The following is a 72,089-nucleotide window of genomic DNA, read 5'->3' as shown; positions in this document are numbered from 1 at the left end:
GGGTATAGTTGAACAGAAGCTATGGACAGTACAAAAGTTATGCTCGCTACTAAAGTAGTAAGTAAAGATCAATGGTACATGGGTATAGTTGAACAGGAAGCTATGGACGCTACTAAAGTAGTGAATAAAGATCTATGGGACATGGGTATAGTTGAACAGGAAACTATGGACACTACTGAAGTAGTGAGTAAAGATCTATGGACACTACAAAAGTAGTGATTAAAGATCTATGGGACAAGGTTATAGTTGAACAGGAAACTATGGATGCTACTAAAGTAGTGATTAAAGATCTATGGGACAAGGTTATAGTTGAACAGGAAGCTATGGACACTACTAAAGCAGTGAGTAAATATCTATGGGACATGGGTATAGTTGAACAGGAAACTATGGACACTATTAAAGTAGTGGTTAAAGATCTATGGTACATGGGTATAGTTGAACAGGAAACTATGCACGCTACTAAAGTAGTGAGTAAAGATGGTACATGGGTATAGTTGAACAGGAAACTATGGACACTACTAAAGTAGTGAGTAAAGATGGTACATGGGTATAGTTGAACAGGAAACTATGGACACTACTAAAGTAGTGATTAAAGATCTATGGGACATGGGTATAGTTGAACAGGAAGCTATGGACACTACTAAAGTAGTGAGTAAAGATGGTACATGGGTATAGGTGAACAGGAAGCTATGGACGCTTCTAGAGTAGTGAGTAAAGATCTATGGGACAAAGGTATAGTTGAACAGGAAACAATTGACGCTACTAAAGTAGTGATTAAAGATCTATGGGACATGGGTATAGATGAACAGGAAGCTATGGACGCTTCTAGAGTAGTGAGTAAAGATCTATGGACGCTACTAGAGTAGTGAGTAAAGATATATGGGACATGGGTATAGTTGAACGGGAAACTATGGACGCTATTAAAGTAGTGGTTAAAGATCTATGGGACATGGGTATAGTTGAACAGGAAACTACAGATGCTACTAAAGTAGTGATTAAAGATCTATGGTACACGGGTATAGTTGAACAGAAAGCTATGCACGCTACTAAAGTAATGAGCATCAGGAAACAATGGACGCTACTAAAGAGGTGAGTAAAGATCTATGGGACAAGGTTATAGTTGAACAGGAAACTATGGACGCAACTAAAGTAGTGAATAAAGATCTATGGGACATGGGTAAAGTTGAACGGGAAACTATGAACACTACTAAAGTAGTGATTAAATATCTATGGTACATGAGTATAGATGAACAGGAAGCTATGGACACTACTAAAGCAGGGAGTAAAGATCTATGGGACATGGGTATAGTTGAACATGAAACTATGGATGCTACTAAAGTAGTGATTAAAGATCTATGGGACATAGGTTATAGTTGAACAGGAAACTATGGACGCTACTAAAGTAGTGAACAAAGATCTATGGGACATGGGTATAGTTGAACAGGAAACTATGGACACTACTAAAGCAGTGAGTAAAGATCTATGGTACATGGGTATAGTTGAACAGGAAACTATGGACGCTACTAAAGTAGTGAGTAAAGATGGTACATGGGTATAGTTGAACAGGAAACTATGGACGCTATTAAAGTAGTGGTTAAAGATCTATGGGACATGGGTATAGTTGAACAGGAAACTACAGATGCTACTAAAGTAGTGGATAAAGATCTATGGTACACGGGTATAGTTGAACAGAAAGCGATGCACGCTACTAAAGTAATGAGCAACAGGAAACAATGGACGCTACTAAAGAGGTGAGTAAAGATCTATGGGACATGGGTATAGTTGAACAGGAAACTATGGACACTATTAAAGTAGTGGTTAAAGATCTATGGGACATGGGTATAGTTGAACAGGAAACTACGGACGCTACTAAAGTAGTGATTAAAGATCTATAGTACACGGGTATAGTTGAACAGGAAGCTATGGACGCTACTAAAGTAGTGAGTAAAGATGGTACATGGGTATAGTTGAACAGGAAACTATGGACACTACTAAAGTAGTGAGTAAAGATGGTACATGGGTATAGTTGAACAGGAAACTATGGACACTACTAAAGTAGTGATTAAAGATCTATGGGACATGGGTATAGTTGAACAGGAAGCTATGGACACTACTAAAGTAGTGAGTAAAGATGGTACATGGGTATAGGTGAACAGGAAGCTATGGACGCTTCTAGAGTAGTGAGTAAAGATCTATGGGACAAAGGTATAGTTGAACAGGAAACAATTGACGCTACTAAAGTAGTGATTAAAGATCTATGGGACATGGGTATAGATGAACAGGAAGCTATGGACGCTTCTAGAGTAGTGAGTAAAGATCTATGGATGCTACTAGAGTAGTGAGTAAAGATATATGGGACATGGGTATAGTTGAACAGGAAACTATGGACGCTACTAAAGTAGTGAGTGAAGATCTATGTGACATGGGTATAGTTGAACAGAAGCTATGGACAGTACAAAAGTTATGCTCGCTACTAAAGTAGTAAGTAAAGATCAATGGTACATGGGTATAGTTGAACAGGAAGCTATGGACGCTACTAAAGTAGTGAATAAAGATCTATGGGACATGGGTATAGTTGAACAGGAAACTATGGACAGTACTGAAGTAGTGAGTAAAGATCTATGGACAATACAAAAGTAGTGATTAAAGATCTATGGTACATGGGGTATAGTTGAACAGTAAGATATGGACACTCCTAAAGTAGTGAGTAAAGATCTATGGGACAAGGTTATAGTTGAACAGGAAACTATGGACGCTACTAAAGTAGTGAGTAAAGATCTATGGGACAAGGTTATAGTTGAACAGGAAACTATGGATGCTACTAAAGTAGTGATTAAAGATCTATGGGACAAGGTTATAGTTGAACAGGAAGCTATGGACACTACTAAAGTAGTGATTAAAGACCTATGGTACATGGGTATTGTTGAACAGGAAGCTATGGACACTACTAAAGCAGCGGTTAAAGATCAATGGTACATGGGTATAGTTGAACAGGAAGCTATGGACACTACTAAAGCAGTGGTTAAAGATCGATGGTACATGGGTATAGATGAACAGGAAACTATGGACGCTATTGAAGTAGTGGTTAAAGATCTATGGTACATGGGTATAGTTGAACAGGAAACTATGGACGCTACTAAAGTAGTGAGTAAAGATGGTACATGGGTACAGTTGAACAGGAAACTATGGACGCTATTAAAGTAGTGGTTAAAGATCTATGGGACATGGGTATAGTTGAACAGGAAACTATGGACGCTACTAAAGTAGTGATTAAAGATCTATGGATGCTACTAAAGTAGTGAGTAAAGATCTATGGGACATGGGTATAGTTGAACAGGAAACTATGGACGCTACTAAAGTAGTGAATAAAGATCTATGGTACACGGGAATAGTTGAACAGGAAGCTATGGACGCTACTAAAGTAGTGAGTAAAGATCTATGGGACATGGGTATAGTTGAACAGGAAGCTATGGACACTACTAAAGTAGTGAGTAAAGATCTATGGGACAAGGTTATAGTTGAACAGGAAACTATGGATGCTACTAAAGTAGTGATTAAAGATCTATGGGACAAGGTTATAGTTGAACAGGAAGCTATGGACACTACTAAAGCAGTGAGTAAAGATCTATGTGACATGGGTATAGTTGAACAGGAAACTATGGACGCTATTAAAGTAGTGGTTAAAGATCTATGGTACATGGGTATAGTTGAACAGGAAAATATGGACGCTACTAAAGTAGTTAGTAAAGATGGTACATGGGTATAGTTGAACAGGAAACTATGGACGGTATTAAAGTACTGGTTAAAGATCTATGGTACATGGGTATAGTTGAACAGGAAACTATGGACGCTACTAAAGTAGTGAGTAAAGATGGTACATGGGTACAGTTGAACAGGAAACTATGGACGCTATTAAAGTAGTGGTTAAAGATCTATGGGACATGGGTATAGTTGAACAGGAAACTATGGACGCTAATAAAGTAGTGATTAGAGATCTATGGATGCTACTAAAGTAGTGAGTAAAGATCTATGGGACATGGGTATAGTTGAACAGGAAACTATGGACGCTACTAAAGTAGTGAATAAAGATCTATGGTACACGGGTATAGTTGAACAGGAAGCTATGGACGCTACTAAAGTAGTGAGTAAAGATCTATGGGACATGGGTATATTTAAACAGGAATCTATGGATGCTACTAAAGTAGTGAATAAAGATCTATGGTACACGGGTATAGTTGAACAGGAAGCTATGGATGCTACTAAAGCAGTGAATAAAGATCTATGGGACATGGGTATAGTTGAACAGGAAGCTATGGACGCTACTAAAGTAGTGAGTAAAGATCTATGGGACCTGGGTATAGTTGAACAGGAAACTATGGACGCTAATAAAGTAGTGATTAGAGATCTATGGATGCTACTAAAGTAGTGAGTAAAGATCTATGGGACATGGGTATAGTTGAACAGGAAACTATGGACGCTACTAAAGTAGTGAATAAAGATCTATGGTACACGGGTATAGTTGAACAGGAAGCTATGGACGCTACTAAAGTAGTGAATAAAGATCTATGGGACATGGGTATAGTTGAACAGGAAACTATGGACACTACTGAAGTAGTGAGTTAAGATCTATGGACACTACAAAAGTAGTGATTAAAGATCTATGGTACATGGGTATAGTTGAACAGGAAACTATGGACACTACTAAAGTAGTGAGTAAAGATCTATGGGACAAGGTTATAGTTGAACAGGAAACTATGGATGCTACTAAAGTAGTGATTAAAGATCTATGGGACAAGGTTATAGTTGAACAGGAAGCTATGGACACTACTAAAGCAGTGAGTAAAGATCTATGGGACATGGGTATAGTTGAACAGGAAACTATGGACGCTATTAAAGTAGTGGTTAAAGATCTATGGTACATGGGTATAGTTGAACAGGAAACTATGGACGCTACTAAAGTAGTGAGTAAAGATGGTACATGGGTATAGTTGAACAGGAAACTATGGACGGTATGAAAGTACTGGTTAAAGATCTATGGTACATGGGTATAGTTGAACAGGAAACTATGGACGCTACTAAAGTAGTGAGTAAAGATGGTACATGGGTACAGTTGAACAGGAAATTATGGACGCTATTAAAGTAGTGGTTAAAGATCTATGGGACATGGGTATAGTTGAACAGGAAACTATGGACGCTAATAAAGTAGTGATTAGAGATCTATGGATGCTACTAAAGTAGTGAATAAAGATCTATGGTACACGGGTATAGTTGAACAGGAAGCTATGGACGCTACTAAAGTAGTGAGTAAAGATCTATGGGACATGGGTATATTTAAACAGGAATCTATGGATGCTACTAAAGTAGTGAATAAAGATCTATGGTACACGGGTATAGTTGAACAGGAAGCTATGGATGCTACTAAAGCAGTGAATAAAGATCTATGGGACATGGGTATAGTTGAACAGGAAGCTATGGACGCTACTAAAGTAGTGAGTAAAGATCTATGGGACCTGGGTATAGTTGAACAGGAAACTATGGACGCTAATAAAGTAGTGATTAGAGATCTATGGATGCTACTAAAGTAGTGAGTAAAGATCTATGGGACATGGGTATAGTTGAACAGGAAACTATGGACGCTACTAAAGTAGTGAATAAAGATCTATGGTACACGGGTATAGTTGAACAGGAAGCTATGGACACTACAAAAGTAGTGATTAAAGATCTATGGTACATGGGTATAGTTGAACAGGAAGCTATGGACACTACTAAAGTAGTGAGTAAAGATCTATGGGACAAGGTTATAGTTGAACAGGAAACTATGGATGCTACTAAAGTAGTGATTAAAGATCTATGGGACAAGGTTATAGTTGAACAGGAAGCTATGGACACTACTAAAGCAGTGAGTAAAGATCTATGGGACATGGGTATAGTTGAACAGGAAACTATGGACGCTATTAAAGTAGTGGTTAAAGATCTATGGTACATGGGTATAGTTGAACAGGAAACTATGGACGCTACTAAAGTAGTGAGTAAAGATGGTACATGGGTATAGTTGAACAGGAAACTATGGACGGTATTAAAGTACTGGTTAAAGATCTATGGTACATGGGTATAGTTGAACAGGAAACTATGGACGCTACTAAAGTAGTGAGTAAAGATGGTACATGGGTACAGTTGAACAGGAAACTATGGACGCTATTAAAGTAGTGGTTAAAGATCTATGGGGCATGGGTATAGTTGAACAGGAAACTATGGACGCTAAAAAAGTAGTGATTAGAGATCTATGGATGCTACTAAAGTAGTGAGTAAAGATCTATGGAACATGGGTATAGTTGAACAGGAAACTATAAACGCTACTAAAGTAGTGAATAAAGATCTATGGTACACGGGTATAGTTGAACAGGAAGCTATGGACGCTACTAAAGTAGTGAGTAAAGATCTATGGGACATGGGTATATTTAAACAGGAATCTATGGATGCTACTAAAGTAGTGAATAAAGATCTATGGTACACGGGTATAGTTGAACAGGAAGCTATGGATGCTACTAAAGCAGTGAATAAAGATCTATGGGACATGGGTATAGTTGAACAGGAAGCTATGGACGCTACTAAAGTAGTGAGTAAAGATCTATGGGACCTGGGTATAGTTGAACAGGAATCTATGGATGCTACTAAAGTAGTGAATAAAGATCTATGGGACATGGGTATAGTTGAACAGGAAACTATGGACACTACTGAAGTAGTGAGTAAAGATCTATGGACACTACAAAAGTAGTGATTAAAGATCTATGGGACAAGGTTATAGTTGAACAGGAAACTATGGATGCTACTAAAGTAGTGATTAAAGATCTATGGGACATTGTTATAGTTGAACAGGAAGCTATGGACACTACTAAAGCAGTGAGTAAAGATCTATGGGACATGGGTATAGTTGAACAGGAAACTATGGACGCTATTAAAGTATTGGTTAAAGATCTATGGTACATGGGTATAGTTGAACAGGAAACTATGGACGCTACTAAAGTAGTGAGTAAAGATGGTACATGGGTACAGTTGAACAGGAAACTATGGACGCTATTAAAGTAGTGGTTAAGGATCTATGGGACATGGGTATAGTTGAACAGGAAACTATGGACGCTACTAAAGTAGTGATTAAAGATCTATGGATGCTACTAAAGTAGTGAGTAAAGATCTATGGTACATGGGTATAGTTGAACAGGAAGCTATGGTTGCTACTAAAGTAGTGAATAAAGATCTATGGGACATGGGTATAGTTGAACAGGAAGCTATGGATGCTACTAAAGTAGTGAATAAAGATCTATGGGACATGGGTATAGTTGAAAAGGAAACTATGGACACTACTGAAGTAGTGAGTAAAGATCTATGGACACTACAAAAGTAGTGATTAAAGATCTATGGTACATGGGTATAGTTGAACAGGAAGCTATGGACACTACTAGAGTAGTGAGTAAAGATCTATGGGACAAGGTTATAGTTGAACAGGAAACTATGGATGCTACTAAAGTAGTGATTAAAGATCTATGGGACAAGGTTATAGTTGAACAGGAAGCTATGGACACTACTAAAGCAGTGAGTAAAGATCTATGGGACATGGGTATAATTGAACAGGAAACTATGGACGCTATTAAAGTAGTGGTTAAAGATCTATGGTACATGGGTATAGTTGAACAGGAAACTATGGACGCTACTAAAGTAGTGAGTAAAGATGGTACATGGGTATAGTTGAACAGGAAACTATGGACACTACTAAAGAAGTGATTAAAGATCTATGGATGCTACTAAAGTAGTGAGTAAAGATCTATGGGACATGGGTATAGTTGAACAGGAAACTATGGACGCTACTAAAGTAGTGAATAAAGATATATGGTACACGGGTATAGATGAACAGGAAGCTATGGACGCTACTAAAGTAGTGAGTAAAGATGGTACATGGGTATAGTTGAACAGGAAACATTTGACGCTACTAAAGTAGTGATTAAAGATCTATGGGACAAGGTTATAGTTGAACAGGAAGCTATGGACACTACTAAAGCAGTGAGTAAAGATCTATGGGACATGGGTATAGTTGAACAGGAAGCTATGGACACTACTAAAGCAGTGAGTAAAGATCTATGGTAAACGGGTATAGATGAACAGGAAGCTATGGATGCTACTAAAGTAGTGAATAAAGATCTATGGGACATGGGTATAGTTGAAAAGTAAGCTATGGACTCTACTAAAGTAGTGAGTAACGATCTATGTACACTACAAAAGTAGTGATTAAAGATCTATGGGACATGGGTATAGTTGAAAAGGAAGCTATGGACGCTACTAAAGTAGTGAATAAAGATCTATGGGACATGGGTATAGTTGAACAGGAAACTATGGATGCTACTAAAGTAGTGATTAAAGATCTATGGGACAAGGGTATAGTTGAACAGGAAACTATGGACGCTACTAAAGCAGTGAATAAAGATCTATGGGACATGGGTATAGTTGAACAGGAAACTATGGACGCTACTAAAGTAGTGATTAAAGATCTATGGATGCTACTAAAGTAGTGAGTAAAGATCTATGGTACATGGGTATAGTTGAACAGGAAGCTATGGTTGCTACTAAAGTAGTGAATAAAGATCTATGGGACATGGGTATAGTTGAACAGGAAGCTATGGATGCTACTAAAGTAGTGAATAAAGATCTATGGGACATGGGTATAGTTGAAAAGGAAACTATGGACACTACTGAAGTAGTGAGTAAAGATCTATGGACACTACAAAAGTAGTGATTAAAGATCTATGGTACATGGGTATAGTTGAACAGGAAGCTATGGACACTACTAGAGTAGTGAGTAAAGATCTATGGGACAAGGTTATAGTTGAACAGGAAACTATGGATGCTACTAAAGTAGTGATTAAAGATCTATGGGACAAGGTTATAGTTGAACAGGAAGCTATGGACACTACTAAAGCAGTGAGTAAAGATCTATGGGACATGGGTATAATTGAACAGGAAACTATGGACGCTATTAAAGTAGTGGTTAAAGATCTATGGTACATGGGTATAGTTGAACAGGAAACTATGGACGCTACTAAAGTAGTGAGTAAAGATGGTACATGGGTATAGTTGAACAGGAAACTATGGACACTACTAAAGAAGTGATTAAAGATCTATGGATGCTACTAAAGTAGTGAGTAAAGATCTATGGGACATGGGTATAGTTGAACAGGAAACTATGGACGCTACTAAAGTAGTGAATAAAGATCTATGGTACACGGGTATAGATGAACAGGAAGCTATGGACGCTACTAAAGTAGTGAGTAAAGATGGTACATGGGTATAGTTGAACAGGAAACATTTGACGCTACAAAAGTAGTGATTAAAGATCTATGGGACAAGGTTATAGTTGAACAGGAAGCTATGGACACTACTAAAGCAGTGAGTAAAGATCTATGGGACATGGGTATAGTTGAACAGGAAACTATGGACGCTATTAAAGTAGTGGTTAAAGATCTATGGGACATGGGTATAGTTGAACAGGAAACTACGGACGCTACTAAAGTAGTGATTAAAGATCTATGGATGCTACTAAAGTAGTGAGTAAAGATCTATGGGACATGGGTATAGTTGAACAGGAAACTATGGACGCTACTAAAGTAGTGAATAAAGATCTATGGTAAACGGGTATAGATGAACAGGAAGCTATGGATGCTACTAAAGTAGTGAATAAAGATCTATGGGACATGGGTATAGTTGAAAAGGAAGCTATGGACTCTACTAAAGTAGTGAGTAACGATCTATGTACACTACAAAAGTAGTGATTAAAGATCTATGGGACATGGGTATAGTTGAAAAGGAAGCTATGGACGCTACTAAAGTAGTGAATAAAGATCTATGGATGATACTAAAGTAGTGATTAAAGATCTATGGGACAAGGTTATAGTTGAACAGGAAACTATGGATGCTACTAAAGTAGTGATTAAAGATCTATGGGACAAGGGTATAGTTGAACAGGAAACTATGGACGCTACTAAAGCAGTGAATAAAGATCTATGGGACATGGGTATAGTTGAACAGGAAACTATGGAAGCTACTAAAGCAGTGAGTAAAGATCTATGGGACATGGGTATAGTTGAACAGGAAACTATGGACGCTATTAAAGTAGTGGTTAAAGATCTATGGTACATGGGTATAGTTGAACAGGAAACTATGGACATTACTAAAGTAGTGAGTAAAGATGGTACATGGGTATAGTTGAACAGGAAACTATGGACACTACTAAAGTAGTGATTAAAGATCTATGGGACATGGGTATAGTTGAACAGGAAACTATGGAAGCTACTAAAGTAGTGAATAAAGATCTATGGACACTACTAAAGCACTGAGTAAAGATCTATGGGACATGGGTATAGTTGAACAGGAAACTATGGACGCTACTAAAGCAGTGAGTAAAGATCTATGGGACATGGGTATAGTTGAACAGGAAACTATGGACGCTATTAAAGTAGTGGTTAAAGATCTATGGTACATGGGTATAGTTGAACAGGAAACTATGGACACTACTAAAGTAGTGATTAAAGATCTATGGGACATGGGTATAGTTGAACAGGAAACTATGGACGCTACTAAAGTAGTGAATAAAGATCTATGGATGCTACTAAAGTAGTGAGTAAAGATCTATGGGACATGGGTATAGTTGAACAGGAAACTATGGACGCTACTAAAGTAGTTATTAAAGATCTATTGGACAAGGTTATAGTTGAACAGGAAACTATGGACGCTACTAAAGTAGTGAATAAAGATCTATGGGACATGGGTATAGTTGAACAGGAAACTATGGACACTACTAAAGTAGTGATTAAAGACCTATGGTACATGCGTATCGTTGAACAGGAAGCTATGGACACTACTAAAGCAGTGAGTAAAGATCTATGTGACATGGGTATAGTTGAACAGGAAACTATGGACGCTATTAAAGTAGTGGTTAAAGATCTATGGTACATGGGTATAGTTAAACAGGAAACTATGGACGCTACTAAAGTAGTGAGTAAAGATGGTACATGGGTATAGTTGAACAGGAAACTATGGACACTACTAAAGTAGTGATTAAAGATCTATGGGACATGGGTATAGTTGAACAGGAAACTACGGACGCTACTAAAGTAGTGATTAAAGATCTATGGACGCTACTAAAGCAGTGAGTAAAGATCTATGGGACATGGGTATAGTTGAACAGGAAACTATGGACGCTATTAAAGTAGTGGTTAAAGATCTATGGTACATGGGTATAGTTGAACAGGAAACTATGGACACTACTAAAGTAGTGATTAAAGATCTATGGGACATGGGTATAGTTGAACAGGAAACTATGGACGCTACTAAAGTAGTGAATAAAGATCTATGGATGCTACTAAAGTAGTGAGTAAAGATCTATGGGACATGGGTATAGTTGAACAGGAAACTATGGACGCTACTAAAGTAGTTATTAAAGATCTATTGGACAAGGTTATAGTTGAACAGGAAACTATGGACGCTACTAAAGTAGTGAATAAAGATCTATGGGACATGGGTATAGTTGAACAGGAAACTATGGACACTACTAAAGTAGTGATTAAAGACAATTGGTACATGCGTATCGTTGAACAGGAAGCTATGGACACTACTAAAGCAGTGAGTAAAGATCTATGGGACATGGGTATAGTTGAACAGGAAACTATGGACGCTATTAAAGTAGTGGTTAAAGATCTATGGGACATGGGTATAGTTGAACAGGAAACTACGGACGCTACTAAAGTAGTGATTAAAGATCTATGGATGCTACTAAAGTAGTGAGTAAAGATCTATGGTACACGGGTATAGTTGAACAGGAAGCTATGGATGCTACTAAAGTAGTGATTAAAGATCTATGGGACATGGGTATAGTTGAACAGGAATCTATGGATGCTACTAAAGTAGTGAATTAAGATCTATGGTACACGGGTATAGTTGAACAGGAAGCTATGGATGCTACTAAAGTAGTGAATAAAGATCTATGGGACATGGGTATAGTTGAACAGGAAGCTATGGACGCTACTAAAGTAGTGAGTAAAGATCTATGGGACATGGGTATAGTTGAACAGGAATCTAAGGATGCTACTAAAGTAGTGAATACAGATCTATGGGACATGGGTACAGTTGAACAGAAAGCTATGCACGCTACTAAAGTAATGAACAACAGGAAACTATGGACGCTACTAAAGAGGTGAGTAAAGACCTATGGGACATGGGTATAGTTGAACAGGAACTATGGACTCTACTAAAGTAGTGAGTAAAGATCTATGGGACATGGGTACAGTTGAACAGAAAGCTATGCACGCTACTAAAGTAATGAGCAACAGGAAACTATGGACGCTACTAAAGAGGTGAGTAAAGATCTATGGGACATGGGTATAGTTGAACAGGAAGCTATGGACGCTACTAAAGTAGTGATTAAAGATCTATGGACGCTACTAAAGTAGTGAGTAAAGATCTATGGGACATGGGTATAGTTGAACAGGAAGCTATGGACGCTACTAAAGTAGTGAGTAAAGATCTATGGGACATGGGTATAGTTGAACAGGAGTCTATGGATGCTACTAAAGTAGTGAATAAAGATCTATGGGACATGGGTATAGTTGAACAGGAAGCTATGGACACTAGTAAAGTAATGAGTAAAGATCTATGGGACATGGGTATAGTTGAACAGGAACTATGGACGCTACTAAAGTAGTGAGTAAAGATCTATGGGACATGGGTACAGTTGAACAGAAAGCTATGCACGCTACTAAAGTAATGAGCAACAGGAAACTATGGACGCTACTAAAGAGGTGAGTAAAGATCTATGGGACATGGGTATAGTTGAACAGGAACTATGGACACTACTAAAGTAGTGATTAAAGACCTATGGTACATGGGTATCGTTGAACAGGAAGCTATGGACACTACTAAAGCAGTGAGTAAAGATCTATGGGACATGGGTATAGTTAAACAGGAAACTATGGGCGTTACTAAAGTAGTGATTAAAGATCTAGGGTACATGGGTATAGTTGAACAGGAAACTATGGACGCTACAAAAGTAGTGAGTAAAGATGGTACATGGGTATAGTTGAAGAGGAAACTATGGACACTACTAAAGTAGTGATTAAAGATCTATGGGACATGGGTATAGTTGAACAGCAAACTATGGACACTACTAAAGTAGAGATTAAAGATCTATGGGACAAGGTTATAGTTGAACAGGAAGCTATGGTTGCTACTAAAGTAGTGAATAAAGATCTATGGTACATGTGTATCGTTGAACAGGAAGCTATGGACACTACTAAAGCAGTGAGTAAAGATCTATGGGACATGGGTATAGTTAAACAGGAAACTATGGGCGTTACTAAAGTAGTGATTAAAGATCTAGGGTACATGGGTATAGTTGAACAGGAAACTATGGACGCAACAAAAGTAGTGAGTAAAGATGGTACATGGGTATAGTTGAAGAGGAAACTATGGACACTACTAAAGTAGTGATTAAAGATCTATGGGACATCGGTATAGTTGACCAGGAAACTATGGACATTACTAAAGTATTGAGTAAAGGTCTATGGGACATGGGTATCGTTGAACAGGAAGCTAAGGACACTACTAAAGCAGTGAGTAAAGATCTATGGGACATGGGTATAGTTGACCAGGAAACTATGGACACTACTAAAGTATTGAGTAAAGATCTATGGGACATGGGTATAGTTGAACAGGAAGCTATGGACGCTACTAAAGTAGTGAATAAAGATCTATGGGACATGGGTATAGTTGAACAGGAATCTAAGGATGCTACTAAAGTAGTGAATACAGATCTATGGGACATGGGTATAGTTGAACAGGAAGCTATGGACGCTACAAAAGTAGTGATTAAAGATCTATGGGACATGGGTATATTTGAACAGGAAGCTATGGACACTAGTAAAGAGGTGAGTAAAGATCTATGGGACATGGGTATAGTTGAACAGGAACTATGGACGCTACTAAAGTAGTGAGTAAAGATCTATGGGACATGGGTACAGTTGAACAGAAAGCTATGCACGCTACAAAGTAATGAGCAACAGGAAACTATGGACGCTACCAAAGAGGTGAGTAAAGATCTATGGGACATGGGTATAGTTGAACAGGAATCTTTGGATGCTACTAAAGTAGTAAATAAAGATCTATGGTACACGGGTATAGTTGAACAGGAAGCTATGGACGTTACAAAAGTAGTGAGTAAAGATCTATGGGACATGGGTATAGTTGAACAGGAATCTATGGATGCTACTAAAGTAGTGAATAAAGATCTATGGTACACGGGTATAGTTGAACAGGAAGCTATGGACGCTACTGAAGTAGTGAGTAAAGATCTATGTGACATGGGTATAGTTGAACAGAAAGCTATGGACACAACAAAAGTTATGCACGCTACTAAAGTAGTAAGTAAAGATCTATGGGACATGGGTATAGTTGAACAGGAAGCTATGGACGCTACTAAAGTAGTGAGTAAAGATCTATGGGAGATGGGTATAGTTGAACAGTAGTCTATGGATGCTACTAAAGTAGTGAATAAAGATCTATGGGACATGGGTATAGTTGAACAGGAAGCTATGGACACTAGTAAAGTAATGAGTAAAGATCTATGGGACATGGGTATTGTTGAACAGGAACTATGGACGCTACTAAAGTAGTGAGTAAAGATCTATGGGACATGGGTACAGTTGAACAGAAAGCTATGCACGCTACTAAAGTAATGAGCAACAGGAAACTATGGACGCTACTAAAGAGGTGAGTAAAGATCTATGGGACATGGGTATAGTTGAACAGGAACTATGGACACGACTAAAGTAGTGAGTAAAGATCTATGGGACATGGGTATAGTTGAACAGGAGTCTATGGATGCTACTAAAGTAGTGAATAAAGATCTATGGGACATGGGTATAGTTGAACAGGAAGCTATGGACACTAGTAAAGTAATGAGTAAAGATCTATGGGACATGGGTATAGTTGAACAGGAACTATGGACGCTACTAAAGTAGTGAGTAAAGATCTATGGGACATGGGTACAGTTGAACAGAAAGCTATGCACGCTACTAAAGTAATGAGCAACAGGAAACTATGGACGCTACTAAAGAGGTGAGTAAAGATCTATGGGACATGGGTATAGTTGAACAGGAACTATGGACACTACTAAAGTAGTGATTAAAGACCTATGGTACATGGGTATCGTTGAACAGGAAGCTATGGACACTACTAAAGCAGTGAGTAAAGATCTAGGGTACATGGGTATAGTTGAACAGGAAACTATGGACGCAACAAAAGTAGTGAGTAAAGATGGTACATGGGTATAGTTGAAGAGGAAACTATGGACACTACTAAAGTAGTGATTAAAGATCTATGGGACATCGGTATAGTTGACCAGGAAACTATGGACATTACTAAAGTATTGAGTAAAGGTCTATGGGACATGGGTATCGTTGAACAGGAAGCTAAGGACACTACTAAAGCAGTGAGTAAAGATCTATGGGACATGGGTATAGTTGACCAGGAAACTATGGACACTACTAAAGTATTGAGTAAAGATCTATGGGACATGGGTATAGTTGAACAGGAAGCTATGGACGCTACTAAAGTAGTGAATAAAGATCTATGGGACATGGGTATAGTTGAACAGGAATCTAAGGATGCTACTAAAGTAGTGAATACAGATCTATGGGACATGGGTATAGTTGAACAGGAAGCTATGGACGCTACAAAAGTAGTGATTAAAGATCTATGGGACATGGGTATATTTGAACAGGAAGCTATGGACACTAGTAAAGAGGTGAGTAAAGATCTATGGGACATGGGTATAGTTGAACAGGAACTATGGACGCTACTAAAGTAGTGAGTAAAGATCTATGGGACATGGGTACAGTTGAACAGAAAGCTATGCACGCTACAAAGTAATGAGCAACAGGAAACTATGGACGCTACCAAAGAGGTGAGTAAAGATCTATGGGACATGGGTATAGTTGAACAGGAATCTTTGGATGCTACTAAAGTAGTAAATAAAGATCTATGGTACACGGGTATAGTTGAACAGGAAGCTATGGACGTTACTAAAGTAGTGAGTAAAGATCTATGGGACATGGGTATAGTTGAACAGGAATCTATGGATGCTACTAAAGTAGTGAATAAAGATCTATGGTACACGGGTATAGTTGAACAGGAAGCTATGGACGCTACTGAAGTAGTGAGTAAAGATCTATGTGACATGGGTATAGTTGAACAGAAAGCTATGGACACAACAAAAGTTATGCACGCTACTAAAGTAGTAAGTAAAGATCTATGGGACATGGGTATAGTTGAACAGGAAGCTATGGACGCTACTAAAGTAGTGAGTAAAGATCTATGGGAGATGGGTATAGTTGAACAGTAGTCTATGGATGCTACTAAAGTAGTGAATAAAGATCTATGGGACATGGGTATAGTTGAACAGGAAGCTATGGACACTAGTAAAGTAATGAGTAAAGATCTATGGGACATGGGTATTGTTGAACAGGAACTATGGACGCTACTAAAGTAGTGAGTAAAGATCTATGGGACATGGGTACAGTTGAACAGAAAGCTATGCACGCTACTAAAGTAATGAGCAACAGGAAACTATGGACGCTACCAAAGAGGTGAGTAAAGATCTATGGGACATGGGTATAGTTGAACAGGAACTATGGACACGACTAAAGTAGTGATTAAAGACCTATGGTACATTGGTATCGTTGAACAGGAAGCTATGGACACTACTAAAGCAGTGAGTAAAGATCTATGGGACATGGGTATAGTTAAACAGGAAACTATGGGCGTTACTAAAGTAGTGATTAAAGATCTAGGGTACATGGGTATAGTTGAACAGGAAACTATGGACGCTACAAAAGTAGTGAGTAAAGATGGTACATGGGTATAGTTGAAGAGGAAACTATGGACACTACTAAAGTAGTGATTAAAGATCTATGGGACATGGGTATAGTTGAACAGCAAACTATGGACACTACTAAAGTAGAGATTAAAGATCTATGGGACAAGGTTATAGTTGAACAGGAAGCTATGGACGCTACTAAAGTAGTGAATAAAGATCTATGGTACATGTGTATCGTTGAACAGGAAGCTATGGACACTACTAAAGCAGTGAGTAAAGATCTATGGGACATGGGTATAGTTAAACAGGAAACTATGGGCGTTACTAAAGTAGTGATTAAAGATCTAGGGTACATGGGTATAGTTGAACAGGAAACTATGGTCACTACTAAAGTAGTGATTAAAGATCTATGGGACATCGGTATAGTTGAACAGGAAACTATGGACATTACTAAAGTATTGAGTAAAGATCTATGGGACATGGGTATAGTTGAACAGGAAACTATGGACGCTACTAAAGTAGTGAATAAAGAACTATGGTACATGGGTATAGATGAACAGGAAGCTATGGACACTACTAAAGCAGTGAGTAAAGATCTATGGGACATGGGTATAGTTGAACAGGAAACTATGGACGCTACTAAAGTAGTGATTAAAGATCTATGGGACAAGGTTATAGTTGAACAGGAAATTATGGACACTACTAAAGTAGTGACTAAAGACCTATGGTACATGGGTATTGTTGAACAGGAAGCTATGGACACTACTAAAGAGGTGAGTAAAGATCTATGGGACATGGGTATAGTTGAACAGGAAACTATGGACAGTACTAAAGTAGTGATTAAAGACCTATGGTTCATGCGTATCGTTGAACAGGAAGCTATGGACACTACTAAAGCACTGAGTAAAGATCTATGGGACATGGGTATAGTTGAACAGGAAACTATGGACGCTACTAAAGTAGTGATTAAAGATCTATGGGACAAGGTTATAGTTGAACAGGAAATTATGGACACTACTAAAGTAGTGACTAAAGACCTATGGTACATGGCTATTGTTGAACAGGAAGCTATGGACACTACTAAAGAGGTGAGTAAAGATCTATGGGACATGGGTATAGTTGAACAGGAAACTATGGACAGTACTAAAGTAGTGATTAAAGACCTATGGTTCATGCGTATCGTTGAACAGGAAGCTATGGACACTACTAAAGCACTGAGTAAAGATCTATGGGACATGGGTATAGTTGAACAGGAAACTATGGACGCTACTAAAGTAGTGATTAAAGATCTATGGGACAAGGTTATAGTTGAACAGGAAATTATGGACACTACTAAAGTAGTGACTAAAGACCTATGGTACATGGCTATTGTTGAACAGGAAGCTATGGACACTACTAAAGAGGTGAGTAAAGATCTATGGGACATGGGTATAGTTGAACAGGAAACTATGGACAGTACTAAAGTAGTGATTAAAGACCTATGGTTCATGCGTATCGTTGAACAGGAAGCTATGGACACAACTAAAGCAGTGAGTAAAGATCTATGGGACATGGGTATAGTTGAACAGGAAACTATGGACGCTATTAAAGTAGTGGTTAAAGATCTATGGTACATGGGTATAGTTGAACAGGAAACTATGGACGCTACTAAAGTAGTGAGTAAAGATGGTACATGGGTATAGTTGAACAGGAAACTATGGACACTACTAAAGTAGTGAGTAAAGATCTATGGGACATGGGTATAGTTGAACAGGAATCTATGGATGCTACTAAAGTAGTGAATAAAGATCTATGGTACACGGGTATAGTTGAACAGGAAGCTATGGACGCTACTAAAGTAGTGAGTAAAGATCTATGTGACATGGGTATAGTTGAACAGAAAGCTATGGACACAACAAAAGTTATGCACGCTACTAAAGTAGTAAGTAAAGATCTATGGGACATGGGTATAGTTGAACAGGAAGCTATGGACGCTACTAAAGTAGTGATTAAAGATCTATGGACGCTACTAAAGTAGTGAGTAAAGATCTATGGGACATGGGTATAGTTGAACAGGAAGCTATGGACGCTACTAAAGTAGTGAGTAAAGATCAATGGGAGATGGGTATAGTTGAACAGTAGTCTATGGATGCTACTAAAGTAGTGAATAAAGATCTATGGGACATGGGTATAGTTGAACAGGAAGCTATGGACACTAGTAAAGTAATGAGTAAAGATCTATGGGACATGGGTATAGTTGAACAGGAACTATGGACGCTACTAAAGTAGTGAGTAAAGATCTATGGGACATGGGTACAGTTGAACAGAAAGCTATGCACGCTACTAAAGTAATGAGCAACAGGAAACTATGGACGCTACTAAAGAGGTGAGTAAAGATCTATGGGACATGGGTATAGTTGAACAGGAACTATGGACACGACTAAAGTAGTGATTAAAGACCTATGGTACATTGGTATCGTTGAACAGGAAGATATGGACACTACTAAAGCAGTGAGTAAAGATCTATGGGACATGGGTATAGTTAAACAGGAAACTATGGGCGTTACTAAAGTAGTGATTAAAGATCTAGGGTACATGGGTATAGTTGAACAGGAAACTATGGACGCTACTAAAGTAGTGAGTAAAGATGGTACATGGGTATAGTTGAACAGGAAACTATGGACACTACTAAAGTAGTGAGTAAAGATCTATGGGACATGGGTATAGTTGAACAGGAATCTATGGATGCTACTAAAGTAGTGAATAAAGATCTATGGTACACGGGTATAGTTGAACAGGAAGCTATGGACGCTACTAAAGTAGTGAGTAAAGATCTATGTGACATGGGTATAGTTGAACAGAAAGCTATGGACACAACAAAAGTTATGCACGCTACTAAAGTAGTAAGTAAAGATCTATGGGACATGGGTATAGTTGAACAGGAAGCTATGGACGCTACTAAAGTAGTGATTAAAGATCTATGGACGCTACTAAAGTAGTGAGTAAAGATCTATGGGACATGGGTATAGTTGAACAGGAAGCTATGGACGCTACTAAAGTAGTGAGTAAAGATCAATGGGAGATGGGTATAGTTGAACAGTAGTCTATGGATGCTACTAAAGTAGTGAATAAAGATCTATGGGACATGGGTATAGTTGAACAGGAAGCTATGGACACTAGTAAAGTAATGAGTAAAGATCTATGGGACATGGGTATAGTTGAACAGGAACTATGGACGCTACTAAAGTAGTGAATAAAGATCTATGGGACATGGGTACAGTTGAACAGAAAGCTATGCACGCTACTAAAGTAATGAGCAACAGGAAACTATGGACGCTACTAAAGAGGTGAGTAAAGATCTATGGGACATGGGTATAGTTGAACAGGAACTATGGACACGACTAAAGTAGTGATTAAAGACCTATGGTACATTGGTATCGTTGAACAGGAAGCTATGGACACTACTAAAGCAGTGAGTAAAGATCTATGGGACATGGGTATAGTTAAACAGGAAACTATGGGCGTTACTAAAGTAGTGATTAAAGATCTAGGGTACATGGGTATAGTTGAACAGGAAACTATGGACGCTACAAAAGTAGTGAGTAAAGATGGTACATGGGTATAGTTGAAGAGGAAACTATGGACACTACTAAAGTAGTGATTAAAGATCTATGGGACATGGGTATAGTTGAACAGCAAACTATGGACACTACTAAAGTAGAGATTAAAGATCTATGGGACAAGGTTATAGTTGAACAGGAAGCTATGGACGCTACTAAAGTAGTGAATAAAGATCTATGGTACATGTGTATCGTTGAACAGGAAGCTATGGACACTACTAAAGCAGTGAGTAAAGATCTATGGGACATGGGTATAGTTAAACAGGAAACTATGGGCGTTACTAAAGTAGTGATTAAAGATCTAGGGTACATGGGTATAGTTGAACAGGAAACTATGGACACTACTAAAGTAGTGATTAAAGATCTATGGGACATCGGTATAGTTGACCAGGAAACTATGGACATTACTAAAGTATTGAGTAAAGATCTATGGGACATGGGTATAGTTGAACAGGAAACTATGGACGCTACTAAAGTAGTGAATAAAGAACTATGGTACATGGGTATAGATGAACAGGAAGCTATGGACACTACTAAAGCAGTGAGTAAAGATCTATGGGACATGGGTATAGTTGAACAGGAAACTATGGACGCTACTAAAGTAGTGATTAAAGATCTATGGGACAAGGTTATAGTTGAACAGGAAATTATGGACACTACTAAAGTAGTGACTAAAGACCTATGGTACATGGGTATTGTTGAACAGGAAGCTATGGACACTACTAAAGAGGTGAGTAAAGATCTATGGGACATGGGTATAGTTGAACAGGAAACTATGGACAGTACTAAAGTAGTGATTAAAGACCTATGGTTCATGCGTATCGTTGAACAGGAAGCTATGGACACAACTAAAGCAGTGAGTAAAGATCTATGGGATATGGGTAGAGTTGAACAGGAAACTATAGACGCTATTAAAGTAGTGGTAAAAGATCTATGGTACATGGGTATAGTTGAACAGGAAACTATGGACGCTACTAAAGTAGTGAGTAAAGATGGTACATGGGTATAGTTGAACAGGAAACTATGGACACTACTAAAGTAGTGATTAAAGATCTATGGGACATGGGTATAGTTGAACAGGAAACTACGGACGCTACTAAAGTAGTGATTAAAGATCTATGGATGCTACTAAGGTAGTGAATAAAGATCTATGGGACATGGGTATAGTTGAACAGGAAACTATGGACGCTACTAAAGTAGTGAATAAAGATCTATGGTACACGGGTATAGTTGAACAGGAAGCTATGGACGCTACTGAAGTAGTGAGTAAAGATCTATGGGACACGGGTATAGTTGAACAGGAATCTATGGATGCTACTAAAGTAGTGAATAAAGATCTATGGTACACGGGTATAGTTGAACAGGAAGCTATGGATGCTACTAAAGTAGTGAATAAAGATCTATGGGACATGGGTATAGTTGAACAGGAAGCTATGGACGCTACTAAAGTAGTGAGTAAAGATCTATGGGACATGGGTATAGTTGAACAGGAATCTATGGATGCTACTAAAGTAGTGAATAAAGATCTATGGGACATGGGTATAGTTGAACAGGAAGCTATGGATGCTACTAAAGTAGTGATTAAAGATCTATGGACGCTACTAAAGTAGTGAGTAAAGATCTATGTGACATGGGTATAGTTGAACAGAAAGCTATGGACACTACAAAAGTTATGCACGCTACTAAAGTAGTAAGTAAAGATCTATGGGACATGGGTATAGTTGAACAGGAATCTATGGATGCTACTAAAGTAGTGAATAAAGATCTATGGTACACGGGTATAGTTGAACAGAAAGCTATGGACGCTACTAAAGTAGTGAGTAAAGATCTATGTGACATGGGTATATTTGAACAGAAAGCTATGGACACTACAAAAGATATGCACGCTACTAAAGTAGTAAGTAAAGATCTATGGGACATGGGTATAGTTGAACAGGAAGCTATGGACGCTACTAAAGTAATGATTAAAGATCTATGGACGCTACTAAAGTAGTGAGTAAAGATCTCTGGGAAATGGGTATAGTTGAACAGGAAGCTATGGACGCTACTAAAGTAGTGAGTAAAGATCTATGGGACATGGGTATAGTTGAACAGGAATCTATGGATGCTACGAAAGTAGTGATTAAAGATCTATGGGACATGGGTATAGTTGAACAGCAAACTATGGACACTACTAAAGTAGAGATTAAAGATCTATGGGACAAGGTTATAGTTGAACAGGAAGCTATGGACGCTACTAAAGTAGTGAATAAAGATCTATGGTACATGTGTATCGTTGAACAGGAAGCTATGGACACTACTAAAGCAGTGAGTAAAGATCTATGGGAACAGGAATCTATGGATGCTACTAAAGTAGTGAATAAAGATCTATGGTACACGGGTATAGTTGAACAGGAAGCTATGGATGCTACTAAAGTAGAGAATAAAGATCTATGGGACATGGGTATAGTTGAACAGGAAGCTATGGACGCTACTAAAGTAGTGAGTAAAGATCTATGGGACATGGGTAGAGTTGAACAGGAATCTATGGATGCTACTAAAGTAGTGAATAAAGATCTATGGGACATGGGTATAGTTGAACAGGAAGCTATTGATGCTACTAAAGTAGTGAATAAAGATCTATGGTACACGGGTATAGTTGAACAGAAAGCTATGGACGCTACTAAAGTAGTGAGTAAAGATCTATGTGACATGGGTATAGTTGAACAGAAAGCTATGGACACTACAAAAGTTATGCACGCTACTAAAGTAGTAAGTAAAGATCTATGGGACATGGGTATAGTTGAACAGGAATCTATGGATGCTACTAAAGTAGTGAATAAAGATCTATGGTACACGGGTATAGTTGAACAGAAAGCTATGGACGCTACTAAAGTAGTGAGTAAAGATCTATGTGACATGGGTATAGTTGAACAGAAAGCTATGGACACTACAAAAGTTATGCACGCTACTAAAGTAGTAAGTAAAGATCTATGGGACATGGGTATAGTTGAACAGGAAGCTATGGACGCTACTAAAGTAGTGATTAAAGATCTATGGACGCTACTAAAGTAGTGAGTAAAGATCTATGGGAAATGGGTAAAGTTGAACAGGAAGCTATGGACGCTACTAAAGTAGTGAGTAAAGATCTATGGGACATGGGTATAGTTGAACAGGAATCTATGGATGCTACTAAAGTAGTGAATAAAGATCTATGGGACATGGGTATAGTTGAACAGGAAGCTATGGACACTAGTAAAGTAGTGAGTAAAGATCTATGGGACATGGATATAGTTGAACAGGAACTATGGATGCTACTAAAGTAGTTAGTAAAGATCTATGGGACATGGGTATAGTTGAACAGAAAGCTATGCACGCTACTAAAGTAATGAGCAACAGGAAACTATGGACGCTACTAAAGAGGTGAGTAAAGATCTATGGGACATGGGTATAGTTGAACAGGAAGCTATTGATGCTACTAAAGTAGTGAATAAAGATCTATGGTACACGGGTATAGTTGAACAGAAAGCTATGGACGCTACTAAAGTAGTGAGTAAAGATCTATGTGACATGGGTATAGTTGAACAGAAAGCTATGGACACTACAAAAGTTATGCACGCTACTAAAGTAGTAAGTAAAGATCTATGGGACATGGGTATAGTTGAACAGGAATCTATGGATGCTACTAAAGTAGTGAATAAAGATCTATGGTACACGGGTATAGTTGAACAGAAAGCTATGGACGCTACTAAAGTAGTGAGTAAAGATCTATGTGACATGGGTATAGTTGAACAGAAAGCTATGGACACTACAAAAGTTATGCACGCTACTAAAGTAGTAAGTAAAGATCTATGGGACATGGGTATAGTTGAACAGGAAGCTATGGACGCTACTAAAGTAGTGATTAAAGATCTATGGACGCTACTAAAGTAGTGAGTAAAGATCTATGGGAAATGGGTATAGTTGAACAGGAAGCTATGGACGCTACTAAAGTAGTGTGTAAAGATCTATGAGACATGGGTATAGTTGAACAGGAATCTATGGATGCTACTAAAGTAGTGAATAAAGATCTATGGGACATGGGTATAGTTGAACAGGAAGCTATGGACACTAGTAAAGTAGTGAGTAAAGATCTATGGGACATGGATATAGTTGAACAGGAACTATGGATGCTACTAAAGTAGTTAGTAAAGATCTATGGGACATGGGTATAGTTGAACAGAAAGCTATGCACGCTACTAAAGTAATGAGCAACAGGAAACTATGGACGCTACTAAAGAGGTGAGTAAAGATCTATGGGACATGGGTATAGTTGAACAGGAATCTTTGGATGCAACTAAAGTAGTGAATAAAGATCTATGGTACACGGGTATAGTTGAACAGGAATCTATGGATGCTACTAAAGTAGTGAATAAAGATCTATGGTACACGTGTATAGTTGAACAGGAAGCTAAGGACGCTACTAAAGTAGTGAGTAAAGATCTATGTGACATGGGTATAGTTGAACAGAAAGCTATGGACACTACAAAAGTTATGCACGCTACTAAAGTAGTGAGTAAAGATCTATGGGACATGGGTATAGTTGAACAGGAAGCTATGGACGCTACTAAAGTAGTGAGTAAAGATCTATGGGAAATGGGTATAGTTGAACAGGAGTCTATGGATGCTACTAAAGTAGTGAATAAAGATCTATGGGACATGGGTATAGTTGAACAGCAAACTATGGACACTACTAAAGTAGTGATTAAAGATCTATGGGACATGGGTATAGTTGAACAGCAAACTATGGACGCTACTAAAGTAGTGAGTAAAGATCTATGGGACATGGGTACAGTTGAACAGAAAGCTATGCACGCTACTAAAGTAATGAGCAACAGGAAACTATGGACGCTACCAAAGAGGTGAGTAAAGATCTATGGGACATGGGTATAGTTGAACAGGAACTATGGACACGACTAAAGTAGTGATTAAAGACCTATGGTACATTGGTATCGTTGAACAGGAAGCTATGGACACTACTAAAGCAGTGAGTAAAGATCTATGGGACATGGGTATAGTTAAACAGGAAACTATGGGCGTTACTAAAGTAGTGATTAAAGATCTAGGGTACATGGGTATAGTTGAACAGGAAACTATGGACGCTACAAAAGTAGTGAGTAAAGATGGTACATGGGTATAGTTGAAGAGGAAACTATGGACACTACTAAAGTAGTGATTAAAGATCTATGGGACATGGGTATAGTTGAACAGCAAACTATGGACACTACTAAAGTAGAGATTAAAGATCTATGGGACAAGGTTATAGTTGAACAGGAAGCTATGGACGCTACTAAAGTAGTGAATAAAGATCTATGGTACATGTGTATCGTTGAACAGGAAGCTATGGACACTACTAAAGCAGTGAGTAAAGATCTATGGGACATGGGTATAGTTAAACAGGAAACTATGGGCGTTACTAAAGTAGTGATTAAAGATCTAGGGTACATGGGTATAGTTGAACAGGAAACTATGGTCACTACTAAAGTAGTGATTAAAGATCTATGGGACATCGGTATAGTTGAACAGGAAACTATGGACATTACTAAAGTATTGAGTAAAGATCTATGGGACATGGGTATAGTTGAACAGGAAACTATGGACGCTACTAAAGTAGTGAATAAAGAACTATGGTACATGGGTATAGATGAACAGGAAGCTATGGACACTACTAAAGCAGTGAGTAAAGATCTATGGGACATGGGTATAGTTGAACAGGAAACTATGGACGCTACTAAAGTAGTGATTAAAGATCTATGGGACAAGGTTATAGTTGAACAGGAAATTATGGACACTACTAAAGTAGTGACTAAAGACCTATGGTACATGGGTATTGTTGAACAGGAAGCTATGGACACTACTAAAGAGGTGAGTAAAGATCTATGGGACATGGGTATAGTTGAACAGGAAACTATGGACAGTACTAAAGTAGTGATTAAAGACCTATGGTTCATGCGTATCGTTGAACAGGAAGCTATGGACACTACTAAAGCACTGAGTAAAGATCTATGGGACATGGGTATAGTTGAACAGGAAACTATGGACGCTACTAAAGTAGTGATTAAAGATCTATGGGACAAGGTTATAGTTGAACAGGAAATTATGGACACTACTAAAGTAGTGACTAAAGACCTATGGTACATGGCTATTGTTGAACAGGAAGCTATGGACACTACTAAAGAGGTGAGTAAAGATCTATGGGACATGGGTATAGTTGAACAGGAAACTATGGACAGTACTAAAGTAGTGATTAAAGACCTATGGTTCATGCGTATCGTTGAACAGGAAGCTATGGACACAACTAAAGCAGTGAGTAAAGATCTATGGGACATGGGTATAGTTGAACAGGAAACTATGGACGCTATTAAAGTAGTGGTTAAAGATCTATGGTACATGGGTATAGTTGAACAGGAAACTATGGACGCTACTAAAGTAGTGAGTAAAGATGGTACATGGGTATAGTTGAACAGGAAACTATGGACACTACTAAAGTAGTGAGTAAAGATCTATGGGACATGGGTATAGTTGAACAGGAATCTATGGATGCTACTAAAGTAGTGAATAAAGATCTATGGTACACGGGTATAGTTGAACAGGAAGCTATGGACGCTACTAAAGTAGTGAGTAAAGATCTATGTGACATGGGTATAGTTGAACAGAAAGCTATGGACACAACAAAAGTTATGCACGCTACTAAAGTAGTAAGTAAAGATCTATGGGACATGGGTATAGTTGAACAGGAAGCTATGGACGCTACTAAAGTAGTGATTAAAGATCTATGGACGCTACTAAAGTAGTGAGTAAAGATCTATGGGACATGGGTATAGTTGAACAGGAAGCTATGGACGCTACTAAAGTAGTGAGTAAAGATCAATGGGAGATGGGTATAGTTGAACAGTAGTCTATGGATGCTACTAAAGTAGTGAATAAAGATCTATGGGACATGGGTATAGTTGAACAGGAAGCTATGGACACTAGTAAAGTAATGAGTAAAGATCTATGGGACATGGGTATAGTTGAACAGGAACTATGGACGCTACTAAAGTAGTGAGTAAAGATCTATGGGACATGGGTACAGTTGAACAGAAAGCTATGCACGCTACTAAAGTAATGAGCAACAGGAAACTATGGACGCTACTAAAGAGGTGAGTAAAGATCTATGGGACATGGGTATAGTTGAACAGGAACTATGGACACGACTAAAGTAGTGATTAAAGACCTATGGTACATTGGTATCGTTGAACAGGAAGATATGGACACTACTAAAGCAGTGAGTAAAGATCTATGGGACATGGGTATAGTTAAACAGGAAACTATGGGCGTTACTAAAGTAGTGATTAAAGATCTAGGGTACATGGGTATAGTTGAACAGGAAACTATGGACGCTACTAAAGTAGTGAGTAAAGATGGTACATGGGTATAGTTGAACAGGAAACTATGGACACTACTAAAGTAGTGAGTAAAGATCTATGGGACATGGGTATAGTTGAACAGGAATCTATGGATGCTACTAAAGTAGTGAATAAAGATCTATGGTACACGGGTATAGTTGAACAGGAAGCTATGGACGCTACTAAAGTAGTGAGTAAAGATCTATGTGACATGGGTATAGTTGAACAGAAAGCTATGGACACAACAAAAGTTATGCACGCTACTAAAGTAGTAAGTAAAGATCTATGGGACATGGGTATAGTTGAACAGGAAGCTATGGACGCTACTAAAGTAGTGATTAAAGATCTATGGACGCTACTAAAGTAGTGAGTAAAGATCTATGGGACATGGGTATAGTTGAACAGGAAGCTATGGACGCTACTAAAGTAGTGAGTAAAGATCAATGGGAGATGGGTATAGTTGAACAGTAGTCTATGGATGCTACTAAAGTAGTGAATAAAGATCTATGGGACATGGGTATAGTTGAACAGGAAGCTATGGACACTAGTAAAGTAATGAGTAAAGATCTATGGGACATGGGTATAGTTGAACAGGAACTATGGACGCTACTAAAGTAGTGAGTAAAGATCTATGGGACATGGGTACAGTTGAACAGAAAGCTATGCACGCTACTAAAGTAATGAGCAACAGGAAACTATGGACGCTACTAAAGAGGTGAGTAAAGATCTATGGGACATGGGTATAGTTGAACAGGAACTATGGACACGACTAAAGTAGTGATTAAAGACCTATGGTACATTGGTATCGTTGAACAGGAAGCTATGGACACTACTAAAGCAGTGAGTAAAGATCTATGGGACATGGGTATAGTTAAACAGGAAACTATGGGCGTTACTAAAGTAGTGATTAAAGATCTAGGGTACATGGGTATAGTTGAACAGGAAACTATGGACGCTACAAAAGTAGTGAGTAAAGATGGTACATGGGTATAGTTGAAGAGGAAACTATGGACACTACTAAAGTAGTGATTAAAGATCTATGGGACATGGGTATAGTTGAACAGCAAACTATGGACACTACTAAAGTAGAGATTAAAGATCTATGGGACAAGGTTATAGTTGAACAGGAAGCTATGGACGCTACTAAAGTAGTGAATAAAGATCTATGGTACATGTGTATCGTTGAACAGGAAGCTATGGACACTACTAAAGCAGTGAGTAAAGATCTATGGGACATGGGTATAGTTAAACAGGAAACTATGGGCGTTACTAAAGTAGTGATTAAAGATCTAGGGTACATGGGTATAGTTGAACAGGAAACTATGGACACTACTAAAGTAGTGATTAAAGATCTATGGGACATCGGTATAGTTGACCAGGAAACTATGGACATTACTAAAGTATTGAGTAAAGATCTATGGGACATGGGTATAGTTGAACAGGAAACTATGGACGCTACTAAAGTAGTGAATAAAGAACTATGGTACATGGGTATAGATGAACAGGAAGCTATGGACACTACTAAAGCAGTGAGTAAAGATCTATGGGACATGGGTATAGTTGAACAGGAAACTATGGACGCTACTAAAGTAGTGATTAAAGATCTATGGGACAAGGTTATAGTTGAACAGGAAATTATGGACACTACTAAAGTAGTGACTAAAGACCTATGGTACATGGGTATTGTTGAACAGGAAGCTATGGACACTACTAAAGAGGTGAGTAAAGATCTATGGGACATGGGTATAGTTGAACAGGAAACTATGGACAGTACTAAAGTAGTGATTAAAGACCTATGGTTCATGCGTATCGTTGAACAGGAAGCTATGGACACAACTAAAGCAGTGAGTAAAGATCTATGGGATATGGGTAGAGTTGAACAGGAAACTATAGACGCTATTAAAGTAGTGGTAAAAGATCTATGGTACATGGGTATAGTTGAACAGGAAACTATGGACGCTACTAAAGTAGTGAGTAAAGATGGTACATGGGTATAGTTGAACAGGAAACTATGGACACTACTAAAGTAGTGATTAAAGATCTATGGGACATGGGTATAGTTGAACAGGAAACTACGGACGCTACTAAAGTAGTGATTAAAGATCTATGGATGCTACTAAGGTAGTGAATAAAGATCTATGGGACATGGGTATAGTTGAACAGGAAACTATGGACGCTACTAAAGTAGTGAATAAAGATCTATGGTACACGGGTATAGTTGAACAGGAAGCTATGGACGCTACTGAAGTAGTGAGTAAAGATCTATGGGACACGGGTATAGTTGAACAGGAATCTATGGATGCTACTAAAGTAGTGAATAAAGATCTATGGTACACGGGTATAGTTGAACAGGAAGCTATGGATGCTACTAAAGTAGTGAATAAAGATCTATGGGACATGGGTATAGTTGAACAGGAAGCTATGGACGCTACTAAAGTAGTGAGTAAAGATCTATGGGACATGGGTATAGTTGAACAGGAATCTATGGATGCTACTAAAGTAGTGAATAAAGATCTATGGGACATGGGTATAGTTGAACAGGAAGCTATGGATGCTACTAAAGTAGTGATTAAAGATCTATGGACGCTACTAAAGTAGTGAGTAAAGATCTATGTGACATGGGTATAGTTGAACAGAAAGCTATGGACACTACAAAAGTTATGCACGCTACTAAAGTAGTAAGTAAAGATCTATGGGACATGGGTATAGTTGAACAGGAATCTATGGATGCTACTAAAGTAGTGAATAAAGATCTATGGTACACGGGTATAGTTGAACAGAAAGCTATGGACGCTACTAAAGTAGTGAGTAAAGATCTATGTGACATGGGTATATTTGAACAGAAAGCTATGGACACTACAAAAGATATGCACGCTACTAAAGTAGTAAGTAAAGATCTATGGGACATGGGTATAGTTGAACAGGAAGCTATGGACGCTACTAAAGTAATGATTAAAGATCTATGGACGCTACTAAAGTAGTGAGTAAAGATCTCTGGGAAATGGGTATAGTTGAACAGGAAGCTATGGACGCTACTAAAGTAGTGAGTAAAGATCTATGGGACATGGGTATAGTTGAACAGGAATCTATGGATGCTACGAAAGTAGTGATTAAAGATCTATGGGACATGGGTATAGTTGAACAGCAAACTATGGACACTACTAAAGTAGAGATTAAAGATCTATGGGACAAGGTTATAGTTGAACAGGAAGCTATGGACGCTACTAAAGTAGTGAATAAAGATCTATGGTACATGTGTATCGTTGAACAGGAAGCTATGGACACTACTAAAGCAGTGAGTAAAGATCTATGGGAACAGGAATCTATGGATGCTACTAAAGTAGTGAATAAAGATCTATGGTACACGGGTATAGTTGAACAGGAAGCTATGGATGCTACTAAAGTAGAGAATAAAGATCTATGGGACATGGGTATAGTTGAACAGGAAGCTATGGACGCTACTAAAGTAGTGAGTAAAGATCTATGGGACATGGGTAGAGTTGAACAGGAATCTATGGATGCTACTAAAGTAGTGAATAAAGATCTATGGGACATGGGTATAGTTGAACAGGAAGCTATTGATGCTACTAAAGTAGTGAATAAAGATCTATGGTACACGGGTATAGTTGAACAGAAAGCTATGGACGCTACTAAAGTAGTGAGTAAAGATCTATGTGACATGGGTATAGTTGAACAGAAAGCTATGGACACTACAAAAGTTATGCACGCTACTAAAGTAGTAAGTAAAGATCTATGGGACATGGGTATAGTTGAACAGGAATCTATGGATGCTACTAAAGTAGTGAATAAAGATCTATGGTACACGGGTATAGTTGAACAGAAAGCTATGGACGCTACTAAAGTAGTGAGTAAAGATCTATGTGACATGGGTATAGTTGAACAGAAAGCTATGGACACTACAAAAGTTATGCACGCTACTAAAGTAGTAAGTAAAGATCTATGGGACATGGGTATAGTTGAACAGGAAGCTATGGACGCTACTAAAGTAGTGATTAAAGATCTATGGACGCTACTAAAGTAGTGAGTAAAGATCTATGGGAAATGGGTATAGTTGAACAGGAAGCTATGGACGCTACTAAAGTAGTGAGTAAAGATCTATGGGACATGGGTATAGTTGAACAGGAATCTATGGATGCTACTAAAGTAGTGAATAAAGATCTATGGGACATGGGTATAGTTGAACAGGAAGCTATGGACACTAGTAAAGTAGTGAGTAAAGATCTATGGGACATGGATATAGTTGAACAGGAACTATGGATGCTACTAAAGTAGTTAGTAAAGATCTATGGGACATGGGTATAGTTGAACAGAAAGCTATGCACGCTACTAAAGTAATGAGCAACAGGAAACTATGGACGCTACTAAAGAGGTGAGTAAAGATCTATGGGACATGGGTATAGTTGAACAGGAAGCTATTGATGCTACTAAAGTAGTGAATAAAGATCTATGGTACACGGGTATAGTTGAACAGAAAGCTATGGACGCTACTAAAGTAGTGAGTAAAGATCTATGTGACATGGGTATAGTTGAACAGAAAGCTATGGACACTACAAAAGTTATGCACGCTACTAAAGTAGTAAGTAAAGATCTATGGGACATGGGTATAGTTGAACAGGAATCTATGGATGCTACTAAAGTAGTGAATAAAGATCTATGGTACACGGGTATAGTTGAACAGAAAGCTATGGACGCTACTAAAGTAGTGAGTAAAGATCTATGTGACATGGGTATAGTTGAACAGAAAGCTATGGACACTACAAAAGTTATGCACGCTACTAAAGTAGTAAGTAAAGATCTATGGGACATGGGTATAGTTGAACAGGAAGCTATGGACGCTACTAAAGTAGTGATTAAAGATCTATGGACGCTACTAAAGTAGTGAGTAAAGATCTATGGGAAATGGGTATAGTTGAACAGGAAGCTATGGACGCTACTAAAGTAGTGTGTAAAGATCTATGAGACATGGGTATAGTTGAACAGGAATCTATGGATGCTACTAAAGTAGTGAATAAAGATCTATGGGACATGGGTATAGTTGAACAGGAAGCTATGGACACTAGTAAAGTAGTGAGTAAAGATCTATGGGACATGGATATAGTTGAACAGGAACTATGGATGCTACTAAAGTAGTTAGTAAAGATCTATGGGACATGGGTATAGTTGAACAGAAAGCTATGCACGCTACTAAAGTAATGAGCAACAGGAAACTATGGACGCTACTAAAGAGGTGAGTAAAGATCTATGGGACATGGGTATAGTTGAACAGGAATCTTTGGATGCAACTAAAGTAGTGAATAAAGATCTATGGTACACGGGTATAGTTGAACAGGAATCTATGGATGCTACTAAAGTAGTGAATAAAGATCTATGGTACACGTGTATAGTTGAACAGGAAGCTAAGGACGCTACTAAAGTAGTGAGTAAAGATCTATGTGACATGGGTATAGTTGAACAGAAAGCTATGGACACTACAAAAGTTATGCACGCTACTAAAGTAGTGAGTAAAGATCTATGGGACATGGGTATAGTTGAACAGGAAGCTATGGACGCTACTAAAGTAGTGAGTAAAGATCTATGGGAAATGGGTATAGTTGAACAGGAGTCTATGGATGCTACTAAAGTAGTGAATAAAGATCTATGGGACATGGGTATAGTTGAACAGCAAACTATGGACACTACTAAAGTAGTGATTAAAGATCTATGGGACATGGGTATAGTTGAACAGCAAACTATGGACACTACTAAAGTAGAGATTAAAGATCTATGGGACAAGGTTATAGTTGAACAGGAAGCTATGGACGCTACTAAAGTAGTGAATAAAGATCTATGGTACATGTGTATCGTTGAACAGGAAGCTATGGACACTACTAAAGCAGTGAGTAAAGATCTATGGGACATGGGTATAGTTAAACAGGAAACTATGGGCGTTACTAAAGTAGTGATTAAAGATCTATGGTACATGGGTATAGTTGAACAGGAAACTATGGACCCTACAAAAGTAGTGAGTAAAGATGGTACATGGGTATAGTTGAACAGGAAACTATGGACACTACTAAAGTAGTGATTAAAGATCTATGGGACATGGGTATAGTTGACCAGGAAACTATGGACATTACTAAAGTATTGAGTAAAGATCTATGGGATATGGGTATCGTTGAACAGGAAGCTAAGGACACTACTAAAGCAGTGAGTAAAGATCTATGGGACATGGGTATAGTTGACCAGGAAACTATGGTCACTACTAAAGTATTGAGTAAAGATCAATGGGACATGGGTATAGTTGAACAGGAAGCTATGGACGCTTCTAGAGTAGTGAGTAAAGATCTATGGGACAAAGGTATAGTTGAACAGGAAACTATGGATGCTTCTAGAGTAGTGAGTAAAGATCTATGGGACATGGGTATAGTGTAACAGGAAATTATGGACGCTACTAAAGTAGTGAGTAAAGATCTATGGAAACTACTAAAGTAGTGAGTAAAGATCTATGGGACATAGGTATAGTTGAACAGGAAGCTATGGACACTACTAAAGTAATGAGTAAAGATCTATGGGACACACGTAGAGTTGAACAGGAACCTATGCAAGCTACTAAAGTAGTGAGTAAAGATCTATGGGACATGGGTATAGTTGAACAGGAAACTATGGACGCTACTAAAGTAGTGAGTAAAGATCTATGTGACATGGGTATAGTTGAACAGGAAGCTATGGACAGTACAAAAGTTATGCACGCTACTAAAGTAGTAAGTAAAGATCTATGGGACATGGGTATAGTTGAACAGGAAGCTATGGACGCTACTAAAGTAGTGAATAAAGATCTATGGGACATGGGTATAGTTGAACAGGAAACTATGGACACTACTGAAGTAGTGAGTAAAGATCTACGGACACTACAAAAGTAGTGATTAAAGATCTATGGTACATGGGTATAGTTGAACAGGAAGCTATGGACACTACTAAAATAGTGAGTAAAGATCTATGGGACATGGGTATAGTTGAACAGGAAACTATGGACGCTACTAAACTAATGAAAAAAGATCTATGGTACATGGGTATAGATGAACAGGAAGCTATGGACACTACTAAAGCAGTGAGAAGAGATCTATGGGACATGGGTATAGTTGAACAGGAAACTATGGACGCTACTAAAGTAGTGATTAAAGATCTATGGGACAAGGTTATAGTTGAACAGGAAACTATGGACGCTACTAAAGTAGTGAATAAAGATCTATGGGACATGGGTATAGTTGAACAGGAAGCTATGGACGCAACTAAAGTAGTGATTAAAGATCTATGGACGCTACTTAAGTAGTGAGTAAAGATCTATGGGACATGGGTATAGTTGAACAGGAAGCTATGGACGCTACTAAAGTAGTGAGTAAAGATATATGGGACATGGGTATAGTTGAACAGGAACTATGGACGCTACTAAAGTAGTGAGTAAAGATCTATGGGACATGGGTACAGTTGAACAGAAAGCTATGCACGCTACTAAAGTACTGAGCAACAGGAAACTATGGACGCTACTAAAGAGGTGAGTAAAGATCTATGGGACATGGGTATAGTTGAACAGGAACTATGGACACTACTAAAGTAGTGATTAAAGACCTATGGTACATGGGTATCGTTGAAAAGGAAGCTTTGGACACTACTAAAGCAGTGAGTAAAGATCTATGGGACATGGGTATAGTTGAACAGGAAACTATGAACGCTACTAAAGTAGTGATTAAAGATCTATGGGACATGGGTATAGTTGAACAGCAAACTATGGACACTACTAAAGTAGAGATTAAAGATCTATAGGACAAGGTTATAGTTGAACAGGAAGCTATGGACGCTACTAAAGTAGTGAATAAAGATCTATGGTACATGTATATCGTTGAACAGGAAGCTATGGACACTACTAAAGCAGTGAGTAAAGATCTATGGGACATGGGTATAGTTAAACAGGAAACTATGGGTGTTACTAAAGTAGTGATTAAAGATCTATGGTACATGGGTATAGTTGAACAGGAAACTATGGACCCTACAAAAGTAGTGAGTAAAGATGGTACATGGGTGTAGTTGAACAGGAAACTATGGACACTACTAAAGTAGTGATTAAAGATCCATGGGACATGGGTATAGTTGACCAGGAAACTATGGACATTACTAAAGTATTGAGTAAAGATCTATGGGATATGGGTATCGTTGAACAGGAAGCTAAGGACACTACTAAAGCAGTGAGTAAAGATCTATGGGACATGGGTATAGTTGAACAGGAAACTATGGACACTACTGAAGTAGTGAGTAAAGATCTACGGACACTACAAAAGTAGTGATTAAAGATCTATGGTACATGGGTATAGTTGAACAGGAAGCTATGGACACTACTAAAATAGTGAGTAAAGATCTATGGGACATGGGTATAGTTGAACTGGAAACTATGGACCCTACAAAAGTAGTGAGTAAAGATGGTACATGGGTATAGTTGAACAGGAAACTATGGACACTACTAAAGTAGTGATTAAAGATCTATGGGACATGGGTATAGTTGACCAGGAAACTATGGACATTACTAAAGTATTGAGTAAAGATCTATGGGATATGGGTATCGTTGAACAGGAAGCTAAGGACACTACTAAAGCAGTGAGTAAAGATCTATGGGACATGGGTATAGTTGACCAGGAAACTATGGACACTACTAAAGTATTGAGTAAAGATCTATGGGACATGGGTATAGTTGAACAGGAAGCTATGGACGCTTCTAGAGTAGTGAGTAAAGATCTATGGGACAAAGGTATAGTTGAACAGGAAACTATGGATGCTTCTAGAGTAGTGAGTAAAGATCTATGGAAACTACTAAAGTAGCGAGTAAAGATCTATGGGACATGGGTATAGTTGAACAGGAAGCTATGGACACTACTAAAGTAATGAGTAAAGATCTATGGGACACACGTAGAGTTGAACAGGAACCTATGCAAGCTACTAAAGTAGTGAGTAAAGATCTATGGGACATGGGTATAGTTGAACAGGAAACTATGGACTCTACTAAAGTAGTGAGTAAAGATCTATGTGACATGGGTATAGTTGAACAGGAAGCTATGGACAGTACAAAAGTTATGCACGCTACTAAAGTAGTAAGTAAAGATCTATGGGACATGGGTATAGTTGAACAGGAAGCTATGGACGCTACTAAAGTAGTGAATAAAGATCTATGGGACATGGGTATAGTTGAACAGGAAACTATGGACACTACTGAAGTAGTGAGTAAAGATCTACGGACACTACAAAAGTAGTGATTAAAGATCTATGGTACATGGGTATAGTTGAACAGGAAGCTATGGACACTACTAAAATAGTGAGTAAAGATCTATGGGACATGGGTATAGTTGAACAGGAAACTATGGACGCTACTAAAGTAGTGATTAAAGATCTATGGGACAAGGTTATAGTTGAACAGGAAACTATGGACGCTACTAAAGTAGTGAATAAAGATCTATGGGACATGGGTATAGTTGAACAGGAAACTATGGACACTACTAAAGTAGTGACTAAAGACCTATGGTACATGGGTATCGTTGAACAGGAAGCTGTGGACACTACTAACGCAGTGAGTAAAGATCTATGGGACACGGGTATAGTTGAACAGGAAACTATGGACGCTACTAAAGTAGTGATTAAAGATATATGGACGCTACTATAGTAGTGAGTAAAGATCTATGGGACATTGGTATAGTTGAAGAGGAAGCTATGGATGCTACTAAAGTAGTGAATAAAGATCTATGGGACATGGGTATAGCTGAACAGGAAACTATGGACACTACTAAAGTATTGGGTAAAGATCTATGGGACATGGGTATAGTTGAACAGGAAGCTAATACACTACTGATTGAGAGGGGGTCAAATACTTATTTCCCTCATTAAAATGCAAATCAATTTATAAAAATGTTTGACATGCGTTTTTCTGGATTTTCTTGTTGTTATTCTGTCTCTCACTGTTCAAATAAACCTACAATTAAAATTATAGATTGATCATGTCTTTTGTCAGTGGGAAAACGTACAAAATCAGCAGGGGATCAAATCCTTTTTTTCCCTCACTGTTTATTATTTTTTTTATTTTACCTTTATTTAACTAGGCATGTCAGTTAAGAACAAATTCTTATTTTCAATGACGGCCTAGGAACAGTGGGTTAACTGCCTGTATATCTTGATTAGATAAGTAATCAACTCCCCATGTTAATCACCTTTTGCAGCAATTACAGCTGTGAGTCTTTATGGATCTCTAAGAGCTTTGCACACCTGGGTTGCACAATATTTGCACATTATTAAAAAAAGTCTTCAAACTCTGTGAGATTGGTTGTTGATCATTGCTAGCCAGCCATTTCCATGTCTTGCCATAGATTTAAGCCGATTTAAGTCAAACTGTATTTAGGCTACTCAGGATTATAAAATGTCATCTAGGTAAGTAACTGCAATATACACTGCTCAAAAAAATAAAGGGAACACTTAAACAACACAATGTAACTCCAAGTTAATCCCACTTCTGTGAAATCAAACTGTCCACTTAGGAAGCAACACTGATTGACAATAAATGTCACATGCTGTTGTGCAAATGGAATAGACAACAGGTGGAAATTATAGGCAATTAGCAAGACACCCCCCACTTTTGAATGCTGGCGGTGCTTTCACTCTAGTGGTAGCATGAGACGGAGTCTACAACCCACACAAGTGGCTCAGGTAGTGCAGCCCATCCAGGATGGCACATCAATGCGAGCTGTGGCAAGAAGGTTTGCTGTGTCTGTCAGCGTAGTGTCCAGAGCATGGAGGCGCTACCAGGATACAGGCCAGTACATCAGGAGATGTGGAGGAGGCCGTAGGAGGGCAACAACCCAGCATCAGGACCGCTACCTACCTCTGTGCACGGAGGAGCAGGAGGAGCACTGCCAGAGCCCTGCAAAATGACCTCCAGCAGTTCACAAATGTGCATGTGTCTGCTCAAACGGTCAGAAACAGACTCCATGAGGGTGGTATGAGGGCCCGACGTCCACAGGTGGGGGTTGTGCTTACAGCCCAACACCGTGCAGGACGTTTGGCATTTGCCAGAGAACACCAAGATTGGCAAATTCGCCACTGGCGCCCTGTACTCTTCACAGATGAAAGCAGGTTCATACTGAGCACATGTGACAGACGTGACAGTCTGGAGACGCCGTGGAGAACGTTCTGCTGCCTGCAACATCCTCCAGAATGACCGGTTTGGCAGTGGGTCAGTCATGGTGTGGGGTGGCATTTCTTTGCGGGCCGCACAGCCCTCCGTGTGCTCGCCAGAGGTAGCCTGACTGCCATTAGGTACCGAGATGAGATCCTCAGACAACTTGTGAGACTATATGCTGGTGCGGTTGGCCCTGGGTTCCTCCTACTGCAAGACAATGCTAGACCTCATGTGGCTGGAGTGTGTCAGCAGTTCCTGCAAGAGGAAGGCATTGATGCTATGGACTGGCCCGCCCGTTCCCCAGACCTGAATCCAATTGAGCACATCTGGGATATCATGTCTCTTGCTTTAGTCCAGGTCTGGGAGGAGATCCCTCAGGAGACCATCCGCCACCTCATCAGGAGCAGGTCCAGGCATTGTAGGGAGGTCATACAGGCACACTACTGAGCCTCATTTTGACTTGTTTTAAAGACATTACATCAAAGTTGGATCAGCCTGTAGTGTGGTTTTCCACTTTAATTTTGAGTGTGACTCCAAATCCAGACCTACATGGGTTGATACATTTGATTTCCATTGATAATTGTTGTGTGATTTTGTTGTCAGCACATTCAACTATGTAAAGAAAAAATGATTTCAGAAGAATATTTCATTCATTCAGATCTAGGATGTGTTATTTTAGTGTTCCCTTTATTTCTTTGAGCAGTGTATATTTGGCTTTGTTTTAGATTATTTTACAATCCAAGATGGTGTAGCAGTCAGACGTCTTTGTCCTTTCGTCTTGTCGTGGCCCATGTATATACCTTTTTAAAATATTTTTCTTCACATATCTTTTTTTATCTTTTTCTTCGCATATCTTTTTATCTAAACCTCAACTTCAGAACACTCTCCTGCAACCCACCTCACCCAATGTGGTGTGGATCTGTTATTTTTCTAAAGTATTTTTATTCACCTCGAATCCGGAATTCCCCCAACAGAAGCTAGCCAGCTCACTAGCTACTAGCTAGTAGTCAGCTAATAACTGCTAGCGGTCATCAGCTAACCCTTAACCCGGAAAGCTCTCGCCAGTTTGTACAACGCGACTCAAACCAGAGCATACCGGACCTATTTTCTCTCCATATCCCCGGATTCCTACCGCAAGCTGGACATTTTCACCTGGATCATCGCAGCTAGCTTGCTGCTATCCGAGTAACTACTGGCTAACGTCGATCCCGGAGCAAGCACCAATTAGCCTGGAGCAAGCACATGCTAGGCCCTTTCTCCCGGCTAGCTAAAGAGGCCCATCAGCCACCCCTGGGCTACAATACCCGGACCCCTTCTACTGCCGGTACGGGGCACGGAACCCCGCCAATCCTTCACGACTACACTACGACGTAATCTGCTCGAGGGGGTACTCAACTGGCGTCTACATCGCAACGTCCCCTGAATACCAATCTGCTAGCCGCGGCCCGCTAGCTGCTAGCCGCGGCCCGCTACCTGTCTAGTGCATGTTGGACTGTTAGCTGTATAGATCCATCGGCCAATTTTTTGGGCCACTATACCTATTTTGCCAATTGGACTTGGACCCCTCTGCTACTCTGAACCCTACTAATCCATCACGACTGGTCTATCGATGTCACTGCACACGGAGGCTAAAACAGACTTTCCTCCATCAAGAAGTCCCTCTGAGGCCCTTCTGCTAGCTTGCACACCCTACCATACCTGTCTGCACATTAAGCCTTGAATCTATTCTCTCGCGCCAAGAAACCTGCTCCTTTTACTCTCTGCTTAGCCTTTAGCCGTACCCTTATCCTACTCCTCCTCTGTTCCTCTGGTGATGTAGAGGTTAATCCAGGCCCTGCTGTGCTTAGCTCCACTCCTACTCCCCAAGTGCTCTCATTTGTTGACTTCTGTAACCGTAAAAGCCTTGCTTTCATGCATCTTAACATGAGAAGCCTCCTCCCTAAGTTTGTTTTATTCACTGATTTAGCACACTCTGCCAACCCGGATGTCCTAGCTGTGTCTGAATCCTGGCTTAGGAAGACCACCAAAACCCCTAAAATTTCCATTCCTAACTATAACATTTTCTGACAAGATAGAACTGCCAAAGGGGACGGTGTTGCAATCTACTGCAGAGAGAGCCTGCAAAGTTCTGCAGAGAGAGCCTTCAGGTCTGTACCCAAACAATTTGAGCTTTAACTTTTTAAAATCCTCCTTTCCGGCCTCCCGGGTGGCGCAGTGGTTAAGTGTACTGCAGCGTCAGCTGTGCCACCAGAGACTCTGGGTTCACGCCCAGGCTCTTTCGCAACCGGCCGTGACCGGGAGGTCTGTGGGGCGATGCACAATTGGCCTGGCGTCGTCCGGGTTAGGGAGGGCTTGGCCGGTGGGGATATCCTTGTCTCATCGCGCACCAGTGGCGGACCCTCATAAAACTGACCATCCTACCGATCCTCGACTTCGGCGATGTCATTTACAAAATAGCCTCCAACACTCTATTCAACAAATTGGATGCAGTCTACTACAGTGCCATCCGTTTTGTCACCATAGCCCCATGCTCTCGTTGGCTGGCTCTCGCTTCATACTCGTTGCCAAACCCACTGGCTCCAGGTCATCTACAAGTCTCTGCTAGGTAAAGCTCAGCTCACTGGTCACCATAGCAGCACCTACCCGTAGAACGCGCTCCAGTAGGTATATCTCACTAGTCACCCCCAAAGTCAATTCTTTCTTTAGCCGCCTCTCCTTCGCCTCTCTGCTGCCAATGACTGGAACGAACTGTAAAAATCATTAAAGCTGGAGACTCTTACCTCCCTCACTAGCTTTAAGCACCAGCTGTCAGAGCAGCTCACAGATCACTGCAACTGTACATAGCCCATCTGTAAATATCCAATCTACTTCATCCCCATACTGTATTTATGTATTTATTTATCTTGCTCCTTTGCACCCCAGTATCTGTTCTTGCACATATATCATCTATCATTTATCATCTTCACATTTAACCAGTGTTTATTTGCTATATTGTAATTACTTCACCACCATGGCCTTTTTATTGCCTTACCTCCCTTAGCCTACGTCATTTGCACATGCTGTATATAGACTTTTCTACTGTATTATTGACTGTATGTTTGTTTATTCCATGTGTAACTCTGTGTTGTTTAATGTGTTTTGCTTTATCTTGGCCAGGTCACAGTTGTAAATGAGAACTTGTTCTCAACTAGCCTACCTGGTTAAATAAAGGTGAAATAAAATATAGATAAAATAAATAAAAAATTATGCTGAAAGGTGCAATATTCTCCCAGACTGAACCAGGTTTTCCTTTAGTATTTTTTCTGTATTTAGCTCAATTCCATTTATTTTTATTATAAAAGAACCTCCCTAGTCCTTGACGATGACAAGCATACTCATTACATGATGCAGGCAGTATTACTTTAGTGCCTTATTGCATGTTTTGGAATATTTGTATTGTGTACAAGCTTCCTTCTTTTCACTCTGTTAGTATTGTGGAGTAACTACAATGTTATTGATCCATCTTCAGTTTTCTCCTATCACAGCCATCAAACTCAAACTGTTTTCAAATCACAATTGGCCTCATGGTGAAATCCCTGAGTTGTTTCTTTTCTCTCCGGTAACTGAGTTAGGCTGTAATACAACGACATTTGGAAAAAGTCAAGGGGTGCGAATACCCTCTGCAGGCACTGTAACTCATTCTGTCTCACACACACACACACACACACACACACACACTATTTAGGTTAGTGTATAGTCAAGGCTTTGTCATTCAAAGAATATTGTGCCTTTCTTTTAGATCTGCCAAGCACACCTTGGCCGCTGCCAGCCACCACCACTGTCCCTGACAGCTTCTCCCTGTGCTGCCTGCTCTGGGCTCATCAAGCAAGGGTCGTATTGGACCACGGTCGATGGACAGAGCCATGAGAGCTGCCAATGATGGGATACTGGCCAAGCAACACAGGGAAAGACATCCTAGAGCGGGTGGATCTGCTCTTAATTAACACCAGCCCAGAAAAGCTGCTGGATTCTTGACAGCTGTGGCATTATGTTACTGCAGAGTGTGAAACGGTCAGTGTCCCAGTCACATCCCCTGCCACGCTACCTGCTCCTGTAAACCCACCTGCGGGGCGTCCTCCCCAGGATGCCCATGACCCAGGCTGCAGTCAAGAGGATGGTGAAAAAATGTAATGATTACCTGTCTACCTCAGTGATGGCTCCTCCATTAATTTATTTGGCTGTTAATTTACCACCACAGACAAATGCTGGCACTAAGACCGCACTCAGTCAGCTGTATAAGGAAATAAGCAAACAGGAAACCACACACCCAGAGGCGGCGCTCCTAGTGGCCAGAGACTTTAAAGCAGGGAAACTTAAATCAGTTCTACCAAATTTCTATCAACATATTAAATGTGCAACCAAAGGGGAAAAAAATTCTAGATCACCTGTACTCCACACACAGAGACGCGTACAAAGCTCTCCCTCGCCCTCCATTTGGTAAATCCGACCACAACTCTATCCTCCTGATTCCGGCTAACAAGCAAAAATTAAAGCAGTAAACACCACCGACAACGATGATCACCTCGCTACTTTTATAGCCTCACTTCTGTATATAGCCTGTCTTTTTACTGTTGTTTTATTTCTTTACCTACCTATTGTTCACCTAATACCTTTCTTGCACTATTGGTTAGAGCCTGTAAGTAAGCATTTCACTGTATTCGGCGCACGTGACAAATAAACTTTGAATTTTCCCGAAAATAATCAGAAGAATATACATATTTGAACAATCTTAATACTCTGGAAACATGTTTATGGTAGGCCAGCATTGCTTATTTGATTACGTGGGTGGGTGGAATTTAATTCACAGAAGTGTATTGTGCCATGCTACAACGTGTTGCTGTACTAATGAGCGGCACGATTTTCCATGTCTGAAGTGGGCCTATAGGCCTATTTATTTGGCAAGACAGCTGTGCATGGCTGCATATCGCTGTGTTTTGGTTATTTGGATCTCCATTCACCTTTTGTGGTGTGTTTACTGTTAATGTACTGTAACTAGCCTAAATATACATTGTGTCATAGCTTTATTTAGTTTACTAGGCCCACTTGTTACTGCTGTTTCGTTCTGCTTGCATTCATTCGTTCGCATTCCAGTTGTGTTGATTTTCTAAGCAAAACTGCTATTCAGTATTTTTGTTTGCATGCATGAATAACTAGGCTACTACTTTCAAGCATTTAGTTTGCATTATTTTGGTAAGACAGCTGTGTGTACCGCTTCTTTCAAAGGGTAAAACACCTATTACAAACAGCCTATCTATCTTGTAGCCTATATTCATTACCAAAACAAGCCTTGCTTTAGTGTATATCCAATATAATATTATTTGTCACATCTGCAGAATACAACAGGACCTTAATGTGAAATGCTTACTTACAAACCCTTAACTCTATTTCCTGAGCTGCATTGTTGGCTAAGAAAATATTTACTAAATCAAATAAAAACTAACACAATAAAATAACGAGGCTATATACAGGGGCTACCGGTACCGAGTTGATGTGCATGTTAATCAAGGTCATTTGTACATGTAGGTAGGGGTAAAGTGACTATGGATAGATAATAAACAGCCAGTAGCAGCAGTGTAAAAAGGGGGGGGGGGGGGTCAATGTAAATAGTCGGGGTGGCCATTTGAAAAATTGTTCAGCAGTCTTTTGGCTTGGGGGTAAAAGCTGTTAAGGAGTCTGTTGAAGGAATTCTAAATTCCTCTATTTTAATTCCCAATCAAAATTAAACACTCTGTCAATGCATAAGGGTTTGTATGACCCTTATTTTATAAGAATGGACAGAGCCCCGGTCTTAAAAGTCAAGTACACAGCCTTTAATTCAAGAGAGTACTGAGTTCATACACATTTTACCACAGGTTATAAACTGAAAATGACGTCAGCGTTTTCTAAATGCTCCGTCTCTTCTTGACACTGGTAGAGAGGCCCTATAGTTCTCAAGCCTTCCCTCCTCGCCTAGGGCCAAGGTCAGTCAGTGTAGATAAGCATTCTAGACAGTCTGGAGATAATTAATTCATTTGTACAAAGGAACAGACCGTCATTGTACTAAACTCCCGTCTACATTCACTACATTATATTCAATAATGGGAGCAAGAGAGAAAATTCATACATGTACAGTAACATAAAAGCCCTTTAATTCATCCTGACTGAAATGTATACATAATTAGTCATTATAGATAAAAATTCCCTTAACAGAGTCTTCTGGACCTAGACTTGACGCTCCGTTACCACTTGCCGTGCTGTAGCAGAGAGAACAGTCTACGACTAGGGTGACCCTTGGCCCCAAGATGTACTGGGCCGTACGCATTACCCTCTGTAGTGCCTTAGGGGCGAAAGCCGAGCAGTTGTCATACCATGTGGTAATGCAACCGGCTTGAGAATGGTGCTCTCGATGGTGCAGCTGTTGACCTTTTTGAGGATCTGGGGACCCATGCCAAATCTTTTCAGTCTCCTGAAGGGGAAAATGTGTTGTCGTGCCCTCTTCACGACTGTCTTGGTGTGTTTGGACCATGATAGTACGTTGGTGTTGTGGACAACAAGGAACTTGAAACTCTCAACCCTTTCCATTACAGCCCCATCCGATCTGAAAGGGTGCGTCTTCGGGAATCCTTTTCCTGTTGTCCATGATCAGCTCCTTTGTCTTGATCACATCGAGGGAGAGGTTCTTGTCCTTGCACCACACGGTCAGGTCTCTGACCTCCTCCCTAAAGGCTGTCTTTTGTCAGTGATCAGGCCTACCACTGTTGTGTCGTCTGCAAACTTAATGGTGTTGGAGTCGTGCTTGGCCATGCAGTCGTGGGTGAACAGGGAGTACAGGAGGGGACTGAGCACGCACCCGAGGTACCCCCGTGTTGAGGATCATGGAGGCAAATATGTTGTTATCTACCCTTACCACCTGGGGGCAGCCCATCAGGAAGTCCCTCTTCGACACTTAAACCTGGCACTGGTTCTGGAGAGAAGCAGCTGAGTAGGCTAATGGCTGGTTAGGGGGTGCGGCTGGCTGCTCACAGCTGATATTATTGGATGAATCTGATATGACATACACACAAAGCGAAGTCCATACAGAAATGGTTTGTCTAGATCGGTGTGGAAAAACTTGACTGGGCTGCACAGAGCCCTGACTTCAACCCCATCAAACACCTTTGGGATGAAATGGAACGCCGACTGCGAACCAGGCCTGATCACACGCCACCAGTGCCTGACCTCACTAATACTCGTGGTTGAACGGACATACTTTTGGTCATGCAGTGTACATTGCTGTATATATTTTTGTATTTTGTGAACATTTTATTCTAATTGCAGGGGAATAGGTTTGTTGTATGCGATTCCTTTCATTAAAAACCTCAAGGACCCCCTTTTTTCAATTGTCGCCTAAAATGACCCAAATCTAACTGCCTGTAGCTCAGGACATGAAGCAAGGATATGCATATTATGAAACTTAAACTTTGACATTTGTGGAAATGTGAAATTAATGTAGGGGAATATAACACGTTAGATCTTTTTTTTGTACCATCATTTTTGAAATGCAAGAGAAAGGCCATAATGTGTTTCTCCAGCCCAGGCGCAGTTTAGATTTTGGCCACTAGATGGCAGCAGTGTGTGTGCAAAGTTTTAGAATGAACCATTGCATATCTGTTCAAAATGTTGTATCAAGACTGCCAAAATGTGCCAAATTGGTTAAATCCTTTTAAGTTCACAATTGTGCACTCTCCTCAAACAATAGAATGATATCCTCACTGCAATAGCTACTGTAAATTGGACAGTGCAGTTAGATTAACAATAATTTAAACTTTCTGCCAATATCATATGTAAACTCAGCAAAAAAATTAACTTTTTCAGGACCCTGTCTTTCAAAGATAATTCGTAAAAATCCAAATAACTTCACAGATCTTCATTGTAAAGGGTTTAAACACTGTGTCCCATGGTTGTTCAATGAACCATTAACAATAAATGACATGCACATGTGGAATGGTCGTTAAGACACTAAAATTAACCTCAAAGTAAAACAAATCTAACTATCCAAGTTTGTTGCATGAAGAAATAGGTTTTGATCATGAAGCATATAGTGTCTTCGGAAAGTATTCAGACCCCTTGACTTGTTCTACAATTTGTTACTTTACAGCCTTATTCTAAAATGTATTAAATAAAATGTTTTCCTCATCAATCTCCGGTGCATCCCGCTTCCATTGATCATCGTTGAGATGTTTCTACGACTTCATTGGAGTCCACCTGTGGTAAATTCAACTGATTGGACATGATTTGGAAAGGCACACCTGTCTATATTAGGTCCCACAGTTGACAGTGCATGTCAGAGCAAAAACCAAACCATGAGGTCAAAGAAGCTCCGAGACAGGATTGTGTCGAGGCACATATCTGGGGAACGGTACCAAAACATTTCTGCAGCAGTGAAGGTCCCCAAGAACACAGTGGCCTCCATCATTCTTAAATTGAAGAAGTTTGGAACTATCAAGACTCTTCCTAGAGCTGGCCGCCTGGTCAAACTGAGCAATTGGCGGAGAAGGGCCCTGGTAAGGGAGGTTCCCAAGAAGCCAATGGTCACTCTGACAGAGCTCCAGAGTTCCTCTGTGGAAATGTGAGAACCTTCCAGAAGGACAACCATCTCTGCAGCAATCCACCAATATTTTGCCTCGTTGAGTTTTGGCCACGAGAGAAAAATGCAACCAATCATAAGGTGGTATTTTTTGCCTTAAAATAATGTTATACTGTGCTATTATATTTGGTTCTGTTATGTAGAATTCTATCATTATGTGATCTTGCAGACATTGATTCAGCTTTGATCTAACTTGATTAAACGAGCGCCATTCATCACTGAAATTCCCCGGAGTAGCTTGTTCTCCGGGAAGCCGAATGAGTAGAGCATCCCGTACATGGGCAGAAGCTTCGGGATCTGTGCAGTCCACAAAGATGAAATTGCATTGAATCTAATTAATCAAATCCATTGATTTACTAGGGTGCAGATAATCAATTATTCAAGAATCGATGGGTAAATATCACAAATTAAAATGACCTTCGAACAACTTCCCAAATCCAGTCTGTAGCTTTAATAAATTAATGGTTAATATTGAAAATGAATTATAGAGCTTCAAGCCCAAAAACAATGACTGATGCAAACCCAATGTTGAAATATTGAAAACCTCTTCAAAAGATGCATACACAAAAGCCAGCAGTAAATAAAAGAATGATTTAATAGAATTTGAATCTTTTCCTTTCAAAAGACATATTTTAAACATAAATTAGGCTTTAAGTCCCAACCTACATACATACATACAGCACAACAGCAGTTGAACCTCCATCACTGCAGTGAGAAAGACTGCAGACAGGCAAACAGACAAATTGTCCTCTGTCCAAGTCTTGCCTCGAGTCAAAAGGGGGTAAGCCCCAAAAATAGACTCATCTACAGGCAAGCACCAACTAAACTGGAGGCGGTAGCATACCAGAATACATAAGAAAAAAACTGTAATATTAGGATAGGCACAATGAGAATCGCTATACAGAAAAAACACGGGGGAAAAAAATCATAGCACATCCATCTGGTGACATTGTTCTTTACATTAATGGAGCATTTGGGGAAGGAAAGTGTGACAGAAAGCTTGTTTCACAGAGAATCGTGGCCACGAAGGGAGAGGAGCTAAGTAAGGGTACATCTCGATAGTCTAAAATGGCCTCATCTCCCCTTCATCTGCACTCATGTGATAACATAATATGGTAGACTAGAGGACACCTACTGAGGCAATAGCTGTCTGTCTTGCTGTTCCACACCAGTGCAGATAAATAGAACGAGACAATCCGGAGCCACTTTTACTACTGCAAATTAACGAAGCTCATTAAGAACATCCGGGATGTGGCTCGTACCAAAGGGAAACTCACCTCAGCGGCGATAGACCGCAAACGCCACAAAGCTAAAGAAAATGGTGATGCCCACCAGTGACGCGGTGGCGGGCGCGGTGAAGAATTGACGGTACTGGATCTGGAAGTACCAGAGCACAGACAGCATGAGCACAAACAGGGGCACCATGAGGCTGCCCACGTTGAGGGCCACGTGGACCTGGTCGGCAGCCCGGGCCCCTGCTGGTGCTGCCCTGGTGGCGTGCTGGGAGATGTGGCAGTGCAAGACGCAGTTGTCAGACAGGTTTAACGAGGCCAGTGTCTGGCCATCGTCCTGTAGCAGCTGGCCCTGGTAGATGAGGCGCACCTGGTGCTCTTGACCGGCGAAGTAGGTCCTGAAGTGGGGTTGGGGAGAAAGGACAAGGGTTACATCAGAGTTAGGTAGTTTTCTGCTGGCTGCCATCACTCTCATATTGTGGTTAACCTCCGGGAAGACCACATGCAACATGTGGACATCTGCCAAGAGTGGTCTCAGACCAGATGATCGAGCAGATGTCATGAACTATATGTTGGAATGTATGCTTTATATGACGAGTTTAAGTAAGAAATTGCATGAATGTTGGCTATTATGTTGGACACACAGCTGTCCCCCAGTGTTTATGAAGTTAACATCTCAATTAAGTAATACAGACCACACTGAAGTGTGCTGGGATTTATTTGCGAGTTCTAAAGTAATGTAAAAAGAAAGAGGGACGATTGCAACTGTAATGTAACAACATCCATGTTTTTTTTTTAAATGTTTTTGTAAAACATGCACCTCACATCAGATCATCTTGAAACTCTCTGTAAAGCTAACTTCCATCAAGGTTTTATTTGGTCTCCAATTGAATTTGTGGTATGTGTATTTTATTACAAATCTCAAATTTGTGTCTACATTCAACTGGTTATGGTTAATTGTGATATACACTGATTGTACAAAACATTATGAAGACCTGCTCTTCCCATGACATACTGACCAGGTGAAAGCTATGATCCCTTATTGATGGCTCTTGTTAAATCCACTTCAATCACTGTAGGGGAGGAGACAGGTTAAAGACTGACCAGGTGAATCCAGGTGAAAGCTATGATCCCTTATTGATGGCGCTTGTTAAATCCACTTCAATCACTGTACATGAAGGATTTTTAAGCCTTGAGACAATAATTGGGACATGGATTGTGTATGTGTGTAATTCAGAGGGTGAATGGCCAAGACAAGTGCCTTTCAACGGGGTATAGAAGTAGGTGCCAGGCGCACCAGTTTGTGTCAAGAACTGCAACACTGCTGGGTTTGTGCTCAACATTTTGAGAATGGTCCACCACCAAAAGGACATCCAGCCAACTTGACACAAATGTGGGAAGCATTGGACACAACATGGTCCAACATCCCTGTGGAACACTTTCAACGACTTGTAGAGTCCATGCTAGGAAGGTGTTCTTAATGTTTTGTACATGTAAAGAGTACAAATTCCCCTATTTGGGTGTGGTGCCTGGCCTTAGCCTACGCAGTATATTATTCAGCAGAAAGTACTTTCTGGTACCTTCTGCTGAAATTATAATAATAATAATAATATAAAATGTTCCAGGCGACAACAAATGTCTATTTCAGACTCAGTCCCATCCATAACAAAGGGTGTAACTTCCATAACCGTTGTTTTTTCTCTCCAAGGTAATATTGAAAATAAAAAAATAAAAAAATGTATGATTTTTGTGTTCAGTAGAGCCTTCCTTTGAAATGGCTAGCCATGTTTTTACCCAAGCCTTATGAACTCAGACTTATGCTAATATGTTCAATCTCCCCAAAAAGCTTGGCCATTCACATCCATAAAGTCTGCTTTTTGGGGTATACTCCCTCACCAAGGGGGACTATAGAAACACACACCAAACATTTAATGTATGTTCTGTTTGGCCATTCTCTAAGATATTAAAGTTGTGATTTTGCATGGGGGTGTCACATCCAGAATGCTAGAATTGCCCTTATATTTTAGGTTCTGCTGGGGTAGGATAGTTCATTAGGCCCAAATCTATGGATTTCACATGATTGGGAATATAGATATGCATCTGTTGGTCACAGACACCTTTAAACAAAAAAAAAGAAGGGGCGTGGATCAGAAAACCAGTCAGTATCTGGTATGACCATTTGCCTCACACAGCGCGACATCTCCTTCGCATAGAGCTGATCAGGCTGTTGATTGTGGCTTGATGTCCCACTCCTGTTCAATGGCTGTGCGAAGTTGCTGGATATTGGCGGGAACTGGACACGCTGTCGTACATGTCAATCCAGAGCATCCCAAACATGCTCAATGGGTGACATGCACGCAATGGAAGAACTGGGACATTTTCAGCTTCCAGGAATTGTGTACAGATCCTTGCAACATGGGACCGTGCATTATCATGCTGAAACATGAGGTGATGGAGGTGGAAGAATGGCACAACAATGGGCCTCAGGATTTCATCACGGTATCTCTGTGCATTAAAATTTTTAATCGATAAAATGCAATTGTGTTTGTTGACCGTAGCTTATGCCTGCCCATACCATAACCCCACCGCTTGCCCACACTACACGCTGTCTGCAATCTGCCTGGTACTCTGGCAACAGGTTTGGTACTCTGGCAACAGGTTTGGTAGGCATTCATGCAGTCAGCATGCCAATTGCACACTTCTCACAACTTGGCATTGTGTGAGAAAACATCACATTTTAAAAGTGGCCTTTTATTGTCTCCAGCACAAGCTGCCACACCTGTCAGGTGGATGGATTATCTTGGCAAAGGAGAAATGCTCAGCAATGGATGTAAACAAATTTGTGCACAAAATTTGAGAGTTTTAACTTTGTGTGCATGGAAAACTTCTGGGTTCTTTTATTTCAGCTCATGAATACTTTACATGTTTTGTTTATATAATTGTTCAGTATAAGTTCATGAGACATTTATTTATAAGTTCTATTCCTCAAGAACCAATGGCTACACTCCCCTACTTATTTGGACAGTGAAGCTAAAACTTTACATTTTGCTCCAGCATTTTCTATTTGATATACAATGTTTTATATGACGTGACAGTATATGTCACCTTTTATTTCAGGGTATTTTCATACCTATCTGATTTATGTTTAGAAATTAAATCACTTTATGTATCTAGTCCCCACATTTGAAGGGGTCATAAGTGTTTGGACAAATTCACTTAGTGTATTAAATTTTGCCAAAAGTTTATTTGATTCCATATTCCTAGCACGCAATGACTACATCAAGCTTGTTGGATGCATTTGCAATTTGTTTTGGTCGTGTTTGGAATTGTTGTGCCCAATAGAAATGAATTGTTAAGTAATCTAGTGTCATTTTGGAGTTAGTTTTATTGGAAATAAGAATAGAATATGTTTGAGCACTTCTAGATTAATGTGGATGCTACCACGGTTATGGATGATCATGAATGAATCGTTTATAATGATGGAACTCAGACGCACAGTTACAGATGCAAAGAGCCCGCCCCCAAAACTATTTTTCCTGGGATAATTATTCCCTTGTAACTTTCTATAGTAAAATAGGGTCTGAGCTATGACATATGCAAAACTTTTTTATTTTTTTATTATAGTTTTTGGATAATTTACATTTACAACGCATTCGGAAAGTATTCAGGCCCCTTGATGTGCATTTTGTTGCGCATTTTGTTACGTTACTTATTCTAAAATGGATTAAATAGTCCCCGTCCCCCTATTGACACACAATACCCCATAACAAAGCAAAAACTGTTTAGATATTTTTGCAAATGTATTAAAAAACAAAACTGAAATAATACATTTACACAAGTATTCAGACCCTTTACGCAGTACTTTGTTAAAGCACCTTTGGCAGCGATTACAGCCTTGAGTCTTCTTGGGTATGATGCTACAAGCTTCTCACACTTGTATTTGAGGGGTTTGTCCCATTCTTCTCTGGAAATACACTCAAGCTCTGTCAGGTTGGATGGGGAGCATCGCGGCACAGCTATTTTCAGGTCTCTCCAGAAATGTTCGATCGGGTTCAAGTCCGGACACTGGCTGGGCCACTCAAGGACATTCAGAGACTTGTCCCGAAGCCACTCCTGCGTTGTGTTTCCTGTGTGCTTAGGGTTGTTGTCCTGTTGGAAGGTGAACCTTTGCCCCAGTCTGAAGACCTGAGCACTCTGAGCAGGTTTTCATCAAGGATCTCTCTGTACTTTGCTCTATTCATCTTACCCTCAATCCTGACTAGTCTCCCAGTCCCTGCCGCTGAAAAACATTCCCACAGCATGACGCTACCACCACGCTTCACAGTAGGGATGGTGCCAGGGTTCCTCCAGACATGATGCTTGGCATTCCGGCCAAAGAGTTTAATCTTGGTTTCATCAGAAAAGAGAATCTGGTTTCTCATGGTCAGAGTCCTTTAGGTGCCTTTTGGCAAACTCCATGCGGTCTGTCATGCATTTTACTGAGGAGTGGCTTCCGTCTGGCCACTCTATCATAAAGGCCTGATTGGTGGAGTGCTGCAGAGATGGTTGTCCTTCTGGAAGGTTCTCCATTGTGTCTTGGTCACCGCCCTAACCAAGGTCCTTCTCCCCCGATGCGCAGTTTGGCCGGGCGGCCAGCTCTAGGAAGAGTCTTGGTGGTTCCAAACAGGTGTGTGCCTTTCCAAATCATGTCCAATTAATTGAATTTACCACAGATGGACTCCAATTAAGTTGTAGAAACATCACAAGGATGATCAATGGAAACAGGATGCACCTGAGCTCAATTTTGATTCTCATAGCAAAGGGACTGAATACTTATGTAAATGTGATATATTTTTTTTTGGGGGGGGGGGGTCATTACATTTGCAGATGGGTAAACTTTTAGTTAAGGGCACCACATTATAAATTGTACACGATCTTCAAATGAGACTCAGCAGTATGTTGCCACAAGCAGCAGTATTTTTTATTTGGAAATACACTTTTGTGTTTTGGATATTTTCAAATACACAGCCCAAACCAACTAGTCTTCTTCAAATAGAGAGTTAGTTGTAAATGCCTGCCAATACTTTCTAAATGCATTTAACACTAAATTAAATATAGATGTATTTTCAAATAACCTAATCTAAATGGTTTTTGCCAAATGTATTTGAAAATAATTTAAATATAGTTCTATGAACGCAGGTCTGATTGATACACACCCACCCCTTCACCTCTGCCAGCCTCAATAGTGGTCGGCACCAGTGTGAATCTATGTAAACACACCATAGGGATTATATTCAAACAATCTTACTACAACCCACAAATCCCTAGTTTCTGCATAAGTATTTGGAAGACTATTAAGTCGATTCCCTTGACGCTATAAGTCAGCCTAAAAAGCATCCTGAAACACCTTGCCATGTGTGTCACCATCCCCAAGGTCTATAAGGAGAGACAGAATGCTGTATAGAAGGCTCTGTTAAGAATGAGTTAGCCTTGCACTTGGTTAATCCCTGCAAGTCTCTGCATAAAGGTTCAATTACATAAAATAAAAAAATGCATGTTTAAACTTGCAGATAGTCCCTGAAAAAATAGGAGGAAGTGTAGGTCTACTTGTAAGCTGCCCTCTTAACTAAGAGGCAAACCAAATTGAATGTGTCTCAAGTGTTCATATGAATGAATAGGCCAAATGCAATAGATAGATACAAACCTCAAAAGAATAGGTACCTTTTGATGTAACCAATGGTGTCCTCAGGCTTGACCTGGGCCATCCTCTCTGTGTCGTTGAGGAACTTAAGACGCAAGACCATGTTCCTCTCGGCAGCGGCAGTAGTATCCACATCAGGGAAGTGGCTGTCACTTGAGGCACTGTCTAGTGGACTCGGGGTGGGGAAAGAAGGGGAAGGAGAGGGGCCGGCTCCAGCCTGGCCACCTCCGACGCCCTCTCGGTGTCTCACACCATCCCTCCTGAAGCCCGACCCCTCTTCTTCCAGAAGGCTGCTCTCTCCACCTGCCCCCTCTACTCCCCTTTCTCCACCCACCTCAGGAATCTGTCCTCCCGCCTCTGCCTTACCTTCCTCCCCCAAAGGTGGGGTCAGGCTGACCAGAGTGGTTGTGGTAGGTGGCAACTCCGGACTGTCGCTGTCATTGGTGGTGATGTTATTGGGAGCCGGGTGCGGATCAGAGGGGGCGGTCCGGAGCTGGAGGGAGGCAGAGACTGAGGAGGAGGAGGATGAGGTAGGGGGTGTGGTGAAGAGGTTTTCAGGGGGCTCGGCCGTGTGCGTGGAGGCCCAGGCAATCACCAGTACCAGCAGCAGGAGGACCGCCCCAAAGAGCAGGGTGACCTCGTCCCCCACCCCCTCGATTAGAGCCATACCCAGGCCGGGGGTCCCACACTAAGGCAAGGTATGACTAGGCACCTGGAACAAAGGGGGAGGAAGGAAAAGGATTTGGTTGGGGCTCAGTCTAACACATACTCAAATGGTTTGCCTAGCCAGAGCTTAGTCAAATATGACATTCATGTAGGCAACATGCTGAGGTGTTCAGTTCTTACGGCACAAAGTCTACTCAATTATGGATTGTTAAAATCATAAATAAAAACCATGTTTCAAAACAGAAATTGCACTATTCAGCACATTTCTCCATGACATCCGAAAAATAGGAGCATCTAAGATAGATTGGTCTGACTGCGTACTGCTCATGGGCGTTACTTGCAAGAGGAAGTTGAATTGAGTTCTTAAGCTGCAAATGGTAGTGGCTGTGGCCAACATTTGTAAAGGCCCTCTTGGTCACAGAGACAATAATTTGCTTTTTAAAGCAATGATACACTTTTTGTCTTGGGGCTGAGAAACCATTTCAGCTTTAAAGCTAATTTCTTGATATTCTTTTTCATTGTGACATGGCTTATCCCGTCTTCTTATACTATCTGAGCGACTCAAACATTTTAACAATTGCGGCCACATGACACGACATTTTATGAATTTTAGATTGTCTCCAACTGTCTAGTTTTTAATTTGTGACTGTTAGTTCTCCAAGATTCTTATTCAAAAACATACTTTGTTTTTAGTCATTTCAGTTTACACTGACAATGTTTACCATCAAGAAATATAAAACAATACATGAAGTTTTGTTTTGCTTATTTTTTTGGAGTGGCGGCAACTAGGCTTGGGCGGTATCTAGATTGTCAAACTGACCTTGTGCCATCACGGGCCATCCCACCAGACAGGTGTACCATATCAAGAAAATGATTAAACAGCATGATCATTACACAGGTGCACCTTGTTCTGGGGATAATAAAAGGGCACTCTAAAATGTCCAGTTAAGTTTTGTCGCAACATAATGACACAGATGTCTCAAGTTGAGGGAGCGTGCAATTGGCATGCTGACTGCAGGAATGTCCACCAGAGCTGTTGCCAGAGAATGTAATGTTAATTCCTCTACCATAAGACGCCTCAAACGTCTTTTACGAATCAAATCAAATGTTATTGTTCACATACACATGGTTAGCAGATGTTAATGCGAGTGTAGCAAAATGCTTGTGCTTCTAGTTCCGACCGTGCAGTAATATCTAACAATTTTACAACAATTACCTTATACACACAAGTGTAAAGGGAAGAATAAGAATATGTACATATAAATATATGGATGAGCGATGGCCGAAAGGCAAGATGCAGTAGATGGTATAGAGTACAGTATATACATAAAAGATGAATAATGTAGGGCATATAAACATATAAAGTGGCATTTTTAAAGTGGCTAGTGATACATTTATTACATCCAATTTTTAATTATTAAAGTGGCTAGAGATGAGTCAGTATGTTGGCAGCAGCCACTCACTGTTAGTGATGGCTGTTTTTCAGTCTGATGGCCTTGAGATAAAAGCTGTTTTTCAGTCTCTCTGTCCCTGCTTTGATGCACCTGTACCGACCTCGCCTTCTGGATGATAGCGGGGTGAACAGGCAGTGGCTCGGGTGGTTGTTGTCCTTGATGATCTTTTTGGCCTTTCTGTGACATCGGGTGTTGTAGGAGGGCAGGTAGTTTGCCCCCGGTGATGCGTTGTGCAGACCTCACTACCCTCTGGAGAGCCTTGTGCGGTTGTGGGCGGTGCCATTGCCGTACCAAGCGGTGATACAGCCCAACAGGATGCCCTCGATTGTGCATCCGTAAAAGTTTGTGAGTCTTTTAGGTGGCAAGCCAAATTTCTTCAGCCTCCTGAGGTTGCGCCTTCTTCATCACAATGTCTGTGTGGGTGGACCATTTCAGTTTGTCCGTGATGTGTACGTCGAGGAACTTGAAACTTTCCAACTCCTCCACTACTGTCCCATCGATGTGGATAGGAGGGTGCACACTCTGCTGTTTCCCAAAGTCCACAATCATCTCCTTTGTTTTGTTGACGTTGAGTGTGAGGTTATTTTCATGACACCACACTCCGAGGGCCCACACCTCCTCCCTGTAGGCCGTCTCGTCATTGTTGGTAATCAAGCCTACCACTGTAATGTTGTCTGCAAACTTGATGATTGATTTGGAGGCGTGCATGGCCACGCAGTCATGGGTGAACAGGGAGTACAGGAGTGGGCTGAGAACAAACCCTTGTGGGGCCCCAATGTTGAGGATCAGCAGGGTGGAGATGTTTCCTACCCTCACCACCTGGGGGCGGCCTGTCAGAAAGTCCAGGACCCAGTTGCACAGGGAGGGGTCGAGACCCAGGGTCTGGAGTTTAATGGCGAATTTGGAAGGTATAATGGTGTTAAATGCTGAGCTGTAATCGATGAACAGCATTCTTGCTTATGGTTGAAGTTGGAAGTTTACATACACCTTACCTAAATACATTTAAACTAAGTTTTTCACAATTCTGGACATTTAATCCGCGTAAAAAAGTCCCTGTCTTAGGGCAGTGAGGATCACCACTTTATTTTAAGAATGTGAAATGTCAGAATAATAGTAGAGAGAATAATTTATTTCAGCATTAATTTCTTTCATCACATTCCCAGTGTCAGAAGTTTACATTCACTCATTTACTATTTGGCAGCATTGCCTTTAAATTGTTTAACTTGGGTCAAACATTTCAGGTAGCCTTCCACAAGCTTCCACAATAAGTTAGTGTAACTGAGTCTTTTTTTAGGCCTCCTTGCTCGCACACGCTTTTTCAGTTCTGCCCACAGATTTTCTATAGGATTGAGGTCAGGGCTTTGTGATGGCCACTCCAATACCTTGACTTTGTTGTCCTTAAGCCATTTTGCGACAACTTTAGAAGTATGCTTGGGGTCATTGTCCATTTGGAAGACCCATTTTCGACCAAGCTTTAACTTCCTGACTGACGTCTTGAGATGTTGCTTCAATATATATTCACATAATTTTCCTACCTCATGATGCCATCTATTTTGTGAAGTGCACCAGTCCCTTCTGCAGCAAAGCACCCCCACAACATGATGCTGCCACCCCCGTGCTTCCCGGTTGGGATGGTGTTCTTCGGCTTGCAAGCATCCCCCTTTTTCCTCCAAACATAATAATGGTTCATTATGGCCAAACAGTTCTATTCATCAGATCCGAGGACATTTCTCCAAAAAGTATGATCATTGTCCCCATGTGCAGTTGTAAACCGTAGTCTGGCTTTTTTATGGCGGTTTTGGAGCAGTGGCTTCTTCCATGCGGAGCGGCCTTTCAGGTTACGTCGATATAGGACTCGTTTTACTGTGGAAAAATATACTTTTGTACCCGTTTCCTCCAGCATCTTCACAAGGTCCTTTGCTGTTGTTCTGGGATTTATTTGCACTTATTATTTTTCTGAGGTCTTGTCTGATTTCTTTTGATTTCCCCATGATGTCAAGCAAAGAGGCACTGAGTTTGAAGGTAGGCCTTGAAATACATCCACAGGTACACCTCCAATTGACTCAAATGATGTCAATTAGCCTATCAGAAGCTTCTAAAGCCATGACATTCTTTTCTGGAATTTTCAAAGCTGTTTAAAGGCACAGTCAACTTAGTCTATGTACACTTCTGACTCACTGGAATTGTGATACAGTGAATTATAAGTGATATAATCCATCCGTAAACAATTGTTGGAAAAATGACTTGTGTCATGCACAAAGTATATGTCCTAACCGACTTGCCAAATCTATAGTTTGCTAACAAGAAATTTGTGGAGTGGTTGAAAAACAAGTTTTAATGACTCCAACCTAAGTGTATGTAAACTTCTGACTTCAACTGTAGATATTCCTCTTGTCCAGATGGGATAGTGCAGTGTGCAGTGTGCAGTGTGATTGCGTCGTCTGTGGACCTACTGGGGCAGTAAGCAAATTGGAGTGGGTCTAGGGTGTCAGGTAGGGTGGAGGTGATATGTTCCTTGACTAGTCTCTCAAAGCACTTTATGATGACGGAAGTGAGTGCTACAGGGCGATAGTCATTTAGCTCAGTTACATTCGCTTTCTTGGGAACAGGAACAATGGTGGCCCTCTTGAAGCATGTGGGAACAGCAGACTGGGATAGGGATTGATTAAATATGTCCGTAAACACACCAGCCAGCTGGTCTGCGCATGCTCGGAGGATGCGGCTAGGGATGCTGTCTGGGCCGGCAGCCTTGCGAGGGTTAACACGTTTAAATGTTTTACTCACGTTGGCTGCGGTGAAGGAGAGCCCGCAGATGTTGGTATCGGGCCGTGTCAGGGGCACTGTATTGTCCTCAAAGCGAGCAAAGAAGTTGTTTAGTTTGCCTGGGAGCAAGACATCGGTGTCCGCTACGGGGCTGGTTTTCTTTTTGTAATCCGTGATTGACTGTAGACCCTGCCACATACGTCTTGTGTCTGAGCCGTTGAATAGCGACTCTACTTTGTTTCTATACTGACGCTTAGCTTGTTTGATTGCGTTGCGGAGTGAATAGCTACACTTTGTATTCGGTCATGTTTCCGGTCGCCTTGTCACAATTAAAAGCAGTGGTTCACGCTTTGAGTTTTGCACGAATGCTGCCATCAATCCACGTTTCTGGTTGGGGAAGGTTTTAATAGTCACCGTAGGTACAGCATCACCGATGCACTTGCTAATAAACTCGCTCACCGAATCAGCGTACACATCAATGTTGTTGTCTGAGGCTATCCGGAACATATCCCAGTCCATGTGATCGAAGCAATCTTGATGCGTTTAATCCGATTGGTGAGACCAGCATTGAACAGACCTGAGCACGGGCGTTTCTTGTTTTAGTTTCTGTCTGTAGGCTGGCAGCAACAAAATGGACAAAAAAGTCGTGGTCAGATTGGTTCGAAAGGAGGGCGGGGAAGGGCTTTGTATGCATCGCGGAAGTTAGAGTAACAATGATCCAGAATTTTGCCAGCCCGGGTCGTGCAAAATCCCCAGCTACAATAAATGCAGCCTCAGGATATATGGTTTCCAGTTTACATAGAGTCCAATGAAGTTCTTTCAGGGTCGTCGAGGTGTCTGCTTGGGGGGATATACACGACTGTGATTATAATCAAAGAAAATTATCTTGGTAGATAATGCGGTCGGCATTTGATTGTAAGGGATTCTAGGTCAGGTGAACAAAAGGATGTGAGTTCCTGTATGTTGTTATGATCACACCATGACTCGGTAATCATAAGGCATACACCCCTGCCCTTCTTCTTAATTAACAGAAAGATGCTTGTTTCTGTTGGAGCGATGCATGAAGAAACCGGGTGGCTGTACCGACTCTGCTAACATATCCCGAGTGAGCCATGTTTCCGTGAAACAGAGAATGTTACAATCTCTGATGTCTCTCTGGAATGCTACCCTTGCTCGGATTTCGTCTACCTTGTTGTCAAGAGACTGGACATTGGCAAGTAGTATACTCGGGAGCGATGCGCCATGTGCCCGTCTACGGAGCTTGACTAGAAGACTGCTCTGTCTTCCCCTCCTGCGGCGCCGTTGTTTTGGGACAACGGCGTAACACAGTGTAAGAAATAATCCATACAAAAATAAAATACTGCATAGAGAATAAGAACGCGAAGCGAGGCGACCATCTCTGTCGGCGCCAGATGTACCGTGTAAGAGAATTTGGCAGTACATTCAGACAGCCTAACAACCACAGACCATGTTTATAGCGTCGTGTGGGCTAGAGGTTTTCTGATGTCAACGTTGTAAACAGAGTGCCCCATGGTGGCAGTAGGGTTATGGTATGGCAGGGATAAGCTACGAACAATGAACACAATTGCATTTTATCAATTGGCAATTTCAATGCACAAAAATACCGTTACGAGATCCTGAGGCCCATTTTTTTTATTTTACATATTTGTGACCAGTCATGTGAAATCCACAGATTAGGGCCTAATTTACTTATTTCAATTGACTGATTTCCTCATATGAACTCTAACTTAATTTAAAGTATTTTTACTCAGTGGTGTAAAGTTCTTAAGTAGTACTTTCAAGTATTTTTATTTAAGTCGTTTTGGGGGTATATGTACTTTACTATTTATATTTTTGACAACTTTTAATTCACTACATTCCTATTAATGTACATTTTACTCCATTTTCCCTAAGAGTACTTGGTACATTTTGAATGCTTAACAGAACAGGACAATTGTCTAATTCACACACTTATCAAGAGAACATCCCTGGTCATCCCTACTGACTCTGATTTGGCAGACTCACTAAACACATGCTTATTTTATAAATGATGTCTGAGTGTTGGAGCATGCCCCTGGCTATACGTAAATAAAAAATGATGGCATCTGGTTTGCTTTATATAAGGAATTGGAAATGATTTACTTTTGATACTTTAGTATATTTTAGAAATTACAATTACTTTTTGGTACTTAAGTATTAAAAACAAATACTTTTAGACTTTTACTCAAGTAGTAATTTATTGGGTGACTTTCCCTTTTACTAAAGTCATTTTCTATTAAAAAGTTATCTTTAATTTTACTCAAGTAAAAGTAAAGATATACTTGCCCTTTGCCAAGCCATCATTGTAAATAATAATTAGTTTTTAACTGACCTGCCTGGTAAAAAATATTAATAATAACTCAATTACTTGTCTTGTCCATTCAGACAGTCAATGACAACTGTGGGGTCAAAAAGTCCTGCTGATCGGTCTCCCTGTGATCCTGAACGTAATGATAGGCTGGCTGTAGGCTATGTATTGGTCAATATTTATTGGATACAAAGTAAGTAGTTAACTGACCTACCATAAATTCTGCATTAGTAGCTACCACCAACTAGTTAGTTAGTTGTAGTGAACAAGGTCGTGACTACACCCTTCGACTAACTTACACTAGAAAGCTAACACAAACTATCTAACGTTAGTTTGCTAACAAGCCAGGCCTAGTTAGTTACCTAGCTACGTACGTTCACAAGTTCCTTAACCAGGGCAGTTGGTTAACTTTAACTTATCTCCTGCAAACTCGCTTAGCTAGCTAGTTAGCTACCTGCTGGCGACGATAGTGTGTAACTAGTACAGCAGCTAGTTACCTAGACTAGCAAGCATCCGCCTAGCCCTAACAGGTAGTCAGTCAGTCATTCGTCAAATATCCCAACAATTCAAGCCATAGTAGCTAGCTAACTATTAACTGTAGCGGCTCTAACGGCAAAATATTAATCAACCAGAGTTTAATGTCAATCAAACGAACGACTAGTGTTACTACAACAATACTTCAACAAAATATATGCATAGTAGAACTTACTGTTAACATTTGAAATAGCATCATTGTAGCTAAATCATTATCCAATTTGATGTGCACTTCCTTACATCAGCATTTCGTCATCAACATTAAAAAAGTACTTCCGGGTCACGGAATATCAAAAGTTTTCCAAATAAAAGTGTGTATGTGTATATATTTAATTATGTGTCTATATATATATATATATATATATATATATATATATATATATATTATGTGTATACATGTGTGTGTATATATAAACAAAAAAACTGTCCAAACATTAACAATGATTCATATTTGTTCATATTTATGTGACATTTGCATTATTTGTGGGTTTTAAAACATTTTCCAAAGTTAAATAAATGCCCCCAATGCATTAGGCCTATAAATTACATGTTGGCTTAATGAGACAAAAATGTGTACGTGTGGATGTAAAAGTGGGGTTGGAAATACTCAGTAGGGTCTTCTTAACAGCTTCTACCCACAAGCCATAAGACTCCTGAATGGCTAATCAAATGGCTACCCAGACTATTTGCATTGTCGTCGTCGTCGTCGTCGTCGTCCCCCCCCCTTCTACACTGCGGCTGCTACTCTCTGTTATTATCACTTTAATAACTATACCTACATGTACATATTACCTCAATTACCTCAACACCGGTGCACATGCACATTGACTCTACCAGTACCCCCTGTATAGCCCCGCTATTGTTATTTATTGCTGCTCTTTAATTATTTGTTATTCTTATCTCTTACTTTTTTAAAGGTATTTTCTTACAACTGCATTGTTGGTTAAGGACTTGTCAGTAAGCATTTCACTGTAAGGTCTACCTACACCTGTTGTATTCAGCGCATGTGACAAATAAGATTTGATTTGATCTATACTGAACAAAAATATAAATGCAACATGCAACAATTTCAACAATTTTACTAAGGTATAGTTCATGTAAGGATATCAGTCAATTTTTAAAAAATGTATTAGGCCCTGATCTATGGATTTCACATGAAGTGGGTGGGCCTGGGAGGGCAAAGGCTCACCCACTTGGGAAACTGACTCACCCACTGGGGAGCAAGGCCCAGCCAGTCAGAATGAGTTTCCCCACAAAAGGGCTTTATTACAGACAGAAATACTCCTCCGTTTCATGACTTATGCTAGAGAAATTCACATTCAATTCTCTGTCAACAGCTCTGGTGGACATTCCTTCTGTAATAAGCTCACGTAGTTGCTGTCACAAACTCCCCACGGTTGTCACTGACTAGTTGGAAATTAATTTAAAATCAAATCCAATTTGTCACATGCGCCAAATACAACAGGTATTACAGTGAAATGTAGGTATAGTTAAAGTGACTATGCATAGATAATAAACAGAGTAGCAGCAGCGTAAAAGGGGGGGGGGGGGGGGGGGTTGCAAATAGTCTGGGTAGCCATTTGAATAGCTGTTCAGAATCTTATGGCTTTGGGGTAGAAGCTGTTAAGAAGTTTTTGGGACCTAGACTTGGCGCACCGGTACTGCTTGCCTTGCGGTAGCAGAGAAAACAGTCTATGACTAGGGTGGCTGGAGTCTTTGACCATTTTTAGGGCCTTCCTCTCACACCGCCTGGTATAGAGGTCCTGGATGGCAAGAAACTTGGCCCCAGTGATGTACAAGGCCGTTCACACTACCCTCTGTAGTGCCTTCGGTCGGAGGCCGAGCAGTTGCCATACCAGGCAGTGATGTAACCAGTCTCGATCGTGCAGCTGTAGAACTTTTTGAGGATCTGAGGACCCATGCCAAATCTTTTCAGTCTCCTGAGGGGGAATTGTCTTTGCCATGCCCTCTTCAGGACTGTTTTGGTGTGTTTGAACCATGATAGTTTGTTGTTGATGTGGACACCAAGGAACTTGAAGCTCTCAACCTGCTCCATTACAGCCCTGTCGATGAGAATTATCTTCTTTGTCTTGATCACATTGAGGGAGAGGTTGCTGTCCTGGCACCACACGGCCAGTTCTCTGAACTCCTCCCCGTAGGCTGTCTCATCGTTGTCAGTGATCAGGTCTACCACTGTTGTTTCATCTGAAAACTTAATGATGGTGTTGGAGTCGTGCCTGGCCAGTATCTATGAAAATTATCATGAATGCCAAGCGTAAATAGCAGGTAGGCTAAGCCATGTCAATCCCTTATAAAGCTTAATAAGAATAATGGATTAACTCAGGGCATTTCCATGATTGTTATTTCAGTAGATTAACAACAAGGTTACATGTTTCAGATCTGGTGTTGTAAGTAGAGAAGGAGAGCCTCCGGGTGAGCATTGACCATTGGATTTTGAGTAGTGCTTTCACGGATAGGTTTGGTCTCATTTCTGTAGTTGGTTTTGTATAGGCCCTTGTTTCTCTATAGTCCAGTGGTCCATTCAACTCTCCAGATATGACACAATATAGGAACACAGGGTTACCCATAGCTAAAAGGAATACTGATGATGCATTCCTTTTCATGACCACTAGCATTGTTACATGTCTGAACTCTTTAGAGCTCACCATAATTATACTGAACATGCAACAATTTCAAAGATTTTACTTACAGTTCACATGAGGAAATCCGTCAATTAAAATAAATTAATTAGGCCCTAATCTTTGGATTTCACATAACTGGAAACAGTCTGGAAACACAGATATGCCTGGAAACACAGATATGCATGTTGGTCACAGATACAATACCTTGGGCCTTACAATGGGCCTTACAATGGGCCTAAGGATCTCGTCAAGGTATTTTTGTGCATTTAAATTGCCACAATCGGTCATTCTGTTCACAACGCTGACAGCAAACCGCTCGGCCACACGACACCGTACACATACATAGTGTTGGAGCCAAATTCCCATTTTCTTTATTTGTGCTATATTTATTGTTTTGCTCAATTTAGAAAAAACATTACATGAATATAAGTATAAATATTGCATTATGGAGTATGATTGATTAACTCGTGTTTTTTTGGTTTTCTATGGTTATCATGGGTATTTAAAACCATTATGGAGCCTTTCCTGGGCACATCCCTTTTTTCCCCTTAACTATTTAGCAGTTCCCTCCGCTACACTAAGCAAGCTGGTAGTAGTCTATACACTTTAAATACGATCACTTTGACTTTGTTAATCGATGGAATATAGCCTATGAAATGACGGTTTGCTTGCATAATACATTTTTATTTTTACATTATTGGAGTTTTGGACTCCCTGTTCTGTGGTTACTTTGGAAGCGCATCTGACTGCCCTGCATCACATACCTGTGGAGTTGGAATACAAATTGCCAAAAAACTATCGCTGGATGGAAGGCTGACGAATGGGTTATCAGCATGATCAAACATCGGATTGGAGGTCAAGATTTAATTTGAACAAGGTGAAAAAGCGCTGATGCTCTACTGTATAAATTAAGAAGTGACGGAAGCTATTGTAACTGACTGTTTGATTTGCGCTACTCACTGTGGAGCGAGGCGAATGAAGTGCAGTTGCTCTTTCTATTGCTCAATCTGCTCGAATTTTTGTTACTTTTCGAGTTTAAATTGTGTGTGTCTTCTGATGTTTGGATTCGCGCTCTGAGTTGAGAACTGGCTGTGGAGCAGAGAGAAAATCGGTCGCTTTGCTGATTGGCTGTTGTGTCTGTTTTGAGGACTGTTGGGCTCATTCATTTAAGCTGTGCCGTGCTAAAATGCGTTCATACTGTGCTCATGGTTAAAAATCAATGGAATTGAACGGGATTTATGTTCAGTGTTAGGTGCCTTTACAATGGAAACTGCAGAAATTGAAAGGATCTAGAAGTGCTAAGTTAGGTGCACTTACTAAAAAGATACATGAGATCACACAGTTTATGGGGGAAATGTTGACTTGTTTGACACAAAGATATGCACTGATTTCTCAAAGTTGTTTAAGGAGTTGCATGATCTCCATGTGTCCATAAAATCTTTGTTACCTGCCGAGGAGGCAGGAAAGGATCCGGAAGAATGGTATGGCCCAAATGCATCAACACTGGATTATTTTGCAACCACAGTGGACACATGGCTGGAAGAAGCCCACCAGTGCTCAGCGGCTAACAAAACTGATGAGGAGATGATACCAAGGGACAGTATCTAAAATGTCTCCTCAAAACATGGAAATGGATCACAACACAGCAGGCACTCTGTACAATCCACCACATCCTCTATCAGGCTCCATTTGGAGGCTGAAAAGGCAGCCTTACTGGTTCAAGTTTAAGTATTGAAAAGGGAACAAGCATCAGAGAAACAAGAGACTCAACTCAAAGCTGAAATATTGGCTAACAGTACTGTCATGTGAATAGTCCCTTTCAGTGAATTGGCTAGAAGAGATATGTCACAGGTCCCCATAGCACACAACCAAACACCATGGCTGACCTGGGATCCCTATTGTTCACCACGTCTGTGCTTACTGCACAGGGCCAGGGTCAAAGTAGTATGTTGTAACAAAGGGCTACCACCACATAGCTCTTGTTTCATCGTAGGTCAACTAACACACATGCAGAGCCTTTTTGAACATGCTATTGAAGTCAGTACCGAGAACAACAAAGAGAGGTGTCACAAATCCCGATGAAGATGGTGCCTCTTCCTGTTTTTTCGGCGGTTGTCGTCGCCGGCCTACTATTTGCCACCGATCCCCTTTTCTGTTTCATTTAGTTGTGTCTGATTAGTTGCACCTGTTTCGTGTTTAGGTTTTGGTTGTGGGCTATTTAAACCCAGTAGGCCCGCCGGCTTTTGTGCGGGCTTGTTTTTCTGTTTATGGTGTGTGATTATTTTGTGGTATTCATTTTTCCAATCAGTTTCGTCCTGTTTGTTTGGACTGGGTCTTTACGCGCCCTTGTGTGTGTGGCGTGACCGTCTCTCTGGTTTTTTGGAAAATAAAGATCCACATCTTTTGAACTACCCTGCTCTCTGCACCGCACTCCTCCACCCACTACTTATAGAAGCCGTGACAAGAGGCTGCACCTTTTGGAGCAATTCCACATGGGGTAACCCAGAGATCTAGTCCGCAGTTGCCAACATTTGGTGGCTGACAGAGGTTCTGCAGAGGCCAAAAGGCTTCTGATAAAACACTTTAGAGATATTTATTTAACCAGGTAGGCCAGTTGAGAACAAGTTCTCATTTACAACTGCGACCTGGCCAAGATAAAGCATTAACAGTGCGACACATACAACGACACAGAGTTACCCATGGAATACACAAACATACAGTCAATAACACAATAGAAAAGTCTATATACAGTGTGTGCAAATGAGGTAAGATTAGGGAGGAAAGGCAATAAATAGGCCGTAGTGGTGAAATAATTACAATTTAGGAATTAAACACTGGAGTGATAGATGTGCAGAAGATAAATGTGCAAGTAGAGATACTGGGGTGCAAAGGAGCAAAAAAAATCTAATAATATGGGGATGGAGTAGTTGGATGGGCTATTTACAGATGGGCTATGTACAGGTGTAATGATCTGTAAGCAGCTCTGACAGCTGATATGAGTCTCCAGCTTCAGTGATTTTTGCCATTCGTTCCAGTCATTGTCCATAGTCCTCAAAGAGGAATTGGCTTTGGAGGTGACTAGTGAAATATACCTGCTGGAGCGGGTGGGTGCTGCTAGGATGACCAGTGAGCTGAGATAAGGTGGGGCTTTACCTAGCAAATACTTTTATAAATGACCTGGAGCCAATGGGTTTGGCGACGAATATGAAGCGAGGGCCAGCCAACGAGAGCATACAGATCGCAGTGGTGGGTAGTATATGAGGCTTTGGTGACAAAACGGATGGCACTGTGATAGACTGCATCCAATTTGCTGAGTAGAGTGTTGGAGGCTATTTTGTAAATGACATCGCCGAAGTCAAGAATCGGTAGGATGGTCAGTTTTACGAGGGTATGTTTGGCAGCATGAGTGAAGGATGCTTTGTTTGCGAAATAGGAAGCCGATTCTAGATTTAATTTTGGATTAGAGATGTTTAATGTGAGTCTGGAAGGAGAGTTTACAGTTGTTAAAGAAATTAAATTACTCTGTTTTAATATCCAATTAAATTAAACACTCTGTCCATTCATAAGGACATATTTCACATATTTCACATGCCCATGTCAGCTCCAGAGCTTACTTTTCCACTTGAGCGTATCTCTGCTCAGTCGGTGTGAGAGACCGGGAAGCGTAGGCAACTGGGTCTCCATTCCTCACTCTTCTTCTGCAGCAACACTCCTAGTCGTAGAAAGACGCATCAGCTGACACATTGATCTCTTTGTTTGGGTCGGACAAGGCTAGCACAGGTGTGGATGTCAGCTCCTCCTTCAGCTCTTTAAAGGCTTTAACTTGGTCGGCCCCCCAGGACCAGTGTTTCTTCTTTGAGAGTAGGTTTCTGAGAGGTTTGTCCTTTTCTGCTAACTGAGGGATGAACTTTCCCAGTTGGTTCACCATTCCTAGAAAACTTTGCAGCTCGCTTACGTTGGATGGCTCTGCCATCTCCTTGACAGCCTCTGTCTTTGTCGGGTCAGGTCACATGTGTCCATCTTCAGAGTTATGCCTGCTTTTTCCATCTTCTGCAATGCGGCATGAGGTCTTGCATCATGCGCCTCCTGTGTTTGGCCCGGGACCAACAAATCATCCATGTGACAGACCACAACTTCCAGGCCTTCAGTGACCTCTGTCACCATTCTATTCTGGAAGTGTTCAGGTGCTGAATCGATGCCAAAAGGCAGATTGTTGAAGTAGTAATGTCCAAAAGGTGTGATGAAGGTTGTTAGCTTAACTGACTCCTCGGCTAGCGGAATCTGCAAGAAGCCCATGTTCGCATCGAGCTTGCTGAAGATCTTTGCCCCGGCTAGTGAGCCAAGGGTCTGTTCGACAGTGGGAAGTATGTATTTTTCTCTACACACACTCATTGAGACTGATGAAATCAACACATATCCTGTCAGAGGAATCCGTTGTAGAGTGAGTAGGGTTCTGCGCTGGGTTTCAGCTTGATGGTATATGGGTGTTGTACTGTGCCAAGACCGCTGAACAGCTTTGGATAGCTTTCTTTCAGTGTCTGTAAATCGCGCAACTAGCTCAGTCTTTGTGATAGCTGGTCTGCCTAGTAAAGCTGTGTAGATCTCTGATGACATCATACATGACCTCGAGGGTCTCCTTTTCTCCCTGTGGTAGAACCACACTTGTGAAGCTGATCATGTCCAGCGGCGCTCTTCCTGGTCCTAGCAGAAGTTTTGTTGGTTTTTGCAGAGCTGGCTTGCTGGTTACTGCAAAAATGTGATTGAACACATTGTCTGGGATAACAGTCACATCAACAGTCACATATTTTGAATTTCACATTTCTGTCCATCACTTGAATGTCAATCATCCATGGGTCACTTCCTGCTGTCATTGTTCATAGGAAAATGCTATCATCATCTTCTTAAACCATGTTTACGGCTCTTGATGACACATAGGTAATGTCCCTTTTTCCCACAGGAGTGACACACTACTTCATTAGCTGCACACTATGCTCTTGGTTGTGCAAGGATTTTGCCACAGTTTCCACACTTTTACTACTTTTTGTCATTAGCATTAGCATTTCCATGGCTAGCTTCTTCACACTGGAATTTCTGTTTCCACTGGCTGCCTTTCTGCATAACTCTATCCACTGAGGATGCCTATTTTGTTGTTTCTGTGTCACCTCGCAAGCAACTTTGCTGCTTTTTCTCTTCTTCAGTTTGCCTTGCCATCTCAATGGCTGTCTCTAGCGTGAGATCTTTATCTAGCTGCATACATTCTGACAGATGCATGTCTGCTAACTCAACGACAAGCCTGTCTCTAATTAGTTCATCATGCAAAAGTCCATAGTTGCAATACTCTGCTAAGGCATATAAGGCTGTGACAAAATAATCCACTGTTTCATTTCCCCCGTCTCCGCATGTTACAGCGAGCTCTCTTATAGATCATGTTCTTTTTCACAATAGAGAAGGCAAGAAATCCGTCTCTCATTTGTCCATACTGTTTTTGCTCAAGTTCGTTTCGGTTTAGACCCCTCAAAACGTCATCTGCTTCTTCACCCATACAGTACATGAGTGTTTACCTGGTTCTCCTAAGTAGATGTGTGAAGATTACTCGCCTGATGAAAGCGCTCAAACCTCCTAATCCATTTGGTCCATTCCTGAGGTTTAGAAAAATCAAACGGCTCCAGTGGCTGAATGCTAAATGTAGCACTTGGGCCTGTATGCACGAGTATCTGTGCCCCTCCCGCTGCACCTTGCACCTGCAGCAGGCCTCTTCCCACTGCTGCCAGTGGCTGATGTGCTTCTCCCGCGACGTCATCCATGCTGATTAGCCTCCTCAATTTTTTTTTTACCCAAAACTTTTTAACCCAGTACTGTAATTTAAACTGTTAGTGAATACACTCATTCTATCCCCATGTTGTGCAATCAAACTTGAATGTATGTGAGTAAAATAACTACTAACGGTGAATCTTTATGAAGGCATATTTATTGCTAACTTGATGTTGCTTCACATTACAAGTCACGAGAGAGAAATGCTTTCTTCATGAACCCCTACATTCCCACAGGCCATGATTAGCATATGGCCAATCAGAATGCAATATGCAAATAACACCACAAATACATGAGCTGAGTGTAATGTGTTGTCCATGAGAGACTTGACAACCCTGAAAGTGAAAGAAAGTGGCAATTCCATGCAAAAATCCAACTGCAAGCTAGTGATGTATTATGACCACCAGTTGGAGCCAAAAGGCAAGAAAACACTCAAGTTTCAATGAAAGAACTAGACGCACCTGCAATACTTGGAAGATCAGCTTGTCCGCAAATTAGCTTAATACAGGGAATATTCAAGCTTGAACAAAAGACAGAGATTGACATTGAGTGAATATGAAGATTTATTCACGACTTGGATGTGTTCCAGGAGTTCAAACTGAGAGGGTAAACAGTTTGGTGACAATCAAAATGCGGGTATGCATGGACCCACAGGATCTAAACACAAAGCCATCAAGAGAGAACATTGTAATTTACGTACCATTGAAGAGGTAGTTACTGAAATGCCTACGCTAAGGTATTTTCAGTAGATGATGCAAACCAAGAATTCTGGCAAATCCAACTGGATGAAGAGAGCTCCCGACTCTGTACTTTCAATACACTGTTAGGGAGGTATTCATTCAAGAGACTGCGGTTTGGAATTGCATCTGCTCCAGAGGTGTCTCGCCCAGCATTTGGAATGTCTGGAAGGTGTCATAAACATCATGGATGTCATTCTTGTCTGGGGTGATGACACAGAGCAGCACGCCCAGAGACTGAAAGAGCCACTAGACAGACTGAGAAGCATCAACTTGAAACTGAATAAGGACAAGTGCAAAATCAGAATTACATAAATTGGCTACATTGGACATGTGAAAAGCAAACAAGGCCTGAAATAAGACCAAAAGGTAAGAGCAATACAAGAAATGCCAGAGTCAAAGGACTAAGTAGCGGTTCAGAGGTTCATGGGAATGTTGCAGTATCTCGCA

At 40.4% G+C, this 72,089-nt stretch overlaps 1 protein-coding gene across 1 annotated transcript; it reads right to left on the bottom strand.

The window, feature by feature from the left end:
- Positions 1-48,350: 48,350 nt before the first annotated feature.
- On the bottom strand, positions 48,351-62,712 carry LOC139387385 (transmembrane and ubiquitin-like domain containing 1). The gene is made up of 3 exons (XM_071133530.1): positions 62,625-62,712; positions 54,706-55,397; positions 48,351-49,403 (listed from the first exon to the last, which is right to left on the bottom strand). Exons 2-3 carry the CDS (start codon positions 55,350-55,352, stop codon positions 49,052-49,054), a joined length of 999 nt encoding a protein of 332 aa, XP_070989631.1. The 5' UTR covers positions 55,353-55,397; positions 62,625-62,712; the 3' UTR covers positions 48,351-49,051.
- Between the last annotated feature and the right edge of the window lie 9,377 nt (positions 62,713-72,089).

Source organism: Oncorhynchus clarkii, chromosome 28 (genome assembly GCF_045791955.1).
Source record: "Oncorhynchus clarkii lewisi isolate Uvic-CL-2024 chromosome 28, UVic_Ocla_1.0, whole genome shotgun sequence".
NCBI classification, from domain to species: Eukaryota; Metazoa; Chordata; class Actinopteri; order Salmoniformes; family Salmonidae; genus Oncorhynchus; species Oncorhynchus clarkii.
Note: the sequence above shows the minus strand (reverse complement) of the source record. Positions and strands in the feature narration are given on the sequence as shown.

What these genes read in the sequence shown, in the direction of transcription:
- LOC139387385 (XM_071133530.1), bottom strand. Translation starts at nt 55,352, where the DNA reads ATGGCTCTAATCGAGGGGGTGGGGGACGAGGTCACCCTGCTCTTTGGG. An exon ending in ACCATTGGTTACATCAAAAG is followed by an intron (nt 49,404 to 54,705) that starts GTACCTATTCTT and finishes ACCCCACTTCAG; the next exon opens with GACCTACTTCGCCGGTCAAG.